Below are 70,389 nucleotides of genomic sequence, written 5' to 3' on the forward strand. Positions count from 1 at the left end.
TGTCAGTGAAAGACGTAGACGGTGGTGGAGGTGGGGGAAATCCAGTACACACTCTGACTGATATGAATCAATATTGCTTGGGTATTACAAAAAAATAATAGGGGTTTTGTTTTAATCTCACTGATATTTCTAGAGAGACACACTGACAACCACAAAGGAAGGAAGATATTGGGAGTGGATCTAGTGATCTTACATTAGCTGTATTCTCATTAACAGCCCAACACTTGCCTCTTCCTAACAATAATTAGGCTGAGGTGTGTGTGCGTGCGTGCGTGCGTGCGTGCGTGCGTGCGTGCGTGCGTGCGTGCGTGCGTTGCTGCTGCTAAACTCAACTCTGTACAGAATCTTCTCAGCATGGGGGAGAAATGACAGGTTATAATTGAACACCGTGAGATTCTTCATTATATTTGTCAGGGGGTCTTTACTGACAAATATATTACACCCACTCCGGTTATGCTGGTTGGACTGTACAGTACATGGGTTTGTACCGTGAGATATCAATAGCCTACTGTAACTTTAACTGGATAAGCTGTTGAAATGTTTTGTCTTAATATGATCAGTGTGGATGTGAAATGTATTTACCAGCCACGTGTACTGTAAGGGGCAAAGGGGGGGGGCAACAGCCTCTGCTAGTGTGTCCTGTCACCCACAGAGTGCCTTCCTGGATGATGTTTATTGATTTTCCTGTATTCTTCTTTTCTTTTTTTTTATTTCTTTTTTTTCTTTTTTTATCATCACTAAAAAGAGGGCAGGGTACCCAGAGGGCTGAGTGCCTGCCCTTCCATAGAATGTGAGTATTATTGATACTAATAAAGCCTTTATTACAGACAGGGTCTCATGTTGGGGTAGGCCCGGTCTGTATGACTAAACAGTTTGGGTTTGATAGATTAGAGGGAACTGCAGTGTTGAATCATGTTCTGTCAAGGTATGTAGCTATAAACCTAGGCATTTGTCATTTGGTCTTTCAGAATCACCATGACAAATGGTATTTCACCTGTGGTAAAACCCTGCAGGGTGCCCAGTTTTCACAGTCATATTTAAATGTAAACTATTCATTAATTATCGGTAATTGTAATCTCTATTCACTTTTTCACAATCTAAATATCACACTGACCACCCTGCCACACACAAACAGGCAGGTGCACACACACACACACACACACCCACACACACACAAACACACACACACACACACACACACACCAGGCATGGTTCCCTGTTCCTGTGGACAGGACAGGTCATGCGTGGGAAGGAAGCAGTATCATGTGCGTCTCACCGTCTCTCACCTTGTCCTCTCCCACACTTCCACTCCATCACTCTCAGTCTCTTCTGTCCTGGCTTTCTCTCCTGGTATCAATTATACACACATGCACCATAGTATAGTATAGCACATTATAATATACTATATAGTATCTAGTAGATGGAATATATTTATTATTACTGTTAAAATGAATAAACAATATAGTACAGTAAATCAAATCTCTCTGGCAGTCTAGATTATTGTGGGATGATTTATTCACTCATAGTGTGAATAATCTAAACTTCCAGAGTAGTGAGTTGGTCAGTGTCTACTATACGAATTGCAGCTGGAAATTTGCTTACAAATCAAATGTATTTGATTAATTCATTGCTCAATATGAAAAAAAAAGAAAAAAGAAAAAAAAGCACATGCTTCCTAAATCATGCCCCAGTTTCGTACGTGCACACACACACACACACACACACACACACACACACACACACACACACACACACACACTGAGGAACTGCATGAAAACACACAACATGCTATTGACCTCAGTGGAATCCAGTTGAACCACAGTGCTACCATAGAACTTGTGGCCAGTCTGATTATCTATTCATCTAAGTGGTTCACTATGTTGCTTTCAGGTATGACATCAGTCACCATGTAGCCAAGAAATTCTAAATTTGGGCTCTTCATTCAGTTTAGTTCTGACTGCCAAACCACATAGCCTATTCTCAAATCCCAGAATTTCAAATCTTTTTCATGACAATAAGAGATAGACAGGGACATTTCCCTTACCTGCCCTGGACTTTTTTATTGGTGACCTTATGTCAGTTCACTTTTGTTGTCGTGGTATATAAATATGAGCATGTTCTACCAGACTGCACTCAACAAACAGAGGACCAGACTCTGCTTATCTCTATTCTGATGAAGGTAAGATCTATTCATTATCGTTACCTGAGATTCTAGATTAGATTTTATAAGGGTTATTATCGTATGTAAAATTATTGTTTGAATCATATATTGATGTGTATAATTGTTTTATTGATGAAGTAATGGAGTTGAATTTAATGTATTTTATGAATTGATAACATTGAAAATGTTCAAACTTGATGAGTATTGCACTCACTATACATGGGAATTTAGCGTTGAAATATAGTAGATATCAGTAAGCATTAGAATGATAAAGCCAGCCGACCACCCATCTGGTTTTCTTTCTTCCAGATGAAGATGTTTCTACTCTCCGTCTTGTCCCTCATCCTACGATCTGTGGCCTCCAGCAGCCAGATAGGGACCTATGAGACACTTATGCCCAATGGTGAATACTTTGGTCAATCTTTTGTATATCTCTAATCTTTATCTATGTCTTCTCCTCAATATACTGTACTACTGATGTATGTGATAACTGCATTTGTTAACGTATTCATCATTTACAAAATACATATTTATCTATAGTTTGTCTTCCCCTCAATATACTACTTCTGATGAATGTGATAACCAACACTGATATCATATTCATTGTTTACATAAGACATATTTATCAATCCTTCCCCTCAATATACTGTACTACTTCTGATTCATGTGATAACTCCCACTGTTATCATATTAATGATTGTCATAATACACTACAGATATTCTACATCAACAGCGGTGTCGGGTACAGATAAGGAAGTGAAATACTTAAAGCAGTCCTTGTCATGTGCTCTCTTTCCCAGTGCTGGTTCTGAAGGTGGATCTGGACGTCAGAACTCAGTACCACATCTCTTTGCAATGTATGGACTCTTACGAAGGCATAAATGTGTCATGGAAGAAAGATGGGTCAATGCTCGGTAAAGCTCAAATGCCGAACCAGATAGATTTGTATGAAGACGAGCCGAAAGGAGGGAACTTCAGCTGTCACGATGCCGTGTCTGGAGAATACCTCAACCACACTGTACTGCTGGTGCAAGAAACCAAATGCAAAAATGCCATCCTGTCACCACGTGACTCAGGTAAAGAGACAGTGTGTGTGTGTGTGTGTGTGTGTGTGTGTGTGTGTGTGTGTGTGTGTGTGTGTGCGCGTGTGTGTGTGAGGGAGAGAGAGAGAGAGAGAGAGAGAGAGAGAGAGAGAGAGAGCGCTGAATGAACGTTGCATTTGTTGATTTATCTCAGAGTCCATGTTAAATACATTGTGAGAGGGAGACACTCACAGGATGTAGATCAAGGTTTGATTCAATAAAATGTTTAAATATAATGTTGTTTATTACCAGACAACAGCAACTGTGGGGAAAAAAAGGAATATCTCACAAGCAATAATTGTTAACTTTTGTTTCCCTTTTACCTAGAATACATAACATGTTCATCGAAAAATCACAGTGGAATATTCCATTGCTCTTGGGAGATCAAAGATCTGATGTCACCATCTGTTGTCCTGATAAAAGCACAACGGTAAGGGCCTAACAAAGCTCTCTAACACATGCAGTGGATAGGAAACAAACATGGTCTAAAAGACTTGTGTCACATTGTGACATCAATTATGTGAGACAGATGAAACTACCACAGTGCTGATGTTCTCTCCTATAGGCCTTTGATTCTCTCGAAAGAGTTTTAACCATAGATATAGAACTGTAGCCATAGATATAGAAGTGTAACCTTGATATAGAATTGTACCATAGATATAGAACTGTAACCTAGATATAGAACTTTAGCCATAGATATAGAAATATAATCATAGAAATATACTATATGGCTTCTATATGGCCCCTGTTTTGGATCTATGGCAATAATCTACAGGAATGTGAGAAACTGAGGCCAACCAGGAGATTTTTGGATCCTACTTTAGTTTGGTAGTCCACAGTAGATTAGTCTACATATGCTCAACTATGTACAAACTATCAATTACATCTCTGTTGACAGGCAACAATTTGCTAGTTTAAGGCTAGGGTCAGAGGACAGTGAGTTGAACAGTGTATTGGTAGTTAGTTAAACATCAATAAACCATCAGTAGTTTCCTGCGGAGGCTGGTGTTTGATACTATTCCTCATTCTGATCCATGCATTACAATGAGTCCTACGATTTCTGCCTCCACTAACCTCCCCTGGTAGTTTCCTAGTATCCAAATGATGTGTTACTGATTACATCTGTCATCTGTACAGCCCCTCTGGCAACATCAGCTGCTCTGTGGACGAGGAAGGTAAAGGCCTGACCTGTCAAGACTACAACATCTGTCCTTACTCTGAGGAGCAGGACCACATCACACTGACTGTGTTCTTCAGTGACCACTATTTACTAGAGCAGTACAGTACCAGATCCTTCTACATACGAGAAATAGGTAAATATACAGTACCTCTGTATGGCTCTGGGTACCGACCAGTAGATTTGGGGTCAACTCCACCTCTGATCAGTCAACTCAAAATAATTGAAATTCAAATTGAGGGATTGTGAGGAGGGCTTTAGGAAGCTACCACTTCCTTACCACGACTTGACCCTTCAGTAACACTGTCCTGCCTGTCTTTCATACATTTTTATTTTATTTTATATATATACACATTCAATACACTAGTAACAACAATACAATAGTAACACTGTCCTATGTTCTTCTCTCTCTCTCTCATCAGTGAAGCCAGAGAAGATACCAGTAAACATCACCAAGGACCAGGATAAAACAACATTTACATGGGAAAACCCTCAGACATGGAACAAACCGTGCTCCTATTTCCCCCTCCAGTTTCAAGTGAAAGTGGTGAAAATGGTCCACTCCGAAGAAACAAACTGTGACTCTGAAGGACAGGAATCTATGGTACAAGACCATTTATCAATGTTATTATCACTGGTATTATGCTCAATATCATAATTTAAACCTTGCCTGTCCTTACTGGACATTTTAACAAATCTGCATAGTTTGAATTATGTTCTGCCTTTGTGTTACGCATTCTTCTACAATGTTCCTATCTGTATTTGTGACTTCTAGAAGATGTTCCTGATAATGTCAGTGTTAACAGAGTTAAGTGCCAGCATGGCAACAGAGCTGGTATTCTAAAAAGATGGTAACATCTCTCTTCTCTCATATCCATGTGTTTCTTAATTAGACAACGGACACAACTTTCACCATCCCCCACGAACACAAGAAGTATCACTTCTGCCTTCGAGCAAAGGACAAGTTTTCTAACGCTCCTTGGACTGAGTGGACAGAGTGGTAAGTAGAGATGTTTACACACTGTCCCATATACACTCTCAATGTCATACACCAGCTGTCCCCACTCACTACAGGCTGAAGACAAAGTCATTCACATACACATGAGAAGGCTGCTATTTATCTACATGTCAAGTTTGAAAAAATATGTAAGCCTCAGAACTGTATAGGTCCATGTTTCTGACAAACGTGTTATTTTTCTGGTACCTCAGTGTGGTAAAATCTAGGCACAGACGGGGCCACAAACAGGTATGTCACCTCATTATCTCACGTCAATTATATGAGGTTAGATTTTTATTAGATTTAGAATATTGTATTTCTAATGTTAGATGTGTCTGACAATGTTTCATTTGTCTCCTCCTTCTTGTAAAAACAAATCCAAATGAACACATGAACGACAATTTCTCAACTTCATCCGGAACCTCAAACAGTGATTGACACACCTGGACCACCGCACAGATTACTCCTCTGGACCAGTATCAAGAGACACCTGACAGTCTGACACTTCCACTTGTGAAATCATGTTCTGCTTTTAACTAATAGAATATATTGAATGAATGTTGGGGATGGATATATTTTATATGATTAATATTAAAAGTTATATATGTATGTATTTATTATGTGTTTGTGACATATGCTCTGAAGTAATTCTTCTCAGTAACTTATATTGATTTGTCATTTCACCCTAACTTGAATCTTTAATTTCTTATCTAATATGTTTATCATTCCTTTCACATGAATTCTGTCTTAATTAAATGGAAGCAAAAAAAATGTGTTTAAAATGTGTTTGAATAAGTAGTGGCACTTTATTTGGATAGTGCCCTTTGGATGATTTATATAGTAAATGTTCAATCAACTATCCACAAGTCCTGGGGCTATACTCACAAAGCATTTCAGAGTAGGAGTACTGATCTAGGATTTTCATGTAATCTGATTCATTATGATATAAAAGGCAAAGCTGATCCTAGATCAGACCTCATACCCTGAGACACATTATGAATATAGGTCCTGGCCCTTATAACAATAGATGTGTTACAAGGAATGTTCATGACACAGGCTATTGTGTCAAATAAATGGACCAGAGAAGCAGGATCTGTAAAAAGTGTAATCTTTTATTTACAGTCAGGATATGTTCACAACAGGAATCCGGTGCCCACTTGGTAAAACAATGACAAATTGACAGACAGTCAAAATGAAGTATCAAAGGACATAACAAATGTGATTGTTATTGTGAAGCAAACTTTTCTGAGGTAACAAAATCACAAACTGAGAACTAAACCAAAACATTGACTGTGAAAAGTACTGCTTCAGCAATAGACATGCTTAATATGTCAGTTTTCTTAATGTGTATACAGTGCCTGGGATGCGCTGGCAAGTAGCCACGAGTTCACATAGCATCGTAAACGATAGTACCTTCATTCCACAACTGAAATGCTTATTTACATTGACATTCGCCACCTGACATGAGGGTAGCAAAAAAAAAAAAGAATCTTTCTAAGAAAACAAAGTTGTAAGAAAGCTAATGTAAAATAAATACGACAATCCATTTCACATGATGAAAAATGAAAAATATTGTATCGTGAACATATTCTTACATTAAACCCTGACATTTCTTCATTTTCCTCTGATAGCATCAGTTCATCTGTAGATTATTGCATAACAATAAGCCTTGATGTTCTTTATGTTACAATTCATAAACCAAAACAATAGTTCATCAACCAATAGTTCATCAACCAAAAATACTGCTTATTCATCTCTTTATGAATACTAGTAACAGATACAAAAAAAAGAGGTGTGTTTCACTCAATGCTTAGGACCGCATCGCTTGTCATTTGAGAAAAATTACACAACAGACTTCATACAAAATCTGTGACATTTTAGGGTCTAGTGCCTGGGACTGAGTCTACAAAACAACAAAATGTCTTCCTTTAATTTACCTCCCCACACACACAAAGAACATCATGTACGTAAGTGCCTTTTTAAAACTTAATTTCAATCATTCTACAACAAGTATTGTTTGGTTCAGTAGACCTAACAATTGCCTGAGAGCATGAAAAAAATAGGAATCAGTTCAAATCAGAGTTAGGTCAAATGCATAATATTAATACTGTACAACCAACTAGCAAATATATTTTTGGTTTCCAGGCATACAGTAGCTTATCCACAATGTGAGAACTACAGAGATAAATCAGAACTGATAGAACTGCTCTAGAACTGACATAACTGCTCTAGAACTGACATAACTGTTCTGTCTCTATGGTGAGAACAGCCTGATGACACCATCGAGGCCTCTGTGAGATAAGCTCTGTGACAAGCAACATAATGAATCCATCTGCTAGTGGTCTGACCTACCTGACCTCACCACCAGTCACCTCTACTGAGTGTCCTCAGACACACTCAGGTCCTGTGGCAGCTTCACCATCTCTACATGGTATGTGGTACAACAGGAGGGAGAGCGGGGGGGGGGGCAGAGTAATTTGCAATATGCAACAGTATCACAGAAGACACTCGTTCATATGCAGTAACATAGAGGTAAAGTGTCATCATAGAGAAGAGTCAATACTCACAGAATGATCGCGCGAAACCCAACAAAAAAACAAAACATTGTGTATGTGTGATAATAATATTGAGCGTATTTCACTGTGTGTTTCCGGATCTATGGATGGGCGATGTATGAGTGATAATGTTATACAGAGAAAGACAAATAAGAGGGGGGGGGGGCAGAAGTAAGAAAACAAGCCATAGAATGGGGAACCCCTCCCAGTTGTAAACTGGCAGTAGTAGTTTGGTGAAGGCTTGAGTGTCCAGCACTGCTCCTTGTTCAGGAATGATCCCTTCACGTATCCACGACCACGCTCTCACTGGCTCTGCTTTTTAGACAGATACCTGCAGACACACAGGGCCAGAAATAACCACAAAACAAGGTAGCGCTTTATCCTACCCTCTCCAAATTACCCGGCGTCTACTTAGAAACAACAGCAAAAAACAGCGGAATCACTTAGTCATTCCCAAAGAATTACTTCTTGGTTGCAGTGTTGCCCAGAAATGGAAAAAAAAAGTGATATTTAATGAGCCTTACCTCTCCCAGTGTTTGTGATTGAGACCTGAGAAGTCCTCCAGTTTGGCAATCTCTTTGAGATACTGAGACAGTTTGAACAGCTCCTTGTCTTTCTCACGGTTTAAGTGCGCTTTCATGAACGGGCGGATCTAGAGGAAGAAAGACACACATAAAAACAGAAAACAGTGTGTTATCTGAAAAAATGGCACTATAATGTTTGTAAGGAAATGTCATCAATGATGATGCTAATCAAACAGGTCTGTCTAGTCACCACATGGGAACAATGAATAAGGGGCCTCAGCCACACCTCTGAAACTGCTGTTTGCCACTTGATTGGTGGACAGGAAGGCTATTGTTAACCACTCCCACTTTCAGGTCACCACACCTTCGGGGTCTCTTGTATAAAATGTGTGTCTCTCAAACATGTAGTTGTATTTGGACTGATTTTCATTGACCCAGTATACTCGGTGTACCGTACAATACTATTTAGCTTAGAAACTTGTTACTTGACTAAACACCTTGCAAGATATCTTATTTCACAAAGGTGAAATTCTTACATGTAGGTCAGTAAACGTGTGTTACGTGTCACCATATTCACTGATTTGATTGCACTACCAAAAGTTGACGCATGGTTGCTAGGAATTTTCAGTTCAATGCCAGGCTTCAAACATATCCAAGCTGTTTTCAAATAGCATTTAGCTTTTCAAGTAACCTAACCTACTTTCAGTCCGTTCTGTGGGTTCATGAGGAAATTCCTGCCGATGTCGTCGAACATGATGGTGTTCTTCTTGCTGTACAAATCAGTGTACTTGCCCCATATCACCCCCAGAGGCTTCACCTGAAACACACAGGCAAGCACATAATGTAAGAAACACTCATGGTTACTCCAAAAAGGACTGTGGGACCTGACTCTGTAGGAGACTGCTGCTGAATTCCAAATCAACCTCTTCACCCTCACCCCAAAAATAGATCTGAGAGGGTTGGTTAGTTATAAGCATTAAGGCTATAGCTCCTCAACGCAATGGCTCCCCCATGCATAAGCTAGGAGGAATGTTCAGCATAATGCTTATACCTAACCAATCATTTCCCATTGGCTAGGGTGTAGGAACCAGGGGGCCGATTTGGAATTGAGCCTTAACGCTGCAGTTTACATTTACATTTAAGTCATTTAACAGAAGCTTGCATCCAAAGCGACTTACAATAAGTACATTTGTCTAAGTAAGTGAATCAACTATACAAGTCATTGGAAGTAAATCTCTGATAAGAAGTGCTATGAGCAGTCACAGTGCTAGAGAAAGGGAGTGTGGGCAGACTGACCTCTACGACACCCCTCTTAGGAGTGTGCACAGTGATCATGGCAGCGCTGTCGAGCATGAAGGTGATCTTGTAGTTGGGGTTGTCCGTCACTCCCAGCTCCTGAAGTACCACAGAAGGCAGGATGAGACACACTGTCCACACACACACACAAACACCCACTGTCCACACACACACCTCAACACAATACAGTCTACAAGTTAGAATCTGCTAATCACTAATGTGCCCTGCATTAGACATAGATGTCACTGTTTTTAATGAAAGCCTACATGCTGGTGAAAACAGTTTGTTGGTCAATGCTGCCACCTTCTGGTGATGAGAGGTACATCAACAAGTTGGAGATGATTCACTGTGATGAGAAGATTAACTGAAAGGAAAAACTTACTTTCATCTTAGCATCAATCCACTTCATACTAGTAGCAGCTAGAGGGCAAAATAAAAAATAAAAAAACACAAATTAAAGTGATGTTAATTTTAACTCTTCAAAATCCAAACAAGCAGCCTTGTACTTACACCAGATGACGATGTCATAGTCCTCGTATGCAGAGGTCAGGAACTCGTGGAGAAAAGGCCTCATAAGCTCCTGCCCCGTCTCTGCACATGACTTGTGATCTGAAAAACAACAATCCAAAAGACAAACGCTCAAACAGCCTCATGATAAAGCTGTCAAGTCTTTGTCAAAATCGAAATTAGTGTAAATTCTTAAAAACAATCTTAATACTGGTCTGTTTGATATTCTGAAATTGCATTAACGCTGCAAGCCAGTACTGCCTAGCCAGCACAGCTTTTAGGAGTGTCCCAACAACTCACCAAACAAAGTGTAGTCCACGTCTAGAACAAGCAGCCTCTTTCCTTCCCTGGGGGGGTTCATCTCCTCCACTTTGTAGTCTTTGACCCGGCGGGCAATCTTGGCCAGGTTCTCCTCTCTGAAGACAAGGGGCATGGTATTAGGTTGAGGAACACTGAATTGACCTACTAAATCTACTACTGTATGTCATTCTGTGTGCGTTCTATGTGCAGTGATTATGTCTGTAATGTCTTTCCATGAAACACAACGTCACAAACAAAACTTCCCCAAGGGCCTTTAATAAAACCATAAAGTATATTCAGTGCCAAGCATCTTGATTCCATGAATAAAGAAGGAATCAGCTGGTGAGTCAAAATGAAACAAAACATAAACAATATAGTCCGAAAAATCTAACCTGTTTTCCACCTCAATGACCTCCTCTTCGATGTCAAAATCATTGACAACGTCATCATTCTCTGGGGGAGGTGCCAAAACGTCTTCCTTCACACAACAAAAGACAAAGAGATTGAGGTCACTGACAAGAGAGGGATCCCTCGTGAGCATATCAGTCTCATTCAAAGGATGCAGTCTGTCGTTTGTCCTACAAAATAAATAGGGTAAGATTTCAGTACAAGTTTCAGTAGTAACATAAGTGCTCTACTAGGGTTAGTAGTTACTTTTTATTGTCAATTGTGCTTGTTTAGGATGTTTCCCTTGTTTACATGTGGAAGGACCTCACCAGACTTTCCTCTCTGCTGCCCATCATCATGATCTTAGTGTTGGGTTTGAGCTTCAGTGTGCCTAGCTTGATGTCATCCTCTGCTGGTTTACCTGGGAGAGACACACCATCACCATATCAGAATCACTCAGAGACAACTGAGACCCTAATCACACTACAGAGCCAACCCGAGCTGAGCTGAGCCGTACTTTACTACTGGTCTGGTTAGCATGCAGGATAGTTGCTGTAACAGTGCTGAAAAGGACAATGTGAAAATAAAATAGAGCCAGCACAGTACGGGTTGGGTCAGCCCTGTAGTGTGTAAAGGGAAATGCCTATGAAATGATAAGATCTGTATCAGATGTTACACGGTAAACAGTTATTTGTTGATAAGTGTGCTTATTATCTCTATTCTCCATCTCAGTCACCCTTGAATGGTTCCAAATAATCTCTATACTCCCTACAAAAGGGCTTGCCTGGTCACTCCATACGGTTTATGCTTATAGAAAACTCCCGTCATTGTCATGACAAACATGACAACAAGCACACACAGAAGGACTATGATCGTAAGACTCTTACCTTTGACCTTTAACCCTAGTAGTTTCTGTCTCTCTGGGAGAACACCTGTCAGAGACTTGATGGACTGCTTCAGATCCAGCACGGTGTCTTCCTCGGACAGCGTGCTGATAGAGTACTCCTGGCCTCCCCATTTGATAATCACAGACACTGACATGGTGCTGTAGACCTCACACGCCTGAGAGAGATCATATTGAAAGGAATTATTTCCATGACAACAGAAAAAACGACAGGAGAATTAGTACCATGAGACATGAGACAACTCACTCACACCATCACCTGGCGAGGGAAGCGCATTGATTAGGCTAGTTTCATGGCCCACTCATTTCGTTGCTAGTTGGCAAGGTTCGAGTCGCCGAGTTAGCCAGGTTCAGCCCTCGGCATTCATTAATGGATAGCTAATCGACCAAACGCAATTTCATTTGGCAATTGGGAGTGCGTGCCGATTGTATAAACAAAAGAATCCAGCTAATGGCTATACAATGCCAATACGGCTAGATAGAGTAGTTCATAAGAAATGTTGATAAACAACAAAATAATCACCCCGCAATGGAAAACAAAAAAGAGCCGCTCTGTCCTTCATTCATTCTAGCAAGTTAGCTATATTAGCTTGATTTCAAGCAAGGCAAGGGCCTGCCAGCCATGGACTGTTATTTTTAGAAGGATAGCACATACAATCAGTTACGCAGCTACCTACAGTATGCATACCTATGTCGCTTCACAATAAAGCCCTTCGATGATTTGAAGTTGTGCAGGAACACGTACTTCTATGGGGTATACAACAACTGGTTATGTTTACAGGTCAGTTTCATTCAGCGTTGACTATTCAGCAGTTCTTCCTGTCTCCCAATGATGCATCTGTGTTCTCTGAGCTCCAATAGTGGAACTCCGCCCACCTACTTCTGGTCAATGTAAATGCATGTAAATTGTGATTTCATCAAAATAAAAGCCCACGTTAAACTTGTTTAAGCATTTAGAAATACTAAAGATGGATAAAGGAACCATTATATGTAACTATACATGGGAATAAACATGTAATCCTCTTAATGTATTGTTTGTGTTTTTAAGGGTTTGTAATTCTTCTAATATCCAAACTACCCTTGCTGCACTGCATAGTGGACACATAATGGACTATAAACAAAATGTTTTCCAAGGCTATCCATTATTTTTACTACCACTGTACTCGACAACACTTCTAGTATACATATTAAGTGAGTTTCAACCATGAGCAGTGTCATACAAATAATTATTGACCCTTTATTGTGTCCCAACAGTTAAAAGTGCTACCTCTAGATTGCATAGGGAACACATAATGTACAGAAAATAATGTACAGAACTGTACAGAAAATATTTTCCAAGGCTAAACATGATTTTTACTACCAATCTACTGAACAACACTTCTAGTATACATATCAAGTGAGTTCCAACCATGAGGGTGCTGTACAGCTTCAGCAAGTCCAACTATTTTTATTGCTCATGCTTATTGTTATTATTAGTGGCCTTGCTTCAGCAAGATGCAATTTTCTCACTTTCTTTCAACTACCCAGAAAATCTTCATTAACCCTGATAAAAGCGTTCTGATAACTATTCAACTTTTTTAAACTATTAAGCTCTCATCCGGTTAACCAACCAACTCTACCACTCTCTACCACTCAATCAACCAATTCTCTACCCACTCTACTCCACCCCAGGCTCATCCTATCTATCTATCTATCTATCTATCTATATCTGCTAACATTCTATCTATGACCTTTTAAAATACTATCTATCTAACGTTCTGTTCCAACCTTATATCTGTCCTAACCTTTCAACTACCTAGCCATCATCCTTTTACCAGTCACTACTGCTTCACTCAGCATAACCTATACTGATTAACCTCTTCATCGTTTTGATCTCCTTCTCCTCCTCTTTCTTCTCCTCCTCCTCCTCTGCTGTCAATCATTCTATCATGACAGTTCTTGCTCTTCCAGGGCCATGTTACACCAGAGATCATCTGATACTCATACTATGGTGCTAGGTCTGGTTGGGGGAGCCGGACCCTCCACTGTAGATGACCCAGGCCCTCTACAACACACACTCTTAAACAGGGGGTGAGGGTTCATGTATTTCATGTTTTCATGTTTCATGTACATTTACTTCATTCACACAACAGATATCAGTCCATTTTGAGCTTTGTTTTGTGAATGTGGGTTAAAAGTGAACATCCATCTTCACGTGTGGTCACAATAACAAACATGTTTTTTCAGTGTCCGGGTCCCAACAGGCCACGTAACGATTGTTTTCAGGGTGTCCTTCCCTACAACAGGAATTCTGTTTTTAAAGTGCAGTTTTAATTATACTATATATTATATATATTATACCTATTTGATGACTATGCGCAGGGGTCATCACAGGCACGGGGAACAGAGCCTCGTTTCATTGTCCCACCAGAAGCAGATGGGTCATACCTGTTATACAGCCGGCTGGGAATGTCCCCCTGGCTCTGTCAATGGATGTTTCACATATCCACATGGGGGGCAGGCCTAGATGGAAAACCTCCACCTGCCACATGTACCTTATTCGACAGAGCAGGTTCGTGACAACATGTAATTGGAAAAGTGAACATGCATCTTCACGTATCCATTCATACATCCAACCAACCAACCAACCAAACAACCTACCTACCTAACCAATCTATCTCACTTTCTTTCAAGTACCCAGAAAATCTTCATCAACCCTGATAAAAGCTTTCTGATACCCATTCAACTTTTTAAACTATTAAGCTTTTTGTAACTCCAAAAACTTTCATCCGGTTAACCAACCAACTCTACCAACCAACTCTATCTATCTATCTATCTATCTATCTATCTATCTATCTATCTATCTATCTATCTAGCTTCATCTGTCTATCTATCTACAGTATCTATCTATCTAACCTACTCTTATCTATCGATCTACAGTATCTATCGTCTATCAATTCATCCATCTCTCCAACCAACCAACAAGACAACAAACCAACCATTCATCCGTCCACCCAACCCACCAATCAAACCACATCCTCTACTAAAATAAGGCTATCTCACTTTCTTTCAACAACCCAGCAAATCTATGATCCAAACCATCTTTAAACTTTTTTCTACTACCAAAATAAGACTTTTCAAGCCCACAACGTTTCTTCCCTGTAATCCCTGTGTCTGAGCCCTGTGTATGAAAATGTAGAGTTTGTTTCCTTTGTGTAAAGTCCATTATGTGTGCCCCATGTAAAAGTACATGTAATTGCACGAATATGTACACTATAATGATCAAGATAACTTTTTTGAAATTGTACATACTTTCTGCTAGGTAATATTTCCTTAATTCATGAAAACTATTATTAAATATTGTGATCCCATCACTTTACAGTGATCTATTAACTCGCGCTTTTATTTTGAAGTCGCGAAAACGAAACCGGAAGTCTTATTGTCGGAACGTGCCGATTATTATCGTTCAGAGAACCCATCTTAATTCAAGAATGGAAGGAACAGCACGACGGGTTTCCGTCGCATCACATTCGCATCACGTCAAGCAGGCAATGCAGAGGCATCTGGGACTTGAAGTTATGTTTTCAAGAGATCATACTAAAATTAAACTCTGTCTTATTGTTTATTACAGATGCCTACTGTAGGCAAAAGTCAGCCTATGCATTTGACCGTAACGATCTATATAAGTATAAGTAATGCATGATCAATGCCTTCTCATAAGCACATTCACTCTGTTATACACTTCTAGATTTTTATAGAAAAACAAGCTGTCAACATGAATTGTTTATGTATTTTTAAATACATGAAAAACCTTGTTTCTTTCATTGCATCATCATCCCCATATCAAAAGTAGTTTTAGCACCTTGTTGTATGTTAGAGGTAAAATGTACAGTATCTAACATACACATAAGAGTCTAAATTACAAGGAAGTTCCCATGAATTAATAATTATTCAAGCATACAATATCAGAGAACCTATATACAGGTTCCTAAAAGGGCTGTGACCATATTCTATTTGCAATAGCAACCACTCAAACCATAATATACTGCATCTACCTCATATCAGCATTTTATCAATATATTGCCACTATGGTTCTGAAAACAATAAAGCAAATCTTTTCCAGCATAACGGTACTAAATCATTTGGAAGTAATCCAAAGTGGGGGCAATAAATGATGAATGACAGTATCATAGATGATGGATGAGCCTGTTGTATAAAGCATATCTCCCACAATTAAATTACTGTGTAAACTACTCTTTACATTTAGGATAGAGGTACAATATACAGAATAAAAGACTGTCAAACATATTTAATTTTTCATTGTCATATTCTCATGAGAATTGAATGGAATTGGAAACTAGGAAGACCTGCCGACCTCGTTGACACGAATAGACAAACAGTTAGATTGATGGGAATGTTGAGAAGGACAAAGTGCGTACTTTGCAGAGATAATATCAATTAGGTTAGTGGAAGAAACGGAGCAAAAAGAGCAAATAAAACCCATCTGCTCCATTACATCCAGTGGTGGAGGCAGTCGTCTGATGTCTCCACCTCCATTATCTGACTCACTTGTTTTTCCTATCAAGCTGTTTTTGTCAGTTAGGCGCAGTATGGCGTGAATCACTCAGTCCAGAGAGAGAGAAAGCATTGAGCAACACTAAGAGACTCACTACAGGACCGACCTGAACTGTCAACTGTGCTGGCGCACATATTTTCCTGTTACATTGTCCTTTCCAGCACTGTTTAAGCAACTATGGTGGATGTGTATCCTGGCCAGCCCAGTACAGCTCAACTCGGCTCAGCTCGGCTCAGCTTGGTTTGGCTCTGTAGTGTAAAGCCTATTTAAGTGTTACATTTGGGTCATCTGGCAGTATCAATATAGAATAGTGTCTTTGAGCATTGTCAACAAACCTTTCCTAGACTTCTCTATAAAGTACTTACAAAGGTACTCAATTGAAAGCAATAACTTCATGAAGAAAAATGGGATGCAGTCCAGAAGTTGAGCTTAGAAATTCTTAATATTTACTTATAAAATAAATAAGAAAAACTAAAAATGAGCAAGTGCTTGACGTTTCGCCTAGCTGCCTTTCTCGACAGCACACTTGTCAGTATCAACCATACAGTAGGTCAACCTCATTAAGTAGTTCTAAAATGTTCAAGTCATTCACAAGGACGTGGAGTCAGACAGTGGTACAGCATGGGCTTCTTCGTTGGTGATTTGGGGTAAGGTGGGGTCAAGAGGGTCATCCCCAGATAGAATGGTCTGAGTGGTCACAGGCCACTCCGTCTGACACCTCTCAACCGCAACCGAGGGGGCAGAGTTCCGTAACCTGTCCTTAAAGCAGAAGAAAAGTGCACTGATCTGCAGCCGGACCTCCCTCTGCCAGCATGCATACACCAAGGGGTTAATAAGCGAGTTGGATAGCCCCAACAACCACAGGTCATTCTCCAGCACTTTGGTCAGCATACAGGCCTTACACAGGACCTGAACCACACACACCACAAAGAAGGGGCACCAGGAGAGGGTGAAACAGCCCACAAGCAGAGCCACGGTCCTCAGGGCCTTGACGTGGCACCAGTATCGGCTGCGTTGGGGCAGCCGTGATCCCACTTGCCGGGCAAGGCGGATCTGCTTCTGGTGGCCGCAGGCAATCTTCAAGATGTCCAGGTAGAAGTAGATGAACACAGAGAGAATGGGGAAGAAGCAGGCGCAGAATACGACCATGATGCCCCCGGGGCGGATGACGGCGAAGAAGGTGCAGAGTCCGTGGTAGTCCCCCTGCTGGAGCTGCTGTGCCATGCCTGCGAAGAATAGGAATATAGATGTTATATATGAAACATATACAGTACTATATCAGCAAAACATATGAAGGTTCGCATTTAATTTGATTGAGTTGATTAAGATACATGGTTGGGCTCCATTTAATTAGAATTTAGAATAAGTTAATTGAAATTGAAATAATGAATTGAAAAATGCTTGTAGAAAAGAATGCTTTTCAATTAATTCACTGAATTTAAATTCTAAATAGAGTCAATTTAAATGGAAGTGGACCCCAGACCCGTTCAGAATACATTTGACACACTAGAGAGAAGAACAAGGAGGTCCGACCTGGCAGGAAGCCCACAGTGAGAGACACCAGCCACAGAAAAACCAGGGCCCCGGCCACTGTCCTCTTCCCGGTGAGCTGGGAGTAGCGCAGTGGAAGCTTGATGGCCACATAGCGGTCCAGGGAGATGAGGAACATAGACAAGATGGACGCCACCGAAGGGAAAATGATAAACGCCATGCGCAGAAGACACTTGGTCTTTTGTGAAAGTGTTATGACCCCTTCTACTGTGCTCCCAGTAACATTGCCGTTAAAGGTGTCAGTAGCGATGCCTGTGATGGCAAGGCCCACCAGGGTGTCAGCCAGGGCCAGGTTGAGAACGAAGCACCAGCTCTGGTTGCCCTTCCTGCGGAGCAGCTGCAGGAGGGCGGCTGCCACCAGGAGGTTGGTGGAGATGATGAGGGAAGAGCCCACACTCAGGATCCAGCCCATCACCCCTGGCCTCAAGAAGGTGTAGAATGTTGGCATGGGACCCATGCTGGGCATCATGGCAGTTGGGTTGGCGCCTGGGTCTCCAATCCAGTCTGTTTTATTGTAATCTGCCATTGAGTCCTTTTGTATAAATCCTGTGTATCTGTGAGATTTATTTTTCCAAAAAATTAAAAATTATATCCACCAATATACATGAACGCTGTTGTATGCTGCTATTTTAATCCACAGCTCCATTCTCTTCTTTTCTTTTTCTTTTTACTATCCTTTTTACTATTTCTTATCAAATTGTTGTTTTGTCAAGCTTCTTTTTCTAAGAAAAATCTAACCATACTGTATAGTTCTGTAAAGTAAAAGCTCTTTATGTGAAAGTTAAGAATGCTCAGCGGGTACTCAACCACTCCTCACTCCTGAGAGGGCAAAGTATCTCCCCTCTCCCCTCTCCCCTCGTTCGCTGCTCCTCTGCAGCTGTGGTTTCTCTGGATGATCCGATCCTTATCCAGCCTGCTGCCTGGCTGTCTTCCCAGTCCAGTCTGAGAGTCCCTAGTGCAGACATCCGGCATAATGGCCATTTTCCACAAGGATTCACCACAGAATCTGGGTAATCACACTACATGCAATATAAACATCATCTGGCATTAAACAAGAATAGATCATTAGCTTTTGATGCTGTCTGTTTGGTTTCTGCTTCATAAAGACATTGCAGATGAGTGATATTGGTCTCGTCTTAGCTCTGCCCAGATGTCACTGTCAGAGAATTAGTAATGAGGAGAGGTAAGGAGATCATTTTCTGTGGCATGTCCCTCGGGACGACCCATCCACTTTGTTTGTATCTGCCAGTTACCGCAATAGTAAAAAACATTATTTAGTAAAACATACATATAAACCCCCCCCCCAAAAAAAAACGAGTCAACTGCTTCTAAAGAACAAAATAAGGACATAATGAGTACGTCCTTAATCCTTACTACTCAAGGCTGTCCAAACTACCGTGCTAAGCATAGTGTGCTATTAAGTTACTAATGTTCTATCCATGAGTCTCAATGGCCCTTATAGATAAAGGTTTTAAGGTTTTATAACCCAACTCTAAACAAACTAAGGAGCCAAAGACAGGTTGATAAAGAGAGAGGTAAAGAGAGCGAGTTTCTGTGACAGGGAAAGAGAGTGAGAAAGAGACGGCGAGAGAGAGAAAGAGAGACATTGAAGTTTACATTCACCGGGCACTCAATGTGTAATTTGTAGCTGTTTACTCAATAAAAGGGAACACTGCTTCTTACGTTTTATGTATGGAAAACATGCCATTGACAGGAGCAGACATAAATCAAAGTTATCATTTATGGTTATTACTATTAAATAGTGTCAAACCCAAGTTCCTTATAGAGGTGTGCAGTCACATGTGGTGTCAGTACAGTATGTGTGCGCATGGCTGATTCTGACAACCCTCTCTTACACCCCCAGCAAAACAGCCGTCCAGGTCAGAACAATATCAACAGGTTCACCATAGATACAGAGTGATCTGTTCACAGTACAGTCGACGAAAGATCCTCTTTTTATCACAGAGGGAGAAAAAAAACAATAACCCCTGGCTCCCACAGACATACAATGTGGGAATGTTATTCATCCCTGCTAGACCTTTCAGTGCTATTGAAAACATCTGTTGGTCAGCAGTAATTGTGCCCACTGCCCAGTACCATCAGGCATTCTCACCCTGTTTACGCCTAGCTCTGCCCACTCCTCACCTACTGGTTCTTTGCACCACCTTGACCTGCTCAGAAACTTCTTGAAGGTTCCTTGAATAGACGATCTCTGGTCTTGGGTTGACCTCTAAAGCTACCTTGAGTTTCTACTGGACTGTAGGCTGAAGATGTCTTTAAAGAGACGACTGCTGTCAATGTTGTTGTGCTGTGTCTACTGTGTGGCCTCGCTGTTTTGCCTGAACCCAAACCGCAACAACTGCGTCTCCATCGGAGCCCGGTGAGTCTGTGTCAGTATGTGTGTGTAGGAGTGTGTATGTGTGTGTGTGTCTGTTTTGCTTACGTACACATGAGGGGGCACAAATGTCTTGGTCGGGATAGCCAGCGTGTCAGTATAGTTACTGAGTGTGTGTGTGTGTGTGTGTGTGTGTGTGTGTGTGTGTGTGTGTATGTGTGTGTGTGTGTGTGTGTGTGTGTGTGTGTGTGTTTGTTTGTGTGTGCGTGTGTCTGTATTGCCAATATTTGTTCTAGTTTAATAGAAAATGTATTACACAATACAGGATACACACAGAATAGGGGTTTTGGGTGTAGTTCAGTTTCAGTGTTTTCCTTGCCTTAATGGACTTATTGTACAATGAGTGAAAGGATAAGAAAGTCAGATATCATAGTTCAATACATTTACAGATATTGATACAATACTGTATATCCACCTGAGCTTTCAGTTGAACTATTTATGTGTCTGGCACCACTCACTGCCCACTCCTTTGTGTTCTTTTGACAAACCATTGCAGGAATCTGGTGACAGTGGTCCAGCAGCTGTACCAGCGTGTTATGAGGCTACTGCGTACTACTCTGTGATCCGGAGCTGGAATCCCGAAGCCCAACACCTAAACTGAGACACTGTCCTGCCCTGCCTGGTCCCCTGCTACTGCCACAGAGATGATGAGCAGAGCACCTGTCAGTGTCACACACAGAGCAAGAGGAAGAATAGTGTTCTCAACAGTCATGGATTGTGGACTTTTTATCACCTGAACATTTGTAGAGATCCCTCTTGCCATTACAGTTCTCTGTGATTAAGAGGGGGATAGGATTTTTACAAAATGTCTATTTTTTTAATGATGCATATTAATATTGTAGAAATCATAGTGGGCCTGTTGTGCGAGATGCGAATGAGGTGGAATGGACGCAAACATACCTGTTTTAACTGTGTTTTCAGGTTTCACTTGTGATTCTTGTGGCTATAGTCTGCTCCCTTTTTTTTAGGAAGAGTGTTGTCATGGTGACAGAAGCTTTTCATTGATATCTCCATGGCTGAACGTCAGCTCAATGATAACACCTTAGGCAATACTTATAATACACAGGCCATACAATTAACTCATTATGCTGTGGATTTTACATTTTGGCAGCTGTCCATAGCCATAGTAATGTGGGGTGCAGTGCAGTTGGTCTTTTGCACTGTGGGAGGAGGCTGAATGACTAACTCCAGCACTGTAGTTAACTGGCTGTGCATGCAGAATATTATTCGCAGAGCATCCCTTTTTATATTTAGCTATTGACGAAGAAACATACTTTTGCAGAGTATGAATGAGTATGAGCATATTTTTGCATGTGGTGCAGTAAATGCAGTGTGCATTGTGTAGAAGTATTTGCTGTTGACTGCATGGACTTTGGGTTAGTTCCCCTTGTTTCCCCTGCATGACCATATTAGTGTTGAAAGGCAAAGTGTAGGAACAGATAAAGATAATAATGTCATTCATTTTAAATACTCTTGTGAAAACTTTGAGCAGTTATTTCTACATGATGATGGTCAAAGACTGAATGCATGGAGGAGCTTTGTTCAGTGCAAATACAGGATGTAAAAGAGATTTTCTGCTGAATTGATGTGATTGAGTTTTGAACTTGTTAAATCAACTGCACTTAGTGCAGTATGTGGTATGTTCTTGATCATGGAAACATATGCTGTCTATGATTGAATGCTTAAGGTATATTTTCCTTGTGCAAATAATTGAGGATGTGTCTAATGAACTTGGACAATTTGAAACAATTACATGTTATAACAGTTGAGTCTTTTATCATGCTGTAATAAACTTAACATAATAACAAACTTCACATTTCTTTCCATAAATGTCCTTAATGTTACACGCTTGTTTCTTGTTTCTCCTTTACACATTGTACAGAGTAGAGAATACGTCATACATTGAAGAGATAGAATTACCTATAATTTCAAAAGGAGTGGGTCTGGCTGTAAAAAACATTTCTCATAGTATGTCTCTCTGGCAAATGGAAACATAAGGCACACTTGACTTTGAAAGGGGGTGTTGCATCACTATCGCCCACCCATTTGGTTCGGGAAGCTTCCGGTCCCATCAGTTCCTGTTTCTGCAAATCCGCTAGAAATGGAAACCAACGTCCGCTAGACGCCGGATAACTTTTGTGCTGTTTTATTTGTTAAGTTACTCTACTTATTGTTGAAGACATGGAAACCAAAATAAAATAGCAGTGCAAGACTTATTTTTTTTGTACATTACAGGTAGGTGTCATTGTGGGGTGCTGCGACTGTAGAAAGATAAGCTTTGACTCCTTAATCATTTCCAGAAGTGTCAGCGAGCTAACTCCCGCTAGCCACATGTCAGCAAGCAATACGGGGTTGCTTGGCAGTGATCAACAGGTTCTGTAAAATGCACCATTTCTCGGCTTGTTTAACTATCATTACAGATATATATATCTAGTTATCCTCTCTTTCATACAACTTGTACAACTAACGTAGCTAGTGATCACCTTGTAACTAAAACACCGCACGACATTGTCACTACACCGGGCTGGCTCTACCCATAAATACGGGCGGGGAAGAAGCCATTTAAGCCAATTGGGACCCTTTAATATTTGATTGATTTAAATCACAGCCAATGAAAACCCTGAAGAATTGTGATGGCCCGTTCATGAATATTTGACACAGGCGTCTCTTTCCGGTGCAATATTCTAGGATGCTGATGTTGTGAGATCAGTAGCTTGTAATAAAATCTGGAGCCACGATGTTATATTATGTGCGATTACAACAATTTGTTTATTTGTATCTCGGCTGCCTGCTGTTGTTTTTAGCGGGCCTCCATCAGGTCGAAGCAGCCACCGCTGAAATGGCCAACATGAACTGGAAACCGTTCATCTACGGAGGGATGGCCTCGATTGTCGCAGAATTCGGTACGTGATGCCGCACCATACCGTTTAAAAGGCTGATACTGTATCTTGCTTTTATTGCATGTGTTTATTGCATTTTCCCATATATTCAAGAATGATGCTTAACGACTTCACGTTCAAAGTAGACAAACTGGGAGATGATTTGCAGTCGTCTCATCTCTTGAGATGGCGAATGGCATCAAATGATGAATGATGCATCACATAATTAAGGATGCCACATCAACGATGTAGACCTAATGATGCAACTGTGCACAATAGCGTGCAATAACAGATATAGTAATAACAACCTAATAGATAAACTAGCTGGGCCTCTTGAGAAACATTCTGAATGCAATGATATTGAATGCCTTGCATTTAATGCACTGATATCTCATTCATTGTAAAACACACATATCCCTCAGAACATAGGCCTACCTATCTGGATGGCAGACTGTTCATGTGATGTGCAATTACAGCTTTGTTCTTTACCATACTGACTATGATCTGATCTGATCTCTGAACCGTATTATAATCGTCATGATTCTCTGTTGTGTCCCCAGGTACGTTTCCCATTGACTGCACAAAGACACGGTTGCAGGTGCAAGGCCAGTGCCAGTACATGGAGGTGCGCTATCGGGGCATGTTCCATGCCCTGTTCAGGATCGGCAAGGAGGAGGGCATCAAGGCGCTGTACTCTGGGTGAGAGAGAGAGAGTGAGAGAGAGTGAGAGAGTAGAGCACTACTGTTAGGGGTTTTACACACTAAAGGGCCGACCCAAACCATACCGTGCAGGCTCAGATATTTTCCTTTCACATTGTCTATTCCAGCACTGCCCCAGTAACTATGGTAGTTAGTACATATCTTGACCAGTACAGCTCGGCCCAGTACAGCTCAGATTGGCTACAGTATGGAGTGTACATTAGGGTTTACTGTACATGTTAGACTTGACACTGGAGCTCAGAGAACATAAAGCACTGCAATCAATATTGGGCTAGTGCATGTTCACTCTGCATGGAAAGGAAACCTGCAGGAATATGGGTTTCAAGGGTGCAACCTCTATCAGGTAATGTACAGCATATATACATTTCACACACAGTTGTAATGCAGTATACAGGATATTAAATGATGTTTACATTGCTTTATTACACATGAACACTGCTATGCTATGCTTAAAACATACTGTACATGATGTCACTGGTCAAGATTACAACAGGATCCTAGCACTATCTTTTGAGAATGGCAATAAATAACTGGGTAGGTAATCTAAGCTATTTGGCCAATATAAAGAAAGTCTATGCGGGTTCTGTTGCAGTAGGTCAAATGAGTGTGCAGGTGCACAAAGCCAAACAAGTGAAACAGTGTAGGAGGAACATATTCCTAAGAACACAGTTTTATAATGATAGGCCCTAGTCTAAACCAGCTCCGCTATCCATTAACTTCATTAAATCCGTTACCAGGACCTTTGTTAACCCCTGAACTCGTACAATGGAGTCTGGTAATGTATATGAGAGCCAGGGTGACCTTGATGGGCGAGCAGGTAATCTGAGATAAGAGCACCAAGCCCTTAGGAATGTACTGATTGTTGATGGTTGTTGGCTGTGAGACGTTTTTTTTCCAAAATATAGGTTTTGTCACTCTGCTCTCAGTGAGTCTAAAACAATGAGTAACTATGGTCACTAACTGCACAGCTTAAACAAAACACAGGCCATGGCAAGAAAGGGAAGTTCTTGATTTAGGGAGGCACCCCTCATATAAGCCTTTAAGTAAGTGCCTGCCAAAGTGTGACAGTTCTGATGGCTGTAGAATGTGCCTTGAATATACTGTAAGTGGAGCACTCATCACTTAAACAGAAACTGATGTCCCAATATTTCACCCGTCTTTGACCTGTTTTTTATTGACAACGCTCTCCCATTCTCTGTGCAGGATTTCCCCGGCCCTCTTGAGGCAAGCCTCATACGGGACAATCAAGATTGGCACTTACAACACACTGAAGAGGTTATTCGTGACCCATCCAGAAGGTGGGTTTCATTGACTCCTCATCACCATTAGGACGTCACATTCTCCTTGTGCTTCTCTTTCCTCTGCGGTGCTTCCATTCTATTTTGTTTTGGCCAAAACATCAGTGGTATTTCCTGGGGACTGGTTATACACCTGTAATAATGAGGATATGACTGATTTTAAGGGTAGCATAGTTGCCCAGACACACTAATCTAGGTCTGTTTTTAGGATCGGAGGATTGAGAAGCTGATCCTAGATCTGTGCCTAAGGGCAACATCTGGTTTAGTTGTACACAAGGGTTGGTAACCTGTGTCTTGTAGCTATTCTACCCTTCGCTCTCTTCACAATGATTTGGCATCAGTTAATCATTATATTTAAAAGCTGATGTATAAAAGCAGAAAAAACATTTTCAGTCTAGATGAGTTTCTTTTGGATGATTATCTGTCACATTTGGTCCACTGTACTTCTTGTCCCCAGCTAAATTAGTTCTGGGGTCTGACCTCACAAACTCTCATACCAGGACCAGGGCAGGACAGTGAAGTCACCCCTTTGCTGCCAAGTATGTAGTGTTGGGGGTGGGGGAGGGGAGAGCCTGGCTGGCCAAACTGATAGGGTAGAGGGGACAACTGTCAGCACCTAATGTGACCTCACCATATACTGTTTATCAGCACAGAAACATAATGAAAAAGGGGTTTAAATAATACCTGTAATTTCCAAACATAGACCATTATGATTAAACTGTATAACTTGACACTCCCTTCATATCCAATACTGATTCATCAGTAAAAACTTGGCGAGTGTTTGGTTTCTTGGCCTTTCAGCTGACTTGCCATTTTCTTGTCACCCCTGTCATCAACCAAAATAGATGTCAGGCAAAAAAATACGTTCTCAAATACCTGTCCAGACAGCTTGCATTGACGCAGATGTCTGAAAATAAGGAGTGTGTGTAACTACCGTCACTAACGCCCAAACCAAACGAGAGAGAGAGAGAGAGAGAGAGAGAGAGAGAGAGAGAGAGAGAGAGAGAGAGAGAGAGAGAGAGAGAGAGAGAGAGAGAGAGAGAGAGAGAGAGAGAGAGAGAGAGAGAGAGAGAGAGAGAGAGAGAGAGAGAGAGAGAGAGAGAGAGAGAGAGAGAGAGAGAGGCAAAAAAAAAAAAAAGCACTTGAGTTGTCAGTTGCATAACATTTTCCCACAGAGCAGCCGGCGCCAGCGTGCATCTTAGTGACAGGAAGCAATCTCCAATGAGAGACTCTCTCAGAGTATTTACTCTACAGACAATTAGAGGATTATTTGAACCCCTGCAGTAGATGGTCTGGAAAAAAAAAAAGAACAGAACTGTACTGGGTTAACTGACCTGGGGGTCAACTGACCGGGGTTGGTGGGGGGTGGGGGGGGTTGGTTTGGGGTGGGGGTGGAGCGGAGCACTCCTTTTATCTGTGATATGTGTTGTAGAAGAAGAATCTCTACTCTGTATTTTGCTTCTTCACTCTGCATGCTTTTTGCCAGGTTGTGCCACTGTGTTTTGAATGCTTATTTTGATACAGGCGTTGGTTTGCCTGGTGGTTGGGGGATCGAACGCCCGTTCTCCTGCCAAAAAAGAACGGCGCGAGGACCACACTAACTATTGGTCACATTGATCAAGGATCACTGTAACTATTGTTCTAAACTCGATCCATTTTCTCCTCCTCCTCCTCCTGTATCACACTACTTCCACTGTAGATTTTAAAACCCGGTGACTAATAACGGTAACAATCTCCTCCTAACACCCAACTGTAATAATAAACGCTAATAAAGGTCCCCATCCATGTAAGTGTTCAAAGCTGGCACTAAGGACAGAGAGTAGTCTCACTCTCGTCTAAATACAGTCGTAGTACACTAGTGATACGTTTCAAAATGATGGCAATCCAAATTGCAGAGGGATCTAGTCATTATTTGACCCCATTAGGCTACAGTATGGGGTAATGAATAGGATAATGCCTCTTTTTTGTAGATATATATATTTTTTTTGCTTATGTAGGCTTTCTAATTCTTATGATTCACTTGATTACTGCATGTTTGTGTGATTCTTCTTAGATTTATGTTGTCTTAATTGATATAGATCATTCAAAAAAAACAAACAATATTGTGCAGAATGACAGCCTCTTATGTGGTACTATACTATCTCTGTCTTTCTGGCATTTCTCTATCTTGTGTGTCTGCGTATTTGGTGATGTTGAACTGGAAGTGTGACTGTGTGTACTGTCTTTAACCCCCCCCCCCCCACACACACTCACAGATGAGACCATGGTAATCAACGTGTTCTGTGGAGTGGTCGCTGGGGTATTGTCCTCCTCCTTGGCCAACCCCACTGATGTTCTCAAGGTAAAGATGTCTCTGATGGAGTCTGGGTGCCTGACTGTCTCTGCATTAAACAAACACTATAAATGAAAGGAAACAACTTAAAACACACCTTTTTTTTTGGTTATCATATGCTTATAAATCATATGCTTATAAAACACTGATTTAAGGTGAGGGATTTGGCCTGTTGTAGGTTTCAACGGTGATAGAGGAGACACTGAGCTGGTAGTCTGACGTTGTTTGGGTTGTGTACTGATGTGTCTACAGATTAGAATGCAGGCCCAGGGGGCTCTGCTGCAGGGCAGCATGATGTCCAACTTCATCAACATCTACCAGACAGAAGGGACCCGGGGACTATGGAGGGTGAGTCTGTCGCGGTGTGGGTGTGTTTTACTGCCTCTATGTCATTGTTGCGGTTTACCTAATGGATCCATCCTATGAAGTGAAACTGGTTAGTTTTCTTGCATACACAGGAGGTGCGATTGTTTTGTTTTTTTAATCTCCCCACAGGGTGTCATTCCCACAGCGCAGCGGGCGGCCATCGTAGTAGGAGTGGAACTCCCCGTCTATGACATCACAAAGAAGCACCTTATCAGCTCTGGCACCATGGGAGACACCATATTAACACATTTCATGTAAGTTCTGGGGGATGGATCGCATTGGCATTCACTGGCCATTTTGTGCCAAAGCACTCCACATCTCCTTTCAAAGTATGACAGTTGCCCAGTCATAAACAACCCCCTAGCCTCCATATCCTCTCCTTCTGCTCTATTGCTTACACCTATGCAATTCAAAAACTGTTGTCTCCCATGTCCCCATGTGTGTCTGCAGTTCCAGTTTCACGTGTGGCCTGGCGGGGGCGCTAGCCTCCAACCCGGTGGACGTGGTGCGGACGCGTATGATGAACCAGCGCGTTCTGTCGGCGGGCCCGCTGTACAAGGGCACGCTGGACGGAGTGATGCAGACGTGGAAGAACGAGGGATTCTTTGCCCTCTACAAGGGCTTCTGGCCAAATTGGCTGCGGCTGGGGCCCTGGAACATCATTGTATCCTTTCCTTTCTTATGTGTTGTTGTGAGCTGAGGTAATCTCCCTCTCGGCTCTTGGCAGGCTCTTATTATATTGCTCCAATTGTCACTTACAGAAACAAAAGGTGTACAAAAAGAAAGTATATGAACAAAAGGCAAAGCTGTGTTCTTGTAATGGCGCTCCTCTCCTTTACCTGTGAGTCCACTAGGGGGTGCCAAATACCTATATAAAGTAGGCTAGATACAGGTAGCAGTTCAATACATGTCGATACATGCACATTTTTTTGTTGTTGTCTTAGTTTAGTGCCATATTTGATACAGCACTCAAGTGAATTTTAGAAGCTAAAAATTGGCAAGGACTTTGGCTAAGGCAGGCAACTTAAAGATGAAACTCCCCAGGTGTGTCACAATGTGTTGTTGTCCTTAACCAAACCTTCAGTTCTTCATCACATTTGAGCAGCTGAAGAAACTCCCCTTATAGTTGGACCAGGAAGTGGGCTCTCCTTCCGTCGGACTAGAGTGTATGGGGCGAGGAAAACACCACAACACTCCAGCCCTTCGTCCTTGTTACATTCACAATCCCTCCCTCAAGTCACACACAATATACAAGTGTTATTTTACTTTATTTTACTTGTAATATTTATTGTTGTTTTATTTATTTTTTGTTCAACTTTTAAAGGTTTTTTTTTTTTTTCCTTTTTTTTTCCTTTTTTTTTTTTAAGTATGCTTCCACACATTCAACTCACTCCTCAACCACCCTTGATGCCCCTCCTGGCAGCTAGGTGTTAGGTTGTAGCAGAGGATGAAAGCCCAGTTGTTGGGGCAGAAATGATTCGCTTGGTATGCTCTCCAGCTTGCTGCCATGTTGTAGTGAGCGAGTGGGAATATGAGGAGAATTGCTTTGGGAGAGATGAACTTAATCTTGAGACCTACTCAAGCTTTTTAGAGGGATGTGGAACGGGCTTCTGATGTGACTTGTCGTAGTTATAATCACATCTTCACTGCATGAAGAAAATGGCTGTTAAACTGGAAGGATTGGCATGTGCCTGTCCGATGGTTTGAATAATGTGTACACTGTTTTTGGAAGAGTTAGTTAGAGGAGAATGCATTCGGTTGTGGGCTGTCTGAGAGAGGAACTCAGGATAACAGTGAGGCTGTCCTGTGTGGTCATTGGTCAGTAGAGGAACTCAGGATAACAGTGAGGCTGTACTGTGTGGTCATTGGTCAGTAGGATGATGAGACAGGGAGAAACTCTGTTGTGATTACTTGAATTCAATCCAAATTTGAACCAAAGCCACCTGTGGATAGAGTGACTTTATTTTCTGTACGTTCACCAACACCCAACCCAAAACACTTGATACGTTGTCGACGCACAAATCCTATACTGTACAAAAACATTGTTACCTTTTCGTAGAAATATTTGAAATTTTGTTTTGACTTAGACTTTTTCCAGTCTCCTGCATTGTGAAGCAGAGATGTCTGCTGTTGTCGATGACACCCACACACATTAATGGGAACACTTAGGACATTTTGAAGGACCTGACTGGTTGTCATGGTGATTCCCATAGCGTACATAAATAATATGTACAGACACGCACTCACAGAGATGGATGTACAGTATCATGGCAGGCAAGTCTAGTTGTACATAGAGTCAGTTAATTTAAACTTAAACTATTAGAATTTTTGTTGCCTATTTTTTAGGTTTGAGTTGCACCTTGAATGGAAAAGGCCTGTCGAAGGACTACCTGTACTGTAGGGTAATGGGGGGGCCGCAGTGCCAAAGTGTTCATATTCATAGTTCTTCCTGTACTGCTGCAAAGCTCTAGTTAATAGGTCATGTGGTTGACATGGTACCAGGAGAACTGCACTGTTACGTACATACTCAAGCCTTACACTTTTCATTTCATTACCACTTTTTGCCTGTTTCTGCTCCTCTGACTCCTCGTGTGTCTTTGCCATGCTAAGTTTTGTGCTTTACTTAGTTGTACTTACTCAGTTTAGTTGCAGCTTTTAGCTACAGATCGTGTTACGCTACATCCATGTCTTATAGCCTATTGGCGTTTGTGACTAGGATTTGAACCCACAACCTTTTGGATAGTACAGTAGTGCATTGTTCTCTCTACAATGCCACCAGTCCACTGCTAGATTATTAGGTGTGAGATGTGGATGTTACTGTGTTGATAACTGAAACAGATGGCCCTCCATTTCTTTAGAGTTGCTTTCGAGATGCTTTACTATGTTACTTCAGCAATCATGTTTTCCTGAGCCGTTTAAAAATTAACAAATACATACTGAATTACTATGATGATTTAATTTGAGTAATAACAATAATGCAAGCTTTATTCACCAATTCATTTGTTGCTTTTTGCCTTTCAGAAGTTCCCTCCAGTGGCTGATGAATAATGACTTTTGTTGTGTGCATGTCTTGGTTCACCCAGTCCAGCTAAGGGAATCCCATTGCAATCAATGGATATACAGTACATTGATTTATGAGCCAGTGCTTGTGTTGGCTTTTAGGTTTTCTCCTTCAGTTTTTATCTGTGTTGTCTTGACCATGATGATTTCAGATTCATAATGAAATTAATTCATAATGAAATTAATTCATATGCCTTTTTACCCTAAGAATCTGAATGTACTTTTCTTTGAATTTTGTGTTGGTAATTTAAGTGGCCTCATCTGTCCACTCCACTGGCTGTCGTAGTGGGAGGTTATTTCCCCTCGTAATGCATCAGTTGTGTTGAAGAGGCTTTTATATTGGCTAATATATTTTGTAAGCTTTACTGGAAATTACATTTGTTTTTAAGTATAACCAATATTTAAATTCTCATTATGTTGTTTTGTTTGTCTTATTTGAAGGAATCGAAGTCACACATTGAGTTATTTATTTTATTTTTTCTAACCCTAACTATTTTATAGTTTTAATCCTTTGCCCCTTCATTAAGTAATGCTGCATATTTGACATACTTCTCTATCTCTCATTCCTGCTTAAACACTAGGCGATGCTGACTGCATGCTTTTTCTTATGGGCACGTCCAGTTTGTAAACAGCATGGCTGTTCTCTTTTATATCATTTTTAAACAGTTGATTGACTGCAAATATTCCATTTTGGATTGTCCTCCAGTTTGCCTTCAATGCTTAGAATTGACCACAAATTGATCATGCCTTTCTTCAGGCTCAAACCTATCCCCCTACCTTGTTACCAGCATTACTCAGAAGGCCAATGACACTTGTTCCCTGGCTATGATACATGCACCTTGGTTGGCGTACCTAAGCATCGGTAGCCCTGAACAGGCTAGTATGTTACTGAGGCAGCCGCTTTTCTATTCTTCTTCAGTACTGTGAAATAGACAGTTTTAAAATTGTCCCAACATGTTCACCATTCGACCCCTTGGGGGTGAATAGCCTTGCCCTACTGTCACATCTTTGCACCACAGTTCATCTGTGTGTGTTGTTACCATTGTTTTATCCTGACTGCTGGAGTGTACGAACCTGCTGGCTGGAACACTGTTGAGTCAACTTTTTAGCCCGTCACATTTCCTGTTCATTTGCACTTTCATCAAATATCTGTTGAAAATGTACATGTATTTGCAATCATATTTATGATCTTTTTGCTTGTTTAGTCGATTGACTGTATGGTTGATTATGTGTAAAATATTTTCAGTGAGAGATTGGATTTGGCTTTATATATTAAAAAAAAAGAAAAAAGAATAAGTAAATGTACACTGAAATAAAATATATCCATTGATTGTTTCAATACACTGATTGTGCTTTACCACACAAAGTTGGGTGGTTGCTTGGAATGTCTGCTAAAGTGCTACACAATTATTATCTCTTTGAATCAGTGATTTTATACTGCCATCTCCATATATTAGAATAGAGTACTATATGTATATACAATCATGTATTGTATACGTATGGCTCTGCTGCAGGCTATAGATGAACACATAACAAGTAAATAACACAAGTAAGAACAGTAAAGGGAGTATAACCTGAGGATACATCCAATACATGAGAAGAGTAAAAATGCTACTTTTATGCTAATTATAGCTGCGTTGTACCCATGCCCATTACATTTGGCTGACTTCAAGGGGAAGAACAACCCATCTTTAAATACATTTGATGGCATTGAATGGTAAGTTATTGCTTTTATTTACTGTAATAGAATGCATTGATAACATCCCCATAGTATTTTCCAACAGAACACCTTTGGGATGTGGTAGAACGGGAGATTCACAGTTTGAAAGTGCACCTGAAAAATCTGCAGGAATTACGTGATGCAATCATGTCATCATGGACCAGAATCTCAAAGGAATGTTTCCAACATCTTGTGGAATCAATGCCATGAAAAATGTAGGCTGTTTTGAGAGCAAAGGGAGGCCCTACCCAGTATTAGTATTATAGTGTTCCTAATAAAGTGCTCAGTGAGTGTATATGGTCCCAGCGGGAATCAAACCGACAACCCACAAGCGTTGTTAGCGCCATGCTCTACCAACTGAGCCACAGAGGACTCTTACCTTCATGTGTAACCCTTACTTCCTTACAGCTTCTACCAATATAATGAGTCTTGTTCCACAGCCTCTCCAAATAGGCAGAGTCCACTCTGGGAGCTTTAGAGGCGCCTGCATGCTTGAATCCTTTCAATACTGTTACTGAAATATGAAAATTATTGTTTTGAATTATTATCATTACACACTGCACCACTGGGTTCTAGAATTAGGTCCCAGGTCATTTGTGTGTGTGTATAATAACAAATAATACATACCGTTATGACTTGTAATAGTGCAGTAAAAAAACAAGCTTATAACACTGTTTAACCGTAATCATGATCCCCTATTGAAACAGTTGATCAAAGAGGAAAGGGCTCGGTCCTGTAAACTAAAAGCAAATCCATGAGATTTCCTGTTGTTCATTGGTAATTTAAACTGATGAAGTTTATAACATTTCGGGAGGAGAATTTCAAACAATGAGATGACTCGACTCAGGCGATGCACCTGCAGCTGCACCTTCATCTGCACCTGCAGCTGCACCTGCTGCTCAACTCATCAGCCCCTCACATTATATAACCAGCAGTCAACCACCTCATTGTATTTTGATCTCTGCGTCCCACCAGCACCCTGCTCCTCTTTTCTTGTCCTATCTTGTCTGGGGGGTGGGGGTTCACGCCGAGGGCTGGCCCCACTAGATGGGTGAGTTTCACACAACCCTGATCCACGATCGAGGACTGACACGTTTTACCAAGCGTGGACAGGTGACGACAAGTGGTGCATCCATGCATGCAGTATCCACATAATTCATTTCACTTTCAAGAATCAACCTACGCTCTTCTATCCCAGACTTAATAGCGGCTTCAATGGAAATGTTCTATTGAAGTTGTGATTTAGTCCAGGACTATGCTTAATCTGTCCGGTGGTAGCTTCACATTGCATCTGGAAATACGTCAATAGTCTGATGCGGCTTCTTATTACCATCTCATTTACACTAACTAAAATGAACAGAATTAAAATGCAGTAGGCCTCCATCGATCTCACCTATCATGTGTTCTCATATTACCCAGTCCATCAGAAGTCTAGGATGACCATTATAGCTTCTATCTATACAGTAATATCCGTGATCAGGAAGTCAGATAGGCTATGGAGTTTCCCAAGGGGAACAGGGGCGAGGGATTGGAATTCAGTAGTCGACCTATACCCTCCCTCATTGGAGGGTAAAATCAATTTTAAACTAAAGTAAAACGTTGTATCCAGTCCATGGATCGATAACGACTAATTAGATGGTCCAGTATTAATTGAAGCACTCTATATGAGGATGACATGTGAGGAACTGATGCTGTGAACTTGGCGCACGTAAGAGCTCGTCTGTATCAATAGATCCACCGCAGGCATGGCTACAAGAGAGCAACTGGAACAGTTTTTTACTCTGTGAAGGTAATCCACATGGCCTATTTATGTCGGTGGTGCTGCTGGCCTATGTCAGTAGCCGAGGAGGGAAAAAAACACCTGTTGATACAGATGAGATAAACAGAGGGATATTATTTGTGGACACCCGTCTCTTATGAAAACTTTCCATACAGTACATCTCCCACAAAGTTCAGTTGGAAAGACTTTTACCTGTCTTCAGCCCTTGGCTACTCCCCTATAGGTGCGCCAACATTCGCAGCGATTGCCAGGGAGGGTCATTTGCATAGACCGCCCCCGTGCTTTCGTTGCAGTGGACCGCAGTGTACTTTCTCACTCGAGGAAGTTGAGGGTTTTGGAGGGGGAGGTTACAGTAGTTTCATTCTGCAAAATATTTTCCTGAGGTTGCTCGACAGGGAGGTAAGCGCAGAAGTTACGCATGGTCTACCGAGGACATTTTAGAGAGTTATTTGGTCATATTTTGTTTGCAAGTGTCTGTTAGGGTCGGGAATCGATTGTTTTTTGTCAAGATGTCCGTTCCATTCGCTCACAACACCTCATACAGAACCGTCAGCGTTTCCTCGGATCCATCACCGACAGTTCTATCGCCGGGCAAATACATGGACGGTTCGTACAGAACTGTGAGTGTAGGGTCAGCGCCAATATCTCCGGTACAATCAACGGGCCAATACCTGGAGGGTTCGTACAGAACTGTGAGTTTAGCGACAGCGCCAATGGCTACAAATGGATATGAGACGCTGCGGTACGTCCCCGTCCAGCAGTCAATGCAACACCTCCCCGTCCAACAGTCGTACATGCTGGTCAATAATGCCCCCCAGCAGATGATGCAGCAGTCCTACATGCTGGTCAATAGCGCCCCCCAAGTACCCCAGACGATGTACTACCAGACCGTGATGCCCCGGGTCAGCGTGAGTAGCTTGGAAGACTCGGAGGTTGTATACCGACAGCAGGTTATTGAGGTGAGCTGATGTGTTGCATTATCATGATTATGTTTTATTGATTAGAATTTTATTATTGACAATGTATGTTATATTATGTGTAATATATAATATTATGTGTGATAAGGTTTCATGGGATCATGTCATTTTTTTGTGGTGCTCATGTCATTTTTGCAGTGTGACCTATGTAGACTATGCCAGATAAAACCACCACCTCTTCACGTGTGAAGATATGGAATAGAGTACAACTGACTTGAATAGAGCATATAATTAGCCTACTGTACATTTTTTTTCATTTAGTAAAATAATTTAACTCAATTTGGACAAGGCTTACAGATGTCACCTCCATTGCATGGAGTTGAGTTAGAAGGGAAACCATGGTAATGTGCATCCACACTATCTAACTATCCACACTATAAGTTATTTAGTAGTAAAGAAGCAATCTTTTGCACCAATCCAACCAATGGTCATGGTGAGAACCTCTGGCACCTGAGAAAGGCATGTTGACATGGTAGTCATCATGGGGTGTATAATTCTGACAATTAATGTATGCCTGCCTGCTGGCTTGGCTCCTACAGGCGACAATTGTATGATGCAACCACACCTAGTCAAGTTTAAACTAGCTGACACACCCTTACACAAAATAAAACAGATTCTTACTCCCTCCTGATTCAGCTCCATCTGTCATAAATGTACAGCTGTTTCGCTTTGAAGTTCATCACTCAACCAGTCCTGTAGAGATATAAAATGTGTGTAACCCCAGGCTTAGATCCAACCGTCCCCCAAGTCTCAGGCAGGGCACCTCAATAATAATGTGTGATCTCTCGTATCGCCTCCTTTACACTTACTGTACATGTAATGTATGTGTAAGTAAGGTGTAACTATGTTGTTGCTTTGCCTCCTCGCCTCACAGAATGTCAATGGGAAAGCTCCTTCTGTGTTCAGCCAGACTTCTAGCCCCGCCAAGAGCCCCGAGCCAAGCATTGAGGAGGAGGAGGTGGAGGTGGAGGAGGAGGTAGAGGAGGAGGAGGAAGAAGAGGTGAGAGAGAAAGTGCACGCACGCACGCACGCACGCACGCACGCACGCACGCACGCATGCACATACACATACACATACACACACACACACACACACACACACACACACACACATTGCACTTGCACACCTGCAAACTTAGAGGACAACGCGCTCTTAAACAGGCACACACAAGCATGTACTTACAGAGTGCACACAGACACACACCTACTGGAGCAGCTCTGTACTTGACTCAATTATTCATACACACACACACACACACACACACACACACACACACACACACACACACACACACACACAGACACAGAAATGAACTGGGACCTAATTCCAGTTCACAGCTGTTTCCCCATCACCTGTGTTTTAGGTAGAACCCAGTGGTGCAGTGTGGAGCATTGGTCAGCATTATGCTGGATGCTGGTGAGCTAGCCTACTGTAGCAACATGTTTCACATCCTCAGCTCTTTGAACAAGTCTACCCGCTGCTTTTAACAGAACAATAAGCCAGCCAGAGCTGGAAATTATTCCATTCCATATGATTAATCAGTTTCCCAGAGACACACCCATAGACCCACCCATTGGGCGAAGCTTGGCTTGTACACTACAATGCACAGTTACTGAGGGAGAACAGTATTACAACTGAACTTTGTTCATAAGTGTCATAAATGTAGGCTAGTCCTTGGTCTTGCTCAATACTAATCACACTGGGCGGAACTAGGGTGAGTCAGCCCGTGTCCCAGAAGCCTTTGCTGTGGTTGGTAGCTCCCTTTGATCTGATCTGTTGTCAGAGAGACAGATTTATGTTGTTATCACCTACTGTAGCTTTGATGCCAGTTAGCTGGGAACACCCAGTACTGCTCTTTGTTGCTGCTCACCAGTATACTTCTTCATATGGTCCTCTGTGGCTCAGTTGGTAGAGCATGGCGCTAACAACGCTTAGGTTGAGGGTTCGATTCCTGCTGGGATCATATATACTGAAAAATGTATGCACTCACTGCAATGTATATTTGTATATTTGGACGAAAGCGTCAGCTATGTATTATCATAGTCATGGCTTATTTAGGCCAAAGGTAAAATAACAATGTTAGACTCTCAAACACACACTCACACAACCACTACAAAGACTGCATCAGAGAAACCTAATAGACATCAGCGCCCAACAATTCAAGCACACACGTGCAATAACACATTACATGTTCATGTCATGTTAAAGTTTGTGTGTGTTTTTGCACAGCGCATATAAGCCTGGAATAACAATGACTCAAACCTGGCCTTAGTGGGAGTGAATTAACTGGCTGCGAGACGTAGCTCTGAATCAGAAAGTGTGGTGTGTAAGCACTGGGGGGAAATGCTGTGGGAGATGATTGAAGTCTTTCTATTGGCGTAATGAAGTAGAGTGTTCCTGTAGGTTAATTTGTATGCATGTATGTGTGTTGTAGAGGAACTACTTTTTTCAGCTCTGAGGGTGTGGGACTGAGAGACTGAGGAGTCATTTGCATGTTACCGTGGTTATTTCAGGTTGTTGTCATGTCAGTTTGTGTTTGGACAGGCCCAGTGTGTTTAATCTTACAACAAGAATTCAGTTGTTTGCTTTTCTTTGGAAAGCTCAGGAAACATGTTGATTTAATTATTGGTGTGGTTGGCAGTTTCACACGGAAGGTGATGCCAGCCAGCTTGATGATTCCTGGAAGTAGAGAATAGGTGTCTTACCTATGTATGCATGTATGTATGTACAGTGCCCTGAGTAAGTAATGGGACAGTGAGGCATTTTTTCTTCTTTCGGCTCTAGTTTGGATTCGAAATCAAACAATTACTATGAGGTTAAAGTAGAGATTCTCAGCTTTATCTGATGGTGTTTGTGTACATGATGGTTTCACCATTCAGAAATGACAACACTTACATAGTGTGTTGTCACATACATAGTCCCCCTATTTTAGGGTACCTAAAAGTAATGGGACAATTGGCTTGACAGGTGTTTCTGTTAAGTCAGGTGTGTTCTGTCACATCATTTGTGCAGGCATAAGAAAGCTGTCAATGTCTAGTATTGATTCTAGGCTTTGAGTTGTCCTTTGGAGTCTGCTATTGGTGTCTGTCAACATTGTCAACAGTCTGTCAACTTGCACTCAAGATTATTTGATTGCCATCCCACATGACAGTCGGCCTGGGGAAGGCTGATGCATACATTTTTCCAGAGAATAAACTAGGCCTTACTGCCTTTGTAGTGACTTTTTGATGGAGATTCCAGAATGTTGCTACGTCATTATATTTTCACATACGGGCGGTCTAATTGGCATTTCAATCAAGACGCTTCTCTCTGTCGTACATTCCCACACTAGGTGGGAAACACCCACTGGATTTGCAGCCTGTGGTGATAACGACTGTTTGAAAGACTGGGCTTGGTATTTTATTGGCATTCTTGTGCCATGATGATAAAGTGAGGTCCTCATCCTTGAGAGGGAGTTAACACTAGAGTTAGAAGATAGTTGCTCTCTGACTCAGTCACTATCTATCTTTCTGTTTTAAGGACAACGACTAGTGTTTACAGGTCTGGTGTACAGGTTGAAACAAAGAGAGGGAATCCTTATGCATATTTATTTTCAAGTAGTGTTCCTATCATGCTTACTATGTGGCAACCTAAATTATATAAAATTGGCCTGTGTGTGTGTGTGTGTGTGTGTGTGTGTGTGTGTGTGTGTGTGTGTGTGTGTGTGTGTGTGTGTGTGTGTGTGTATGTGTATGTGTATGTGTATGTGTGTGTGTGTGTGTGTGTGTGTGTGTGTGTGTGTGTGTGTGTGTGTGTGTGTGTGTGTGTGTGTGTGTACTTATACCGATCTCATCATAGCATTTTCATATTTCCTCTATTTCAACCACCCCTGGATTCTGTTATTGTTTACCTTCACCCCCTCACATTCTTAGCCTGTTGGAAAGCAGAAAGCTGACACTTCCCCACTCCATTTTGCACAGCCAGGGTCACAATAGCTTCCCTCTAATATTACAGTGTAACAGAGATGCCCTGGGCCCAAACTTGCACACTGACCTAGATCACAGGGGACACAGGACACAGAGAGCCTTTGTGGATGAGGCAATACACCCTTAGAGGACCTGACATACTTACAGGTGAAGTGATGATGTATTGACTTCACGTATTGGATAACTGGATATAGTTAGCTTAAGGGGATTCCTTTCTCAGATTTTACACCAAGATACACTTGTTCCATGTTTGTTTGAAGCCATTTGTATCCGTGGAATAAAGTATATGTTGTACAAAACAATGAAGTGAGGTATTAACTAACTAATGTAGACAAGGAATATGACTGGGTTTGTAAGAGCTTTGTCAAGAAGATATCTGAATCATAAAGAGGGTGTTCTTCTTTCTTTATTAATGACTATAGGATCAGTAGTGAGGTGTGTGTGTGTGTGTGTGTGTGTGTGTGTGTGTGTGTGTGTGTGTGTGTGTGTGTGTGTGTGTGTGTGTGTGTGTGTGTGTGTGTGTGTGTGTGTGTGTGTGTGTGTGTGTGTGTGTGTGTGTGTGTGTGTGTGGGACTAAACCCTGACTCAATGAGAGGGAAAGCTGGTCAGGTGTAATTAGGATGGGTGTGTGTTAATAATAGCTATAATGATTGGGTTAGGCTCAGCAGACTGTATCATCACCAACCCTTCCAAGTAGGCAGGTCTTTGATTAGTACGAAGGTATTTCAACTATGACAAACACATTATGTGATGATGTCTAGGAACACAGCCAATATGCAAATCCTAAATGCGTGCGTGCAAGATGTAGCCTGAAGAAATGGGTCTGTTCATCTTGTAGTGGTGACGGATACAGAGACAGTAGGTCTGACTGTATGGAGACAGACAGCCTTGACTCAGAGGGCAGCAGTAAGTGTTTACAGACCCTGTTGCATCTGCCCTCAGGTGTATTTTTAACCCAGTTGAGTGGCGGCGTCGAGGACCAGTGAATGTGTCTCTGTCTGTCTGTCTGTCTGTCTGTCTGTCTGTCAACACAGCCTCTATCTCGCTTTCACTGCAGATGACACCCATAGTTCAAGGACACCCTCTTCCCCCCCCGCTGGGTGATTACACCCAAAACACAGATTACTTTGAAACTACAGGGCCGATGGGCTGGGGAATGGGGGCGGTGCTGAGTGGGTGAAAGTCACTTAAGGCGGCATGAGGAGGGTTGTGAGAGAGAGATGGAGATATGAGAAGGCCGATATCTAGTTTCTTGGTTAGTTGGCGAGTGGAGCTGCTCCGTGTGGGGTCTTTGAGCTGTGCCATGTTGGTGGTCTTCCAACCGCACTTTTTTTATTTCAGCTTTATTTTGGCAGGGAGTCCCATTGAGACCAAGGTCTGTTTTACAAAGGAGCCCTGCATACACACAGTTTACAACCATACGTCATACAAAATTACAATATTATAAAACAATCAGGAAAAACTATAAAAAAATGTTTTAACAAAGAGGTCCTCGATCAAAATGTTAAATTGCCCAAGCTGCACTAGAACAACCTATTGTAATGTTCGAAGCCAACCTGCTCAAAAGCATAGTTCCTATTAGCTCCCTAGTCTGTGTAGAATCTGGTTGGACTGCTCTTCCTCTGCCACACCTGCTGTGGACCTTTGATAAGAGGGAAGAGATCAAACAGGGAACACTCTCTCTCTCACGCTCAGTCTACTGGCACTCTCTTTTTTTTTCTCTCTCTCTCTCTCTCTCTCTCTCTCTCTCTCTCTGGCACTCTAAAGTAACACCAGCCTGAAACTCACATCATGTCAGATCAGGCAACAGACGTAAACATTCCACCTCTTCTAAACTTGTACACTAGCCAAGAGATCATAACAAGGGACATTTGACACTCTTTCGTTAATCCCTCTTTTACTTATAAAAGAGGTATTGCATTGTTACTAATAGTCTACAATGGCATTTTACGGTGTAGTTTTCAGGGTAAAGATGGGCCATATATTGAGCACTGATACTGTACATACACTCACTGGCCACTTTATTAGGTACACCTGTTCAACTGCTCATCAGCCAATCACATGGCAGCAACTCAATGCATTTAGGTATGTAGACATGGTAAAGACGACCTGCTGAAGTTCAAACCGAGCATGAGAATGGGGAAGAAAGGTGATTTGAATTTTTTGACCTTTGGGATGTGATGGAATGGGAAATTCGCATCATGGGTGTGCAGGCGTCAAATCTGCAGCAACTGCGTGATGCTATCATGTCAATATGGACCAAAATCTCTGAGGAATGTTTCCAGCACCTTGTTGAAGCTATGCCACAAAGAATTAAGGCAGTTTTGAAGGCAAAAGGGGGTCCAACCCGGTACTAGCAAGGTGTACCTAATAAAGTGGCCGGTGAGTGTATACAGCCAGCCATTACAGGGCCCCACAATCCAGTTGCCAGACCCACCCTTATCCCTAAGCGGGGAAAGTTGAAACTGAGCCAGAGTCGGCTCAAAGGGCACCATCTAAGGTACTTCTCTTCCACACAAAGGCCTCCCTGGGCTAGGGAGTTGTGGCATTTGAGGAGAGATGAGCTTCAGATAGTGGATAAAGGAAGACCATGGAGCCTAATGCGGGTGGGAGGAGTCAGAGCATTATCAGTCGGCCATGAGACAGATAGAGAACTGCTCAGACTGAGTCTCTCCCCGGCCCTCCATTCCCAAAGACGGGATCAGCCTCCACCCCTGGGTGTGGCCCTGCTTTGGAGCCAGGTGAAGTCATCAGAGTCACTCCTGAAGGAAAACTGTGAGAGTCATCTGTACAATAATGCCAATGCAGGCCAGGACAACGAGAGGGGTGGAGCTGACAAACTGTTTTTAAAGCTGTCATCTAAATATTGTTTAAGCCATACTAATGTCTCATGTCTGATTCCATATACATTGTTTACTGTTATTACCATTTACAGTTAGATTTAAGTCATTTAGCAGATACTTTTATCCAAAGCAACTTACAATAATTACATTTGTCAAAGTAAGCAAATGAACTATACATCAGTAAAACCTTTGATAAGAACAAGTGCCATCGGCAGTCACAGTGAGAAAGGAAGAAAACTTTGTGTGTAGTCAGACTCTGGTAGGGCTGAAACTATCAGATATTTCGGTAATCAATTATCGATTACTCTGACGATTAATCCTAGTAATCGTATTGGGAAAAACCCTGCTTTGTTAAATGCTTTATTGAGAAAAAAATAGGCTATATAGCCTTTGCAGCTCAGAACCATTGACATAATGTGTATATATGATTAGAACCAGAACATGTTTGCTTCCTGTTTTTCAATATAAAAATGAACTTTGCCAGTAATTATTTTTTACAAATTATACAATAAATTCTAATCAAGGATTCTAATAATTTTTTGTAACTTTATTATTGGAGTAACCACCCCAGCATCCCCCCACCCCCACCCCCCGCTCCACGCTTTTGCAAACAAATGTGCGTGAGTGACAGGTGTTTGTAGAGTGAGGGAACAGTGGCTTGGTGTTACATAAGAGTTGACTCTGCTCTGTAACCAGCCTGTAGTTGTGGCCATGTTCTTACTAGCACGGTGGCAGCCTCGATCACATGGTCGTTGACTTTGTAGAAGCCATCATCAGTAGCACATCTGAAACCTGCCTCACCTGTGGATAGATTCATGGAACTGTCACAAGCTTTGAGACTCTGTTCTGGAACTGTTGATGGGATCTCTAACAATAGACCCAGATTCTGCAGGGCATGAACCTACTCTGTTTAATAAGTCTTTGACTCTGAATGTTCTAGAACAGTCAATGTAAAGTTATGATGTCAGTCATGCTACTCAATCCTTCATTCTGTCAGCAATGATTCAGCTGTATGACGGATGTAACCTGCGGCTAGGATTGTATTGTAATATGTGTACATGTGTTATTAGTGTCATGATGTAAATCATGGTAGATGTCTTGGTGACATTTTAGCACTGTGATATATTGGCACCAGCTCAGAAGAGGTGTGTCCATAGAACTGGAATAACTTTGTGGATATGTCATCATTCACTCATTGTGCATAGAAAGCATCAGCATTTTGATGTCCCCCTCTGTGAAATGTAAGTCAATATGATGGGTCAACCTTTGACCTCTCTGCAGTCATGTAGCCGTGGTTGAGGTTTCGCTCTCTCCTTTTTTCTCTCGAACACTCTCTCAACACTCTCTCTGAGTTAAACAGAGATCCTAAGAGAGGAATCTGTCACTCCCCTCTTTTGTGATGGATTGGTGTTTGTTTTGGTATTCTATTGGCTATCTGTCCCACAAAACATGAGAGTGACTTTCATTTTTACAGATGATGTTTGTCTTTTAACTTTCCCTGCTCTCTTTGTCCTCAGGAGGTGGAGGAGGTGGAAGAAGTGGAGGAGGAGATCATCAAGGTGAAGGAGAGGGTGGTGGTGAGGGTGATAGAGAAAGTGCATGAAGTGGATAGAAGGAGTGAGGTGGTGGAGCTGCCACCTGCGATCAAGATGGACACGCGGTACTTTGGAGAGCTACTGGCCGAGGTCTACAGGAAGAACTGTGACATCCACACCTGTATCTCTGAACATGTGGCCAAGATCCGTGGACGGTGGGTTGAACATTTATGACAATGTGTCTCACTTATCTTATCTTTATTTATATTTTTAAGAGAAATATAACCCTTATTTGACCATGTAAGTTGACTGAGAACATATTCTCTCTTACATTTATATATCACGATGCATCTTTGTGATATTTGTGTGCACTGTTTTGGTCTTTTCCATTTGTCCTTCCTGTATTTGAGCCAAAGGCAAACTGCCATTTCAAGCTAATTGTATGATAAAAGTTTGAAGATGAACTTGAACTCTTCCAGTGGCTGATAGGGCCTCTACTCTAACTCAGCTTGCCAGACCAGGCCATTAGGTCTGTAGAGGTTTGAGGCAATGTGTCTTCTAAGAGTCCTTGGTAGACACGGCCATAAAAGAGGGTTTCAGGTACATCATCTTTTTATTTTTATTTTTATACATAATAATTTTTTAACCAGTCCATAGCATTCAATCAGTTCTACTTTAGATTAAAGATGTGGGTATATTATTGAACTGCAAAGTTGATTTACAGTAAAGAGTCATATATCTCTTTTCAAATACACCTCAAATGCCCTATAATAAGTCGACCGACAGACGTTAAACCCCTCAGACTGTTGTGTGTACTGTGGAGGTCTATGATTCACTGAGAAAACACACCTCTGCTCATCAGCCTGTGAACCCGCTCAGACAGGACCAAGCTGATGATTTACTAGACTAGTGAGGCCAGTCTCATTTGACTAATGTGTGAACACACACACCTCTCATGTCCTGTCATGTCCTCAAGTGTTTACCTTTCCATTTCCCTGCCAGGAAACACCTCATGGACCCCAGCAACGACTACAAGGTAGGGAGGTTGGGAGGTTGGGAGGTTGGGCACTGGGAGCTTACATGACACTTTTACACAACAAGATACACTTATTGTATGGTTTAAGCAGTAATGCTTTAGTTATACAGCAAATTTTATCCTAGACTACTCATTTACTGTAGAGTGCTCAGGACCCCTGTTTAAATAGGAATAGTGATCATTCACAATGTTGTGTGGTCACTTTATATTTTGTAGCAACCACTAGGAACAGGGAAAAACAATAAATGTTTATGTTTGTGTGTGTCTGTGTGTGTCTGTGTGTGTCTGTGTGCGTCTGTGTCCGTGTCTGTGTCTGTGCGTGTGTGTGTGTTTCTCCAGGTGGAGAAAGAGGAGGTAGAGGCTCTGATTCCCAAAGGTTCGTCAGAGCTGACCAAGCAGCAGATCCGCTACCTGCTGCAGGTAAGACTTGTTCCTACAGCATGTTCCTGCCAGCCACAGCCTTAGACAGTGCCCGGAGCTGTGTGATTACCTCTAACCTGTCCTTCTCGCTTCCTTGCTGTCACTTCTTCTCACTCACTCTCTCTCTCTCTCTCTGTCCATCTATCTGTCACTTTAATTTTCTCTCACATTCCTTGCATACCTTTTACCTTTATCCCTCACTTTTTCTTCTCCCCCTCTCCCTCCCTCCCTCTCTCTCTCCCTCCCTCCCTCAGACCCGTCTGACTGCGGATAAGAGCATGCGTCTACTCCTGACCACCTTCAGTAGTCTGAGGGAGGAGCTGATCCACATGGCGGATGACCTGAAGGTAAGCAAACATTTTAAACGCTGTGAATCTTCGAGAACAGTTATTCTTTTTTAGTTGAAGTGCCCACTTGAACTGTCGCAAAATGGAGATTCTTACTGACAGCAGTGAGTTCAGTGCTGCTCATCCTCTCTCTCTCTCTCTCTCTCTGCTCTCCTAGCGTCTGGAGAGTGACAAGGAATCCCTGGAGAGAGATCTGAGCTTCAAGACTGACCAGGCCCAGCAGTATGACAGCCTCCTAGCGGCCGTGAGGGAGAACAACCGCCAGCTACAGGTAGGGGGCTCCATCATAGACGTGTGTGTGGGTGTGTTTGTTTGTGTGTGTGTGTGTGTGTGTGTGTCAGCCCAGTACAGTATGAATGTAACTCTGTCCATCAATCTCTAGGTGTCTCTGAAAGAGAGCCCTGTGTGTGTGTGTGTGTGTGTGTGTGTGTGTGTGTGTGTGTGTGTGTGTGTGTGTGTGTGTGTGTGTATGTGTGTGTATGTGTGTGTGTGTGTGTGTGTATGTGTATGTGTATGTGTGTGTCAAGCGTGCGTACGTGTGTGTAACGTGTCTCTCTCCATCCATCCCTAGATGTCTCTGAAGGAGAGCAGCTCGTCCCAGAGGACCCTGGAGACCCAGATCATGAGCAGCCGTACCTCAGACTCAGGACGGGAATACCGCATCAAAGAGCTGGAAGGCAGCAAGCGGGCCATGGAGAAGGAGAATGAGATGCTGAGACAGAAGGCAGGCTACCACCACCTCCCCTCCCCCTACGACCCTCCCCTCCCCCTACGACCCTGCCCTCCGCTGAACTCACCTCTGCCTTCCCCCTTGTCTAGAACTTCTTGAATGAATAGATGACTCTCTTTTGAGTGCGGACCAGTGATGAGTGGTTTTGAGTGCGGACCAGTGATGAGTGGTTTTGAGTGCGGACCAGTGATGAGTGGTTTTGAGTGCGGACCAGTGATGAGTGGTTTTGAGTGCGGACCAGTGATGAGTGGTTTTGAGTGCGGACCAGTGATGAGTGGTTTCGAATGCGGACCAGTGATGAGTGGTTTTGAGTGCGAACCAGTGATGAGTGGTTTTGAGTGCGGACCAGTGATGAGTGGTTTCGAATGCGGACCAGTGATGAGTGGTTTTGAGTGCGGACCAGTGATGAGTGGTTTTGAGTGCGGACCAGTGATGAGTGGTTTCGAATGCGGACCAGTGATGAGTGGTTTTGAGTGCGAACCAGTGATGAGTGGTTTTGAGTGCGGACCAGTGATGAGTGGTTTCGAATGCGGACCAGTGATGAGTGGTTTTGCGTGCGGACCAGTGATGCTAATGGGTAACTAAGGGAACTCTGAGTGTATCTCAATAGTCTCTCCTTGTCTCCTTTCCTTCACCTCCACTGACGTGAAAGGTATGGCAACACACGTTAGATTATACACTTGCGGTTCAGAGTGATTACTCACCCTGTTTCCTTGTCTGTCTGTCTGTCTGTCTGTCCAGCTGGCGGGCCAGGGCAGCAGCACCACTCTACAGGTTAAGACAGAGGAGCTGTCTCGCACCTACAAAGACCAGCTCAGCTCTCTACGCATGGAGAAGGACAAGGAACTGCAGAGCCTCAGGGTGAGAAGGACAGATGGAGGGATGGAGATATAGAGGGAAGGAGGGATAGAGGGAAGGAGGGATAGAGGGAAGGAGTCATGTCTGCCTCCTCGTCTCAGGTTCATCTAGTAGTCATTGCAGCAGCTGTAGTGGTGTTTTGCAGTAGTATTACTGTAGTACTATAGTAACAGTAGTATTGTGTGTGTGTGTGTGTGTGTGTGTGTGTGTGTGTGTGTGTGTGTGTGTGTGTGTGTGGGTGTGTGGGTGTGTGTGCGGATGTGGGTGTGGGTGTGGGTGTGGGTGTGGGTGTGGGTTCGGGTGTTTGGGTCTCTCTCTGTCTTTCTCTCTCCCTCAGTCCCAGATATTGAAGATCCAGACAGAGTTCACCACGGAGCGGTCAGGAGACAAGAGCCTGCAACTGCGCATCTCAGAGCTGCTGACAACACTGGAGCAGCGCCAGACCATCATCACACGCCAGGAAGAGGTCAGAGGGCACACAGAGGTCACACAGGGGTCATACGTGGGTCACATGACCAACACAACCCAAACTTTTCAGAAAAAAAACTTTTCTGAAAAGTTTGTCAGATGTTTTCATACCCCCCAAAATGTGTGTACATTTAGCTTAGAGTCCATCTAATTATGCAGTGCCGATATCTTCCTTTCATTTGGGAATCAGGTCTGCTGATCTCACTTGAAAGCATTTAGCTGGATCAAACCCTAACAGATGAAATGGAATAGATACAAATACATTGAAACTTTAGACTTCTTTTGAGGTATAAAACTGTTGCCACAAACTTTGCCTTTGGGGTGAATTAGCATACCATGAAAGCAACACATTCCTGAAAACCAAACCAACCGGTTTAGATGAGGGAAAACAGTAGAGAGATTTTGCAATACCTTTCCCATAAACAGTTCTCCTCCTGTTTCAGGGTCTGTCATCTCATTTGTTAGTCAAGTTTTTTTTCGTCAGGCGAGTCCAACTGCATTCTTTGTAAGAGTGTTTTTCTTAATGCTCTCTGTGGGATCGCACGCACGCACGCACACACACACACACACACACACAGCGCATTTCACCTCAGGAATGTGTTTTTCCTGACACTCACTGCTACTAATGTTAACACCTGTGTGACAGCACTGGCCCCTCCTCTCTAATTGACTGACTCCTCTCTGACAGTTTACTCCTCTCTGACTGTTTACTCCTCTCTGACTGCTTACTCCTCTCTGACTGTTTACTCCTCTCTGACAGTCTACTCCTCTCTGACAGTCTACTCCTCTCTGACTGTTTACTCCTCTCTGACTGTTTACTCCTCCCTGACAGTCTACTCCTCTCTGAACAGTGTTTACTCCTCTCTGAACAGTGTTTACTCCTCTCTGACTGTTTACTCCTCTCTGACAGTCTACTCCTCTCTGAACAGTGTTTACTCCTCTCTGACTGTTTACTCCTCTCTGAACAGTGTTTACTCCTCTCTGAACAGTGTTTACTCCTCTCTGAACAGTGTTTACTCCTCTCTGACAGGAGATCAGGCGGCTGCAGCAGGACAAGACCGACAGCTCCAAGAGCGTCACCAAGACCATCATCACCAAGAGGTCAGCTCTGTCACCTGACGCATGACACAACACAACTGCCATTACATGCATGTGCATGTGTGTGTGCCCCCTAGCTGTTCCCTTCCACAGTGGGCCGAATAGGTTACGGTTAGTTAGCCAGCTCACTTTGATAACCAATCAGGGATGAGCAGTCAGATCGTCTCCATGGCCATGGTAGGAGTTAGGATGTAATGTGGATATGATCTCTCTGCTTGTGTAGGTACAGGAACCAGTACCCCCTCCTGGGCCTTCTCAGTGATGACTACCAGTCCACGTCGCCTGTGAAGGAGGACAAGACCATCGTGATCGAGAGGTCGGGCCAGATCATCAAACAGGTAGAGGCAGCAGGGTGGCAGGAATCACTAGGTGACCACGTTAGAAAGGACAAAAGTGTCCTGCAGATCCGTTAGTAGATGAGTCATTAGGATGAGAGTCACAGCTGAGGGTTGGGGCAAGGTTAGGGTTTGGGTGAGTGGGTGAAATCAGATTTTTTTTGTGAGAAAGTAAGGACTAGTGATGTGCGGGTCGGCTATTTATGGACCCGCACCCGCCCGCAGTCTCATAGACATGACCTGAGGCCCACTTGACCCCATATCATGCAGATAAAGTAATGATCGAACCTGACCCGAACCCGCAAGTACAGCAAAAACATGGTCTGCTACAGTATGGACTGTACTGTAGGGAGCCGGGTTACTGTGAAGGTAGTCTAGAATTGCCCAATGGCGTAATATTTGGCATTTACTCTGCTCACTACCAAGCAACGTGCTAAACAGTATGCTATAGGGGCCTAGGTTACTGAGATGGTTGTGGTGGTAGTGAGAGGGTTGTGGTGGTGAGTGAGAGGGTTGTGGTGGTGAGTGAGAGGGTTGTGGTGGTGAGTGAGCGGGTTGTGGTGGTGAGTGAGAGGGTTATGGTGGTGAGTGAGAGGGTTGTGGTGGTGAGTGAGAGGGTTGTGGTGGTGGTGAGTGAGAGGGTTGTGGTGGTGGTGAGTGAGAGGGTTGTGGTGGTGAGTGAGAGGATTGTGGTGGTGGTGAGTGAGAGGGTTGTGGTGGTGGTGAGTGAGAGGGTTGTGGTGGTGGTGAGTGAGAGGGTTGTGGTGGTGAGTGAGAGGATTGTGGTGGTGGTGAGTGAGAGGGTTGTGGTGGTGAGTGAGAGGATTGTGGTGGTGGTGAGTGAGAGGGTTGTGGTGGTGGTGAGTGAGAGGGTTGTGGTGGTGGTGAGTGAGAGGGTTGTGGTGGTGGTGAGTGAGAGGGTTGTGGTGGTGAGTGAGAGGATTGTGGTGGTGGTGAGTGAGAGGGTTGTGGTGGTGGTGAGTGAGAGGGTTGTGGTGATGAGGAGAGGGTTGGGTTCTCCCTGTGTCATCACTGCTTAGCCAAGCAACAGTAGAGGTTCGTGCTGCTGTGTAGGGAGCTGGGTTGCTGAGAGGGTCATGGTGATGGATGTCTCTGTGGTCCTGGCGAGAGCCAGACGTCTGATGGCGTAGAGGGGACTTGCTAAATTCTGCCGTTGTCTGTTACTGAAATTAGTGGACGTTCTCTCTCGACTCTACTAAATTTCGCATTAGCTTAGTGGATTTTTCATCGCAGAGGCAACTTCTTGGCATCCTTGTCATGTTTGTGAGAGTCATGCGATGGATAGTAAGTTTGGAATGGCTTCATGGGGACAGCAGCACAGACTTTTACACTGAGGGCTAAAATAGGACATCTTCTGCTAGCTCCCAGGTCTCTCAGCACATCTAAAGGCAAGGCTTTGGTCCCTAGACTAACCAAAACAACACCGTCACTGAGAGGGTTAGAGATCAAGCTTTTTCTATTTCCAAGGAAACACTAAGTTGGAAACAGTGAGAAAACAAATATTTGCTTTTTATCCACTAAAGCAAGGGCAAGGGTTTGCTTGCTACCTCTTTCCCAGAGAATTGTTTTTCTTTCTTCATTATAAAGCTGTTGGATCAGTGTTTCACGTTGTAACGCCTGTATCCGTGTTCTGTTTACCCTGAACAGGAAATCTTTACATCCTCTTAAAGAAACTGCTTCTCTCTGACAGGAATGAACAACAAGAAGAACCAGACGTCCCTTCCCTCTCTCTCTCCCTCCCTCCCTCCCTCCCCTCCCTTCGCATGCTGCCCTCTCCCCCTCCCTTGTCCACAGGGCTTCTGGGTTGGTGGTGGTTAAAGACCCCTAAATTTGGGATGAATGATTTGGGCCAGATGGGGTTTGTATGGAGGCATTGCTGTTTGGTGGGATGAGAACTAGACACACAGATCATTAATGACCCAAATATTACTAAACCTAAGTTGGCATCTCATGCTACAGCAAACAGGGGTGGGTAAAGGGAGGGTGGTGCTTACGCTGCCTCCATGGAGCCACCATAGCCCTGCTAGCCTTTGGGACCATTCATTATTCCTATACCGTAAGTGATAGGGGAGTTACTATGGTTGCTATGCATGTAAATATAGAAGTTTAGTTATGTTGAGTGGCAATACGCTTTGCCATTTTTTTATTTTTTTTTATTATTATTTGCATTTCTTTTGTGGTAATGGTAGCTGTTATTCGTGTGATCTTTTGGATGCATTTTGTTTTGAGGTATTTTTATCTGTATATGTTAATAAGAGGTGCATGGGTATGTGTTGCTGTTTACATATTGTTTTGATATGTTTTGAATGAGGGTTTATTTAATGGAGTGCTTGGTGATATTGGGGTTAAGAAATGGGGAGTGGGATTGGGGGGTTAAGCAGGTGTGTGGAATAGGATGGATTGGAAAGTGATTGGGCCTTGGTTGTATTTGGTTTAAGATGGTGGAAGATGGTTTTAGAAGCACAATATTTGGAGAAAAACTGTATGTTGAGTGTCTTTCTTCTAGTGTGTTGTTGCAGTCTTGGGACAGGCCTTCTTCTTCATCCCAAGGCAGCAGCAAATAAAAAGCTTAGTGGGGTAGCCTGTATAAATGAAAGATAATGATATAACATAGACTGCAGGGCTGGTTTCCTAGATACAGATTAAGCCTAATCGTAGGATATAAGGCATCTTTAATGAAGATTCTTTATTGAAATCTGTGATCTGTGTGGCAGTGGTCGAGCACCATGGCCTACAGTGCACACATATGCCCATGCGTCAGCACAGGGTTAAATCCAGCCCATGCCCTGCTGACACTATCAACCTTACTATATATATATATATGTATGTCTGTCCTCTCCACTTCAAATGCATGAATGTCTAAGTAACACAAGTGATGTTATGCATGTTCTGTCCAAGTAGATATAGTTTTGTTTATTGTCGATTTTTCTTCTATAAAAATAGAGCCTTGGAGTTGGGCCTAGTCAGCGAGCGCAGTATTCAGCTCAGTGTTCATCCAAATTAACACCAACCCTGCACACACTACTGGAAATACATGTCTAAGCTACATTCAAATCACGATTCAAATGTAAACATGTCACTTTTTAGGTGCGTTTTGTTTTTTCTTTTCAGCCACTGAAATGTGAATGTTGGGGTTGGCGCTAGAACACAGTATGTCAAAGTGAAACAGATTAAATCATAGGTGCTGCATGCAAGTACTATTTTGAGGTGCGGTTTTCTGTCACACCATCAATCAAACAGCACACAGCGAGACAAAGAAAACTGTAGGAAAGAGGAGTTATTGTGTACAGTAGGGCCAAACAGAACACTAAAACAAAGGTCACGACTCTTCACCTCTGGTCTTTGAGGGCTGCAGTGTCTGCTGGTACAGTAATTATCTAATGAATGTCACTGATTGGCCAGGGAGTGTACCTGCTCAGTTGAATATATTAAAGTTGAACTGATTAAATAAGGCAGTGATTGGAACCAGCAGCCACTGTTGCCATGGAGTCCTTGTTGTGACGAGCTCTTGACAAAATGAATCTGATACACTATATTCACCAACAGGTGGCGCTGTGAGGCAACAATATGTTCTACACTGTGTCGTGTCCTTGTCATGTTAGTTTTAAGGCTGCACTGTGTTAAGGCTTTGTTCATCACCATGTTAGAGAAGTAAATAAGCTCTAATGTTAGTCATACACTGATAGATTTGTCATGTTCATTTAATCGTATTGTCATGTGACTGTACTTGTTTCTAGTTTGAGGTACTGCTTGTCTGCATTCTCCAACTTCCAATCATTTAGTCAATATCACCTAGCCAAGGGCCTCATCCCTTTATCCAACCATTTGTTTGTTAATCTATTCTGATGGGATTATTTGTTGTTATACTCACTGTCTAAATAAAATGTTTATTGTCTACATGAGCCTTGCCTTTAATTTTCATGTATGCTTATGTTGTTATTGTATGATGCAATATGTTTTTGTTTTGTTTATTCAATCTAAGAGGAGTATCTGCGATCTCTATGTTTAAGTTTTTATGGTGTTTCCCTAACAAAGCTTCACATCAGAGCTGGGTGGCGTGTTGGCATATGAATTGGCTGGCATATGAGAATGTTATTGCCATGGAACATTTGGTGGCAGCATAGTGGTTAGTTTTTTTTTCCCCTCTAGAACTCGATATATCTAACTTGTGCCCTCAGTCAGTCGGGGTCACCTCCCCCAACCATCCTGGTGCTTTTACTATACCGTCTCCTGCCAGCAGAGGGGGCCAGCGACACACAGGCTTGCCCCGGTGTCAGGGGAGTGATAGGGAGCAGCCTCTCTGCTCTGAGTGAATGAGGTCATGATAGCTCTGTAGGGCTTGGCTGTCAACCATTTTGAGTCCATTCACTGATCTGTCTGACGATGCACACATGGCCTGGCCTGCTATTAGTAACACTATCTCTCTCTCCTCGGTAGCGGTAATAACAGTCGTAGTAGGAGACATGGTGGTACAGTAGTCGTCATTGCAACACTAATAGAACTAATGGCAGTGGTAGTTAAGTGATAGTGTAAGTGATAGCATTACAGGATGTGTTATTCTTGTCGTCGTAGATGGACTCATTACTCTTAATAGTAAACTGCAATTGTTATTGATTGCAGGTGTGAAATGCTTAATCAAACTGAGATGTTTTGTGAAATTCTTTTGTGACACATTTCTTGACTGAATTGATTACATGGCCAATTTTATGCATGCTTCATGAATTAGTGATGGGCGGGGGGGGGGGGGGGGGGGTTGCTGGTCTTGTAGATACTCCATTGCTTCTGGAGAATGGAGTTGGAATTCTATGGCTTCTAAAGGCTGCTGATGTTTTGTCTTCAGTGCCAGAGGTTCTACACAGTAAGTTTGAGTCTGTCTGAGTCCATGCAAAAACACACATACGCGCACGCACACACGCACACACGCTAGATGGGGGAGGCAGGGGGAGGCAGTGGGCTAGATGGGGGAGGCAGTGTGGGCTAGATGGGTGAGGCAGTGGGCTAGATGGGGGAAGCAGGGGAAGGCAGTGGGCTAGATGGGGGAGGCAGTGGGCTAGATGGGGGAGGCAGGGGGAGGCAGTGACCTAGATGGGGGAGGCAGTGGGCTAGATGGGGGAGGCAGTGGGCTAGATGGGGGAGGCAGGGGGAGGCAGTGACCTAGAGGGGCGAGGCAGTGGGCTAGATAAGGGAGGCAGTGGGCTAGTTGGGGGAGGCAGTGGGCTAGATAAGGGAGGCAGGGGGAGGCAGTGGGCTAGATGGTGGAAGCAGTGGGCTAGATGGGTGAGGCAGGGGGGGCAGTGGGCTAGATGTGGGAGGCAGGGCGAGGCAGTGAGCTAGATAGGGGAGGCAGTGGCTGAGGCGGGGAGACAGTGGGCTAGATGGGTGAGGCAGGGGGAGGCAGTGTGGGCTAGATGGGGGAGGCAGGGGAGTGGCAGTGTGGGCTAGATAGGTGAGGCTGGGGGAGGCAGTGTGGGCTAGATGGGGGAGGCAGGGGAGTGGCAGTGTGGGCTAGATAGGTGAGGCTGGGGGAGGCAGTGTGGGCTAGATGGGGGAGGCAGTGGGCTAGATGGGTGAGGCAGGAAGAGGCAGTGTGGGCTAGATGGGTGAGGTAGGGGGGAGGCAGTGTGGGCTAGATGGGGGAGGCATGGGGAGGCAGTGTGGGCTAGATGGGTGAGGCAGCGAGAGCCGGGGTAATGGGGAAGCATTGATTATGGCTGATAATTCAGGGCTTTGATGTGGATAATGCAGTCTCTCTCTTCCTGCCTGCACTGCCTTTGCACTGTAAGCCCCTGGGGCCAGAGAGGATATTGGGTTTACAGAGTGTGTGTGTGTGTGTGTGTGTGTGTGTGTGTGTGTGTGTGTGTGATGGATGGAGAGAGAGAGGGTCAAAGAGGGAGGGTTTGCTCATGTGCATTTGTGAGTGTTTGCACCTGTAGGCCTAGGAATATATGTTTCCAAATAATTCATTATTTTCCATTTTGATTTTACAGTTGCACAGTGTCTGCTCTCTTTCCCTCTCTCTTTCTCTCTCTCTCTCTCACACACACACACACACACGCACACACACACACACACACACACACACACACACACTCTGCCTGGGGAATGTGTGAGTGGCAGCTCCCTCTCTGGCCCCTATCCACCCCTCTTACCCTTGTAACCAGGACCCCTGCTATGGGTCAGTGGTGCCCCCTCCCCCCCTCAGAAGCCTCCCTGCTGACTCTGAGACCCTGTCAGGTCGAGAGGGGCACATACCACACACCCTCTTCGCCCTTAACCCCCCCCCATACCTCCCCCCCCCTCTCTCTCTCTCTCTATCTTTACCTGACCCCTCTCCCTGCCCTGGTCCAAACCCATTTTGTCGGTGCAGTGCCCCCCCCTGCACCCCAATCACCCTTCATGTCTGTCTTTTTGACCTTTGACCCAGCAGAATAACCTTGTTTGACAGCTGCCCTGTCATGTAACTCTTCTCTCTCTCCCCTCTCTCTCTCTGTGCTCTGCTGTGGACTAGAGTGACTCAGCTCCTCTTTCCCCCATATGATGTCATTATGGACTACTCTGCTTGGAAGCACTGTATGTCCACTCCTTGATTGTACAATAAAGACTTAGTCAAATAAAACAAAAACCTCCTCCCTATGTCTAAACTCTACCCCTGTCTCTATAGCTAACCCCCCCCCCCCCCCCTCCTCCAATACCTCTCTCATTCTTTCCACCTTTCTCACTTCAATCTCCCTTACGCTTCCTCATTCTCTCACTATCACTCTATCTCTCCTCTGCTCAGTCTCACTTAATTCTGTCTCTCCCTCTCTGGATCCATCCATCACTGTCTCTCTCCCTCTCTCTCTCTTCCTCCCTCCCTCCCTCCCTCTTTCTCTTTCCCTCTCTCTCATTCACTCATGAGTGCGGGCAGGCTGACCGAGAGGCTCGCAGGCATAGCCGCTGATGCACTCCTGGCCATTAATAAACATTTTATACACAGTCAGGAAATGCATTTGAGCCCCAGCGGCTGCAGCCTCTCAGACTCACAGGAAATGGGTGCTTGGCCGGCAGCCAACCCAGCTATTTCAGGGGGCGGCCCCCAGCCAATCAACAAGCTCTGGTCAGTTAATGGAACACGGGTACTTCGCCGAAATATCAGGAACAATTACGGGGCGTGAAGCTTGGGGTTGGGGGGTGGGGGGTGGTGGCTGGGGGCGTGAAGCTTGGGGTTGATGCTGGGGGGGCTGGGTGACTGGGGACTATAGGGCTGGGGCTGGGGGAGGGTGATGAAGTTGAATGAGTTGAATATTGCCTCATCATCATAGATATTGGACTAGGCATTGAATGAGGGGGTGAAGAGAGGGAGGATGGGTAGGCTGCAGGGATGACGGGAGGAGGGGAATGGGTGAGCTGGGGGGGTGGGGGGTTAAGGGGGAGAGGGGAAGGGGTGAGGTTGGGGGATATATTGCTCCACAGGTATAGGAAGGGACGAAGTGAAGAGTGGGAGAGGTGTGTGTGTGTGTGTGGGGGGGGGTCAAGGGGGGGCTGAGAGCATAGTGAGTTAGGAGGGGTGTATTGCTTCATAGGCACAGTACTAGGGAGTGGGGGAGTAGGAGAGGTGGTAGAGGAGGTGGGTGGGTGGGTATTAATTCTGATTAGATACAGATGGTTCTGTTTATGTTACTCAGTGGTACAGAACAGGGGGATGAAGGGAGGATGAGGGGATCTTGACTGGCTGTTGGGGAGGAGAGAGACTGAGTGAAAGAGTGTTTTTCATTCCAGAATGAGGAGAGGAGAGGAGAGGAGTGTCATCAGCGCTGGATTGCAGTGTGTTGTGTAACCTGACTCTGAAGGGCCTCATGGGCGGAACTGACCCCAGCCCTGGGGATCTGCAACAGTGTGTGCAGGGTTTAGGCCTGTGGAACTGTGACAGTGGGATATATATATATACACACACACACACACACACACACACACACACACACACACACACACACACACACACACACACACACACACACACATACAGAGTCAATAGACTCTCTATTTCTCTTGTTCTCTCTCTCACACTGTCACACACATACACACACACACACACACACACACACACACACACACACACACACACACACACACACACACACACACACACACACATTGAGTGTGCAGAGTGCCGGCAGAAATGAATGACTTTGTCAGCTGTGTGCCGGTCATTAACCAGGCCATTTAACATTGATCCTAGCATGGCCCAGAACACTGAGCCTCAACCTTCAACTAGGACTACTCTGTCCATCCCTCTTCTCTCCATCGCTGGTCCATCCATCCATCTATCCATCCATCTATCCATCCTTCCTCTCTCCATCTATCCATCCTTCCTCTCCATCCATCCCCATTTTATCAATCGGAATGCCTCCGATCTCCAGTGCCCCCGAACACAGGGCCTCAAACTCAGCTTTCAACTCTCTCCATCCCTCTCTCTCTATCCCTCTCTATCTCTCTTCTCTCTACCCCACTCTTTCTCTCCCTCTCCTTCCCTCTCTCCCTCCCTCTCTCCCCCCCTCCCCCTCCTCTCTTGGCCTCTCTGCCTGGGTGACCAGTCACGGCTGCCTGGGCCCTGAGGGGGCATGCTGGGGAGAGTGTCAGCCAGTCAACCATCACACACACACACACACACACACACACACACACACACACACACACACACACACACACAGAGGCTCTATACAGTATATTGCCACTTCATTATGATGTGACAGTTTGAGACCCTAGCAGTCTTGGAGCCAGTAGATCACTATGGGGATCACCTAGAAAGGGTTGTGTCTGGGATCCAGTAGATCATTGTGGATCACTCAGGGAAGGGATGTTCTGGGATCCAGTAGATTGTTGTGGATCAACAGGGAGGGAAGGGTCTGGGATCCAGTAGATCACTGTGGATCACCCAGGGAGGGAAGGGTCTGGGAGGGTTTAATGCAGACTCATGCTGCCTGCCAGTTGGAGCATCATCAGCCTGTCAGGAGGCGTGGAGGGAGTGGAGAGAGGGCCCTAGAATAGGAAATGTGATTTCTCTCTCTCTCTCTCTCTCTCTCTGCCTCCCTCCTTAACTCTCCCTCACTCCCTTAACTCCCCACGCCCCCCCCAATCTTCTCTATTTGCCCCCCTCCCCTCCCCTTCCCTCCCCTCCCTCCCCTCCCTCCCCTCCCCTCCCTCCTCAGTTTAGTGATCTCAGGTATTTCCCCCAGCAGGAAGCGCTGCTGTTTGTTCCTGTACCATTAGAGCCTAGTGTCCAGTTACCTAGGCGATGAGTGTGTATGTATGCATACTGCCTATATAGGCAGAGCCACGGTGAACATGCTGAGTAAGGGGACAGGAGGAAGTGGTTGGAATATTCACCTGATGGGGGCAAAACAATATGGGTTTTCTGATATCTCTACAACGGTGATTCTTATTGATACAGTGCTGATAAAGCTTTCTGAAATTAAAGTCATGAGTTGGCACAATAACTCAAAAAAACTTCGCAACATTTTATCATGACTTTATCTATGAAGTATTTATAAGGTCACTGTCAGACATAAGGTCCATTTCCTATACATGTGTTCTGTGATGTTTTTTGACCTGTGTGTTTTGTCAGGGCTTTTCATAGTTCACGTGTGGATCTCCGACATCACTAATTTCCTTCTGCTCTGCCTCTGCTCTCTGGCTCCCCTCTCTCTCTCTCTCTCTCTCTCTCTGTCTCTGCCTCTGTCTCTCTCTCTCTCTCTCTATCTCTCTCTCTGTCTCTGTCTCTGCCTCTGTCTCTCTCTCTATGTCTGTCTGTCTCTCTCTCTCTCTCTCTCTCTCTGTCTCTGCCTCTGTCTCTCTCTCTCTCTCTCTCTCTCTCTCTATGTCTCTCTCTCTCTCTCTCTCTCTGCTGTGATACTGTCAGCCTCATGAGGCTTTTTATGACTTGACCCTACTCAGTGCATACCCCTCCTTCATCCGTGTCTGTTTTCCCTCTCTTTCTTTTGCTTTCCCATGCTCATCCCATGCTCATACTATTTTCCTCTCCAGTCCCTACTCCCTCTCTCTCTCTCTCTCTCTCTCTCTCTCTCTCTCTCTCACTCCCTCTTACTCTTTCTCACTTTCTCCCCCCACCCTCTCTCTCTCTACCTCCCTATCTCCCTCCCTCTCTCTCTGTCTCTCCAGGCTCTGCTCATAGACTCATATGGAACAGTGCCTGAGGGAGAGTCAATGAGAGATTCAGTTTCAGCCTGATGATGCCACTAAGCCATTAACTATCTGCAGCAAACATGTAACCCCCACTCTGAACAGAACACTCCCTAGCCTCTATCTACCATTCATGCCCAGCCCCCTCCCCCTCTCCCTCCCTCTCTCGCTCTATCTCTCTTTTCTCTCTCTCTCTGTTTCCCACCCTCCCTTCCTCCCTCCCTCCTACCCTCCCTCCATCTCTCTCTCTCTCTCTCTCTCTCTCTCCCTCTCCCTCTCACTGTGTCTGTGTCTCTCACGCACTCACTCACGGCTCGCAGAGAATGAGAGGATAAACGCACAGACAGGAAGGACTGACCCGAGAGAGAGAGAGAGAGAGAGAGAGAGAGCGAAGCTGAGCAAGAGAGAGAAAGAGGGAGGGTAGAGGGACAGAGTGTGAGAGAGACTATCCAGCACTCACACATTTAGCTTCCAGGGAGAGGAGAGGAAACTACAGACCACTACTACTACAATCTCTCTCTGTGTTTTTGGAAGTCCTTCACTCAACTCTTGTATTACTTTTTTTCCACAATCTTTCTACTATCTTTTTTTTTTCTCTCTCTGAAGCGGAGGACCTGGCTGTTTCTTCTCCTTCACTGGGATATTTGTCTTATTTCACTGTGTCCTGGTCTGATTGATCTGCACACTTCTGACCAACATTCCCCCGACCAGGGACCTGACTACCTCTCCTGCGCCTGCGGGAGCCAGAGAGCCGTCCGGCGACCGTGGAGCAGAGCAGCCGCGTGGTTGGGTGTCAGGGCTGGGTCTCTTTGCAGGGAATGACCCTCGGACGCGCGGGATTGGTTGCACTCGAGGGACGCTCCTGAAAAGCCTAGGAGGCAACTCAAGGTGAAGGCAGACACCGTGGCCCCACGGAACTGAGACTGCGTCCCCCCCCCTCCCCCCCAACACCCTGTCCCACTGCACCATGGATCAACCCCCTTTCAGAGGTAGGCATTAAACTAACCCCCTAGTCTTACTTTTTGGGGAATAACTCTTGAAGCGGGTGAAAATATAGTTTTGTGTTAACTCTTTCATGTGCTCTTCTTTGATAACTTAATGTTTAAGTTATTCACTTTTTAAGTGTGTGCTTCAGTGGCCTTGCTGTTTGAAGCTGAAGTGTGGTTCTAGTTGCTGGGATGGTGTGGTGTGGTGTGGTGTGGTGTGGTGTGGTGTGGTGTGGTGTGGTGTGTGGAACTGGGAGCAGGACATGCGGGGCTGCGATTGATTGTTCTCAAGGTCGGATACTGTATGTCAATACCCATCTCCGCTGGGTGGGACTAGAGGGGCGGATGGATGAACGAGTGATGGAATGGAGGGATGGGATGAGTGGAGGTTTTTTTCTCTCTAACGCCAGGGCAGAGTAGCTAATGCACTGACTGACTAATGCACTCAAACCACAAACTGAAGGATGAGCAAACCTCACACGTTTGTAAAAAAAAAAAAAAAAAAAGCAGTAGACTGTTTGAAAGAAAGCTCTTTTTAAAAATGTATATAGGCCAAAGTTGCAGCTTTTGAGTTTTGTTGATATATTTCACGTCAAAAATGTATAATTGTCCTGTTTTTTTAAATTGTGCGATTGATGATTTGCAGACTGTAAGATGCTTCTTTGTAAGATGGCAAAATGTCAAATTTTCTATGTAAAAAAAAGAAAAAAAGAAGATGGTAAACATTTGTATTATTCATTACTCTCATCAAATTGAAAAATAACAATTATCAGTTATGAATTTGTCACAAATTGAGCACTTTTGATCTTTTGCATAGTGTGTAAAGTCCATGAAGTAACTTTTTCTTTAGTTTGGTACAACTACAGAAGTCACCCAAGTTGCAGTGTTAGTTAGAGGAGGTTAGGAGAGTGAAAGGATGTTGCGTGGCGTGACTGGTACTACTGTTTGGAACCACTGGCCCATAGTGGAAAGGGGAAATAACTCAGTGTGTCAGACAGGGTGCTGTGAGGTGTGACTTCTCTTTCTCTTTGCTTACACAAGATGGTGGGTTATGGGACACATACACACGCGCACACACACACACACACGCACACACATGAACATGCATGAACACACACACAGACACACACACACAGACACACACACACACACACACACACACACACACACACACCTGGTCTCTGTTGATACCTCATCTTTTTCAACTTCATTCTTATCTTTCTTATCTCTATTTCTGTCTCCAACTTCCACTCTGTTCCTTTTAAGAGTTTCACTTTCTCCTCCTTTATCTTTATTAGAATCATCCTCTCTCCCTCTTCCCCCCCCTCTCTCTCTCTCTGTCTTTCTCTGACGTGGTCTTCCTATCTTTTTCACCCCCTCCCATTACATCCCTTCCCCCACCTCCCTTTCTCTCTCCCTCTCCCTCTCCCTCTCTCTCCTGCCCGGACTTGCTGGTCTGCAGTGTCTATTTCAGTCCTTCCTGGGGGTCGGATTCGGCACATCCGGAATCTCATACAGTTTATTGTCATTCAATCCCGCTGCGCTCCCGAAGGGGCCAGAGGGTGGCCCCTGGGTCCCGCTGCCTGACAGCTCAAGCACAGGGGAGCCAGTCACAGTCACACAGACTGGTCCCCCAGAGGGCTGAATACTCCTCACTTACTCACATGCACAGTAGCACCCCTCTGTGTGTGTGTGTGTGTGTGTGTGTGTGTGTCCTCATATATCAACCACAATCCCAGGCCTCTAACTACCATTCTGGTGTAAGAGAGGGAGGAAAGGGAGTGAGAGAGAGAACAAGAGACATAGAAAGGTAGAAATAGAGAAGGAGCTAAGGGAGTGAGAGAAAGAATGAGACAGAGAGAGTGAATTAGATTGAGATAGAGAGGGAGGTTGAATGAGAGAGAGAGAGAGAGAGAGAGAGAAAGAGAGAGAGAGAGAAAGCTGAATTGGAAAATGGATATCTCTAATGACAGATGCCCTGCAGGAAGCTCTGGCCCTGATGGCTGAGGAGAAGAGAGGAGAGGAAAGGAGAGGAGAGGAGAGGAGAGGAGAGGAGAGGAGAGGAGAGGAGAGGAGAAGAGGAGGAGCAGAGAGGGAAAGAGAAAAGGAGAGGAGTGGAGAAAAGAGTAAAGGACAGGAGAGCTGTTATCAGCAATAACATTGGATCACAGGGCGGGCGAGGGGAGGGCGAGGGGCGGGCGCAGGGGTCACTGTCGATGGTTGAAAATAGCTTGACATTATGATGTCATCGACCATGCTCTGAGATGGAGGCATGCACCCCTCATCCATTAGCACTGTAGTGACACCACCAAACCAGTCCACATCTTCTCTCAAGTGTGTGTGTGTGTGTGTGTGTGTGCGCGTGCGTGCGTGTGTGCGTGTGTGTGTGTGTGTGTGCGTGCGCGCGCGCACGCGTGTAACGGCAAGACACCACTTTGCCATCCATTCACACTAGGCCATGGCTGTCCTTTTATCACAACACAACAGGCTCTATTCCTCTTCCCTCTGCTCTTTATCCACCCCTCTCTCTCTCTCTCCACCCCTCTCTCTCTCTCTCTCCCTCTCTGTTTTGTGCTCCAGTTCTGGATTTAGAGCCCCCAACCCCCCCCCCCCCCTCCCAACCCCCCCTGGCTGAGTGAGTGGAGGAGAGTAGGGCCTATGTGGCGATTGTTATGAATAATATGCGCTCCCCATCCCCATCCTGTTCCTGCTGCAGATTAGATTACTGTGCCAGGGATGTGTGCTGTGCAGTGGAGCTGGCGCTGCCTGTGAGCCCCAGGGCAGAGCTGCGAGGCAGGGCTCACTCAGCACTGATACTCCCCCAGCGCAGAGCTCTGTCTTCAGGTTACCACTGACGGCAAGCTGGCCCAGTAAACACACCAGCCCCTCTCTCTCTCTCTCTCTCTCTCTCTCTCTCTCTCTCTCTCTTCCTCTTTCTTCCCCTTGCTCTCTCTGTTTTGCCCTCTCACTTTCTCCCCCTTTCTTTCCCTTGCTCTGTTGCTCTTTCTCTCTCTCCTCTCTATCTCACCCCTTCTCCCCACGCTCTGTTTTGCCCTCTTCCTCTGTTGCTCTTTCTTTACCTCTCTTTCTCTATCTTCTCTCTTTCTCTCTCTGTCCCCCAAACTGTCCCTCCCATGCCCTATGTTCTCTCTTTTTCACATTCTTGCTCTTTTTCTCTCTTCTTTCTCTCCCTCTGTTTCATGTTCCTCTTTTTTTTACTCTCCTTTGGCACTCTCTCCCTCTCTCTCTATCTCTCTCTCTCTCTCTCTATCTCTATCTCATTCTCTGTCTATCCTGCGGCCCCTGTATCGATGTACCTCGTGCCCGGACCTGAAAGAAGCTCAGGCTTGAATTCCTTCTCCTCCTAACTGGAGGTGTGGGGTGTTTTTACATCTGAGGCCCCAATAGGTGTGGAAGGGGTGAAAAAGAGAATGAGGGGATGAAGGGATGAACAGATGACAGGAAGAAGGAGGGAATGAAAAGGCTGTGAATGTCAGGGAGCTCTGCTGGAGTCAGCATCTCTGGCCCATTGGGTTTGCATCCAAGAGCAAATGATAAAACCATACAACAGTAAGCAGACAAATAAAACAGACTGAGATACAGATATTGGCCGGATGTCCAGGCAGCCAAGGACTGTTGTCTTGGCTGGACGCTGTATTGCAGAAACAGATCTCTCTGTGTTATCTAGAGACCAGTCAACCCCTCACCTCTCCTCCCCATGCTCTCACAACACTGCTAAAACACGACAGGACTCACTGCCTCAAATCATGGCCCCAGCACCAGCCCCAGCCCCAGCTTTAGTCCGAGACACCTATGCCCCAGCCCAGTTTCAGTCTTAGAGCCTTATGGCCTATGCCCTATGCCCCAATCCCAGCCCCAGCTCCAGCTCCAGCTCCAGGTCCCAGCCCCAGCCTCAGCCCCAGCTCCAGTTCCACCAGCCCGAGCCCCAACCCCAGCTCCAGCCCTAGTCCCAGTCCCAGTCCCTCTTCTATCCCCCATACACAGGCCCATTCCCCCAGCCCTAGTCTCAGCAGCCCTATCTCCCATACACAGGCCCATTCCCCCAGCCCTAGTCTCAGCAGCCCTATCTCCCATCCACAGCCTCAGCCAGAGCCTGGGAGTGTCGGTTATCGATCCTCTGGCACCCACACTGAAAATGGAGGGATGCAGGGATGGATGGGTGGAGGGGTAGAGGGTGGGGCGGGTTACTCTCCTTCACATCTCACTTTACAGGCCAGTCCTGCCTGAGCCAGCCAGCTGACGGAGGAGAGGATGGAGCTGGGGGGGGGGGTAGATGGAGGAGGAGAGGGGAGCATTCTGGGTAGTGGGAGTGGACTTCCCAAACATGGTTACCAAGGCAACAGGTCCCAGGGCACCCTTCAGTGGGGAAAAGTACAGTCAGTGGTTTTGATTCCGCAAATACAGATTATACAAATGCTTGCAATGTAAACATGCAAACAAAGTATTAACTAAATCCTGTTGCCTTTAGGGATGGTTTGGGTGGGTTGGCTTCAGATGTTGAATATGATGCTCACATCGTGGAAGCAAAAGCATGTGAATGCAGAACCTTTCGCACAACATCCGATTCAATTTCCCTGTGATAAAACTTCTGGCTGCTTTGACAAGATTGTTCATGTATTGTAAAAAGTGTCTGTTTGCTCATTAGGGCAGGTCTGCTCTGCACTACTATGGGACAGGTACTGGTAGGTCAGAGAGCAGAGGGCAGAGTACCTGACTGTGGGTCAGGGGAGGCCGGTGGAGGTAGAAATCGCAGGACGGGCTCATTGTAATGCACGGAATGGAATGAGGAACAGTATCAAACACGTGTGTTTCCATGCATTACAATGAGCCGTCCTCCGATTTCAACCTCCACCAGCCTCCCCTGACTGTGGGTTGGTCTCCAGTGGCAGTGAGCCCTTGGGACCCAGGCGCAGACCCAGTGTACTGAGACCAGGATGTGACCAAGACCAGTTTAAATGTGGAAAGAAATTCGATTGAGTGCCAAGACCTTGTCCACTTAGGCCCAGACCCAGACCATAGACCACATGTATGCGGTCTCATCAGTGAGAGCTCATCTTTGGCCCCAGCGGTGAGGTGAGGTGAGGTGAGGTGAGGTGAGGTGAGGTGAGGTGAGGTGAGGGGGGGTGGTGTTGTCACGTTATCCTGAGCCCCTGCCCTGTAAGGATGAGCTCATGGAAAGGAGGCGAGCAGCAGGCTTCTCTTAACAATGAGATGGGCTGATAGCTGCGGAGTATGGCTGCCACTCCATTTGATGAGATTACTCCCCAGGACTTCTCTTCCCTCCTCCGCCTAATTTGAAAATGCATTCTGAGCTTCCGACCTGGGCCTCCTTATCTCCGCTTTATGACTGCGGGGCGGCATGAGTGAGTGTGTGTATGTGTGTGTGTGTGTGTGTGTGTGTGTGTGTGTGTGTGTGTGTGTGTATGTGTGTGTGTGTGTGTGTGTGTGTGTGTGTGTGTGTGTGTGTGTGTGTGTGTGTGTGTGAGAGAGAGAGAGAGTGAGAGAGTGTGTGTGTGAGTTTGTCTATGTCTGTATATTTGTGTCTGTGTGAGAGTCTCTGCACATCTGTTTGTGAGTGTGTATGTGCGATAATTAGTGTGTATGCACGTGTGTGTGTGTGTATGTGTGTGTGACGCTGGATGGTATCGTACCTTTGCGAGAGCATCCGCCACCCGTTGCCAGGAATTCTGCCGGCAGCTCCCCGGAAGGCTGGCGGACGAGGGCGGACACTCTGCTTCCTCTAATTGCTGTTCCTGCGTATGGATTTCCGTTCCTGGCTACGTCCGACTCTCCTGTCTCTCTCCTCCATCTAATCTCCTGATCTGGACTGCTTTAAACGCTTTTCCATTTGGCCTAATTACTCTCTATGAGGGCTGGCCCTCATGAGGAACTAGCTATCCCCTTTGGCCACTTGGCACAGCTACACCTCACTGTATGAGAGAGAGAGAGAGAGAGAGAGAGAGAGAGAGAGAGAGAGAGAGAGAGATGAAGAAAATCCCAAAAACAAAACCCCAAACTCCAAAACAGGATATATCAGGCTCAACAATCGGAGTTTAACATCAGATTAAATTTACAATAGTTGTAGATGTTGTTATCATATGTTGTGATGATATCACCAATATCAGTGCATTTGCATGGACAAAATCCACATTTGTTTAAACTGATTTAGCTCTGATCAACATGCTGTTAGAGAGTCATGGTAAACAGACTAGGCGGCTTGTTTGTGTCTCAGTCCCAGGACACTGATGTTTCCCATCTACATTCCTACAGCCATGTTGTTCCTGTTTGTGGAGGATCATGCCAAACAAGAAACACTTTTTTGTTTCACTCTTTTTTTTTTTTTTTAACGTGGGGCCATGTTCTCCCCTCGTCCCTGGTAACCCCAGCTTGGGTAACGACAGCTCAGGACCCTTACAACATTTCCCCACAATCCATTGCTGTCAAACCCTTCGGGCAGATCCCCTTCCCTTGTGTGAGCAGCTGTGTCCAACAGATGCTAAATTACAGTGCCACGCTAATGGATTTATCCCTTTGGCCCTCGCTGGCTAATAATAGTTCTACTCTCAGCAGTGGAGAACCTCAATGGTCATAATAATGTGGCTAATCTCTATGTGGATGTTGTGTCTATTTTCTGCTCTCAGGTCCAGTTTATATAACTTACTCATATATGTCACTCATGGTGCTCAGCTAGAAGCTATTATGTTCACCGAACCTGTTGAGTGTAACACTGAGCTCCACATACAGTCGTAGAAGCAAAAATAGATCTACTGTATATTATGTTTATTTCCTGTTTCTCTGATGAATTGTGTTGTGTGTGAGAGACAGTGGAGGTAGATATCGGAGGATGGGCTCATGGTAATGCATGCAACGGAATGAAGAATTGTAATGCATCAAACACGTGTGTTTGATACCCTTCCTTATCCCATTCCATGCATTACAATGATCCCGTCCTCCGATTTCTACCTCCACCAGCCTCCTCTGGTTGATTTCGGGTTTCTCAGAGCGAGTGATGAGATGGTGGAGCTTGATGAGGAGCTTGATGAGGAGCTTGATGACACAGTTGTTGTTTCAGTGTAAAGAGTGTGTTTGTGATAAAAGTAACAAAGGGAGCTAAAATCCATCTTCCTCTTTGATTCCAGGTCTCTCTGATGTGCCGTGAGAGGTGTGAGCCCCCCGCCCCAGCCCCCTCCCTGGTGCCCCCCCTCCCAGGCTTGCCAGGATGGACTTGGACGGGCTGGACCTCCAGCAGGTGCCGGTCCTCTCCCTCGACCAGATCCGCTCCATACGGGCCAACAACGACTATGTGGAGAGACCCGTGGCTCTGGACTCCTCCTCTCAGTCCGGCTTCTTCTACGCCCATGACGATCGCTACCCGACTCACCCCCACGGGTATCCACACGGCTACCCCCCAGCCCACCCTCCTATCCCCCGCAGCCAGAGTCAACACCAACACGCCCACCTGGCCCACCTGAGCCGCTCCAGCACCGTCAGCTCCTCCATGTCCCGGACCAGCGGCACCTCCGACCAGAGACTGCTGGCGGGCCTGACGCCCTCCCAATCCGGCCTGGGCTCGGTGGTGCGCTCCCAGCCTAAAGGCGAACTCAAGCCCGAGGCTTCTCTGGGTAAAGGCCTGGCAGAGGCCGAGGATCTGGGCCTGCACCTGTTCATCTGTGAGCGGTGCGGCCGATGTAAGTGCCAGGAGTGCTGCGCCCCGCGGAGCCTGCCTTCCTGCTGGGCTTGCGGGCAGCGGTGCCTCTGCTCGGCAGAGAGCGCGGTGGAGTACGGCACTTGTCTGTGCTGCGTTAAGGGCCTGTTCTACCACTGCTCCGCCCAGGATGACGAGGACAACTGTGCCGACCGGCCCTGCGCCTGTACGCCCGCCCACGCCTGTGCCCGCTGGGGGACCATGGGCCTGCTGGCCCTCTGTCTGCCCTGCCTCTGCTGCTACCCCCCTGCCCGGCTGTGCCTCGCCCTGTGCCAGCGTGCCCACGACCGCGCCACACGCCCCGGCTGCCGCTGCAGCAACACCAACACTGTGTGCCGGAAGATCTCCGCCTCCAACCCCAACCCCAGCCATGCCCCCTTCCGTAGCAAGTCCCTGGAGAAGCCAGTATGACAGGCCAAGGGGGCCAGCTCAGCGTTTCCGCCTCCCTACAACCATAGCAACGCGGTCGCCCCTAACAACGCCGCCGCCATTGTGACCTACGTACCGTGACCATTCACCTACTGTACCTTGTATGCTCTTCCTCTGCCCGCCCCCCTAGGAGGGACCAAAGCTTTACCAAACCTGTGGAGACTCATGCTGAAGACCTGGAGAGCGCGTGGTGCTTTGCTGAACTGACTGCCAGCCTTAACCTTACTGTGGGCTTACTGACTGTACCCTGAGGTGGGCGCCATACTCAACAGAGACAACCTAACGCTGTGGTGTGGTGTGGTTTTGTTTGTGGGTTAGACTGTACCTATTTATTTATTTATTTATTGGAACCCCCCCCCCCCCCTCTCTCTCTCTCCTTCCCCTCCCCACCCCTTCAGTAAGATAGGTAGAGTGGACCATGAGTGACTCGTACAGTGAGTAAGCTATTAGAACAAACATTAAAGGAAAGAAAAAAGAGGTCTCTGGCAAATGTATGGTCCAGGCATGGAGACAGGGTGGTCTACAACGTCAGTCTACAGGGTGGGCCGGGCCGCTGCCTTCCGCTGCACACATAGAGAGATATGCATCCTGTAACCGGACTTAATGGACAGACAAGATGTGGCACCGCGGCGGACATTTTGTCTGAGGCTTAGGCTATGCAAAGAGGCCCTTTCCTGAGGTGGAACAAAGACAAAATAAACACTTGACAAAGATGTATACTGTTTGACACCAAAAAAGGGACCATGTATGTACAAGGAGAATCTAGAGGTTATTAAGCTCATTTGATATGGAAAGCACTGTGAGATACAGGTGGACTAAAGTGTTCCCCAGCTATGAAGCTGAACCTGGGACTGTTTGACCTGGGGGTGCCTCCGTTATAACCAGGCTGCGCATGTGTGTGTGTGCTTGTGGCCTTGTGTGTGTGTGTGTGTGTGTGTGTGTGTGTGTGTGTGTGTGTGTGTGTGTGTGTTTGTCTTTGTGTGTGTGTGTGCCTGTGCCTTTGTGTGTGTGTGCGTGTGTGTGTGTGTGTGTGTGTGAGAGAGTGCACGTGTCCCCTCCTGCAGCAGTGTCGGGCCTGTGTCTGCTGTCAGCAGAAGCCTCCTTTTTTATTTTTAGCGGAGCTGCTTCAGAGGACCCAGAGTCTGGTCAGGTTTCCTCTTCACGGCAGCCTGACGCCAGCCTCCCCCGACCCCTCACCGCCTCACCCCCGCCTCACCCCTGCTCCCTCTACCCATCCCTCTGCTTCCCCCCGACCCCCTACTCTCCCCTCCCCAGCCTCTGTCAAGCCCTACAGCCTCTCCCCAGACCCCCCCCCCCCCCCCCGCTGCCACCATGCTAAGGACCAAAGAGGCCAAGCTACCACACATTCCCAACACACAGGACCATCATCTGGAGTTTCCATTAGACATGTTTTAGAGACACAAACATAAACATAAACATACCTCCATAGCTACGACAGCTACGTCCAGTCTCCAGTTCACTTCTGACCACTGCATTCACAACAAGTCATCTTTATTATAAGCAAGGTCATTTGTCTTGTTCAGGGTTTTATGACTTAAAATTCCTCTAGCCAGTTTGATCAACCCCAGGCCTGCTCCCTTCACTCCCGGACAAGGACACGGGGGGGGGGGGTGGGGGGGTGGGGGGGTGGGGGGTGGACTCAGTAACACCTCCTAACTTCACAGCCCCACCGTCCCTCCCAACCGCCCACCCCCCCCAACTATAAGGACTAATCGCCTCCAGTTACTCTCCTCTGTGATTTGATCAGGGAGGGGAGACGGGGGTAATTAGCTATGATAGCTTTTAATGGGGATCGAAAGGGGGAGGGGGGGGGGGCGGAGGGGGGAGGTTGTGGATGGGGGGGAATGGTGAAAGGACTGATATTAACC

The 70,389-nt window shown here is 44.8% G+C and overlaps 6 protein-coding genes across 7 annotated transcripts; 4 read left to right on the forward strand and 2 right to left on the reverse strand.

The window, feature by feature from the left end:
- The first annotated feature begins 2,548 nt into the window (after nucleotides 1-2,548).
- On the forward strand, nucleotides 2,549-6,140 carry il12bb (interleukin 12B, b). The gene is made up of 8 exons (XM_083665453.1): nucleotides 2,549-2,564; nucleotides 2,962-3,237; nucleotides 3,571-3,673; nucleotides 4,381-4,556; nucleotides 4,843-5,024; nucleotides 5,314-5,420; nucleotides 5,630-5,666; nucleotides 5,849-6,140. Exons 1-8 carry the CDS (start codon nucleotides 2,555-2,557, stop codon nucleotides 5,849-5,851), a joined length of 894 nt encoding a protein of 297 aa, XP_083521579.1. The 5' UTR covers nucleotides 2,549-2,554; the 3' UTR covers nucleotides 5,852-6,140.
- A 378-nt stretch (nucleotides 6,141-6,518) lies between these two features.
- Nucleotides 6,519-12,717, reverse strand: ublcp1 (ubiquitin-like domain containing CTD phosphatase 1). The gene is made up of 11 exons (XM_083686904.1): nucleotides 12,579-12,717; nucleotides 11,874-12,048; nucleotides 11,316-11,407; nucleotides 10,992-11,077; nucleotides 10,600-10,715; nucleotides 10,303-10,401; nucleotides 10,175-10,212; nucleotides 9,793-9,891; nucleotides 9,197-9,313; nucleotides 8,497-8,624; nucleotides 6,519-8,303 (listed from the first exon to the last, which is right to left on the reverse strand). Exons 2-11 carry the CDS (start codon nucleotides 12,025-12,027, stop codon nucleotides 8,276-8,278), a joined length of 957 nt encoding a protein of 318 aa, XP_083543030.1. The 5' UTR covers nucleotides 12,028-12,048; nucleotides 12,579-12,717; the 3' UTR covers nucleotides 6,519-8,275.
- Nucleotides 12,718-17,033: 4,316 nt separating this feature from the next.
- On the reverse strand, nucleotides 17,034-18,414 carry gpr119 (G protein-coupled receptor 119; the record flags this gene model as incomplete). Its single annotated transcript, XM_083665232.1, has 2 exons — nucleotides 17,979-18,414; nucleotides 17,034-17,671 (listed from the first exon to the last, which is right to left on the reverse strand). Exons 1-2 carry the CDS (start codon nucleotides 18,406-18,408, stop codon nucleotides 17,034-17,036), a joined length of 1,068 nt encoding a protein of 355 aa, XP_083521358.1. The 5' UTR covers nucleotides 18,409-18,414.
- A 4,076-nt stretch (nucleotides 18,415-22,490) lies between these two features.
- On the forward strand, nucleotides 22,491-31,446 carry slc25a14 (solute carrier family 25 member 14). Its single transcript, XM_083665444.1, has 9 exons — nucleotides 22,491-22,626; nucleotides 23,196-23,294; nucleotides 23,831-23,969; nucleotides 25,194-25,288; nucleotides 27,544-27,629; nucleotides 27,873-27,968; nucleotides 28,116-28,240; nucleotides 28,437-28,650; nucleotides 29,071-31,446. The coding sequence occupies exons 2-9, from the start codon at nucleotides 23,231-23,233 to the stop codon at nucleotides 29,110-29,112; spliced, it is 861 nt and encodes a 286-aa protein (XP_083521570.1). The 5' UTR covers nucleotides 22,491-22,626; nucleotides 23,196-23,230; the 3' UTR covers nucleotides 29,113-31,446.
- A 3,433-nt stretch (nucleotides 31,447-34,879) lies between these two features.
- Nucleotides 34,880-53,082, forward strand: pof1b (POF1B actin binding protein). 2 transcript variants are annotated; one of them, XM_083697372.1, is made up of 13 exons: nucleotides 34,880-35,505; nucleotides 36,398-36,523; nucleotides 43,853-44,082; nucleotides 44,870-44,903; nucleotides 45,243-45,323; nucleotides 45,578-45,670; nucleotides 45,828-45,941; nucleotides 46,242-46,394; nucleotides 47,142-47,261; nucleotides 47,596-47,724; nucleotides 48,757-48,827; nucleotides 49,048-49,162; nucleotides 50,828-53,082. In XM_083697372.1, exons 1-13 carry the CDS (start codon nucleotides 35,056-35,058, stop codon nucleotides 50,846-50,848), a joined length of 1,737 nt encoding a protein of 578 aa, XP_083553498.1. In that variant the 5' UTR covers nucleotides 34,880-35,055; the 3' UTR covers nucleotides 50,849-53,082. The 2 variants fall into 2 exon arrangements, with proteins under 2 accessions (XP_083553498.1, XP_083553499.1); XM_083697373.1 differs by having other exon boundaries at nucleotides 50,871-53,082.
- A 14,482-nt stretch (nucleotides 53,083-67,564) lies between these two features.
- LOC310801456 (protein sprouty homolog 3) lies at nucleotides 67,565-69,745 on the forward strand. Its single transcript, XM_083665497.1, has one exon. The coding sequence runs from the start codon at nucleotides 67,586-67,588 to the stop codon at nucleotides 68,480-68,482; it is 897 nt and encodes a 298-aa protein (XP_083521623.1). The 5' UTR covers nucleotides 67,565-67,585; the 3' UTR covers nucleotides 68,483-69,745.
- Nucleotides 69,746-70,389: the final 644 nt, after the last annotated feature.

Source organism: Argentina silus (assembly GCF_951799395.1).
Source record: "Argentina silus genome assembly, chromosome: 2".
Lineage (NCBI taxonomy): Eukaryota > Metazoa > Chordata > Actinopteri > Argentiniformes > Argentinidae > Argentina > Argentina silus.

Coding starts and splice junctions, on each gene's coding strand:
- ublcp1 (XM_083686904.1), bottom strand. CDS start 12,027: ATGTCAGTGTCTGTGATTATCAAATGGGGAGGCCAGGAGTACTCTATC. Junction 11,078..11,315: donor GCAGCAGAGAGGAAAGTCTG/GTGAGGTCCTTC, acceptor TGTTGTGTGAAG/GAAGACGTTTTGGCACCTCC. Junction 9,314..9,792: donor CTAAGAGGGGTGTCGTAGAG/GTCAGTCTGCCC, acceptor TGTGTGTTTCAG/GTGAAGCCTCTGGGGGTGAT.
- il12bb (XM_083665453.1), top strand. Junction 3,238..3,570: donor CCTGTCACCACGTGACTCAG/GTAAAGAGACAG, acceptor CCTTTTACCTAG/AATACATAACATGTTCATCG. Junction 3,674..4,380: donor GTCCTGATAAAAGCACAACG/GTAAGGGCCTAA, acceptor TCATCTGTACAG/CCCCTCTGGCAACATCAGCT.
- slc25a14 (XM_083665444.1), top strand. CDS start 23,231: ATGGCCAACATGAACTGGAAACCGTTCATCTACGGAGGGATGGCCTCG. Junction 23,970..25,193: donor ATCAAGGCGCTGTACTCTGG/GTGAGAGAGAGA, acceptor TTCTCTGTGCAG/GATTTCCCCGGCCCTCTTGA. Junction 27,630..27,872: donor ACCCCACTGATGTTCTCAAG/GTAAAGATGTCT, acceptor ATGTGTCTACAG/ATTAGAATGCAGGCCCAGGG.
- LOC310801456 (XM_083665497.1), top strand. CDS start 67,586: ATGGACTTGGACGGGCTGGACCTCCAGCAGGTGCCGGTCCTCTCCCTC.
- pof1b (XM_083697372.1), top strand. CDS start 35,056: ATGTCCGTTCCATTCGCTCACAACACCTCATACAGAACCGTCAGCGTT. Junction 35,506..36,397: donor ACCGACAGCAGGTTATTGAG/GTGAGCTGATGT, acceptor CTCGCCTCACAG/AATGTCAATGGGAAAGCTCC. Junction 45,942..46,241: donor AGAACAACCGCCAGCTACAG/GTAGGGGGCTCC, acceptor ATCCATCCCTAG/ATGTCTCTGAAGGAGAGCAG.